The following is a 71,457-nucleotide window of genomic DNA, read 5'->3' as shown; positions in this document are numbered from 1 at the left end:
TCGTCTCCTTTGAAATAAACAAGCCTTTCCTTTCCAAAGCCATTTATACTCTCCCTCACAACTCCCCCCCACCCCTCCCGCCCCTCAATGAACAAAACAAGGACAAAGCACAAACCCCCACGCGTTTCTATCCCCTTCCTTTGCCCTCTGTCAGAGGCAACACTGGGGACCCAAGGGGTAGGAGTGGCTTCAACCAAACAGTGTCCTTGGGGAAGATGGGAAAGCCAAGTCCTGGCATAAAAGTAGGTTTGCTGGAACCTGTGGAGCCCCCAGGATATTAACCCGGGGAGAGAGATCCCATGACAGACCGGGCCCTTGGCCAGTTTTTGAAAAGGACCCTAATGTCATCCTCTTCCTCCCGATTTCAAAGGCTTAGGAGCTGTACTTACTGTACCCCTGATACCCCCCTCCACTCAAAGGAGCACCTGGCAGCCCAGGATTGTGGGGAACAGGGGGAGGGGGGGGAAGATGGAGCCGGACAGGTCAGGATCTGGGAGTTGGAACTCGAGGATCGTCTGCTCCATTCCAGGCACCTACCTCTCTCATGGGGTGAGAGTCAAGGAGCTGCTAGATGCAAATATATTGAAAGTTCTCTATAAATGAAAGGCTCCTTGCTTTTTATGGTAACAACCCCCCTAGGATCACCGCAAAACATTTAGGATGTATCAGTGCAACACAGAAATCAAACACTTGGGATTGCTTTGTTCATTGAGATTTTAAATTTTAGAATGTATGACATCAAGTTCTGTGAATCATAGAGGCTAATTTGCCACTTTTCAGATTTTCGAAACATTTTCCAGACACTATCCCAACAACTGAAGAAATAGTGAGATGGCTGTGACATTGTTTCTTATTCTCCTTTGAGAAGATATCAAGTGTCTCAACTGAAACCTCACGGCTGGCTAGGAAGGCACAGGCCTCGGGTTGGCATGGTTGCCGCCATGTTTTTCAGTGTTGATAGCAAAGCAGGTGGGCCTCCACCAGAGAGGATGTGAAGAGAATCTTGAAGGACACAGAAAATCCACTGCAGCTTCAAAATCTTGATTTTTTTTTTTTTTTTAATGCCAGCTTCCCAGCTCCAGAGAATACAAGAACACTAGAGGGAAGGACACTGTGGAACCTCCATGCTGGCTACTCTCCAACCAACTTTTCCTGGGCTCTGGACCTAGAAACAACCAAAACTAATTTGATGAGTATATGGAAATTATTCATCAACCATTTACCAAGCCCACGCTGTTGTAAAGGGCACAGGGCTTGATGCTGGATATAGATTAACGATACTGGAAGATTCTATTCCTGTATACCATCCCTAACATCTTTCCAGAATCATCTGTCCCAAAACATAAACTATCTCACTTCCTGGGTGCACTGTCAGGACAGAAAAAGGAAGAACTAAATTTTCCTCCAAAAACATATTGCAAAATCCACACAAAAGTATATTTTTTTAAGAACTGAAATAAAATGAGATAATAATAATAGCTAACATCTGAGTCCATAGTACATGCCATGACTGCTCTATATGTTTCACATCTACTAACTAATTCAATCTTCACATTAACCCTAGGAGTAAGATACTATTTTTAGGCCCATTTTACAGATGAGGAAAATGAGGGACAGAAAGATTAAGGAGCCTGCGCGAGGCCACGCTCAGAGGCCAAGTGGAGACCCACACCCAGGCAGCAGGCCTCAGAGTCTGTGTTCTTAACCACTACCCTCCACTGCCTTTCTGTGTGCTGCTCTTAATTGAAAAACACCAGATCCAACAGCTGTAACTTTACTTCCTAAATGAATCCGCAGGTTTCATGAGGTTATGGGTAACACTGATGGCTACATCATCGACCTTGACAAATCATATTGAAACTCATCTAGAACGGTAGCCAATTAGATACATCACAGAACTTTAAAATAATGATGATGGTTTCATCACACCAGATTTTCAAACATATTACCTGAAGGCCATCATCAAACTCCTGTGCTAATTGGTTTCAAAACAGAAATCTAACTGGTGGCTTCAGGATAGAAATTCTAGAAGAGGATTCAACTTCTCCTAAGTTCTTGGTTTCCAGTAAACCGGAGTAACTAGATGATGCCACATCGACTGCTGGGATTTCTCACCCAGGCCCATGCACATGGACTCCATCCACGTGGGCATCCCGGGTCGGGGGGCTCTCCTTGCTCCAGAACCTGCAGGACTTTCTCTGCTCAAGATCCAGTCCCCACCCTGAGCAATTGCACCATAGAGGCCGTCAGGGTCCTTCGGAGAAACACAAACTTGGCCGGATGCAGCCAAGCTCACCGATCCTGAAGGGGCTGCCCCTCGCCCAGAAGCCGTGAGCTCCCTCCGATGGGCTGCAGCTCTCACCACCAGGAATAGGGTCTTAGAGGCTGCCCGGTGGCCTTGTTTCCGGCCCACAGACCTTATCTCTTGTTCCCGCTCCATGTCTGCTAGGTTCTTTTATTCGGGGCTGTACATCTCACAAGCTGCCGGAGCCCCAGGAGAAAGAGAGAGAAAGGGTCATCGTGGGCTCCTAAAAGGAAACCTTAATTCTCAGGCTTCCCAAGCCAGGAACTCCCGGCAGGAGAATCCAGGGCCCATCTAGGCACCAGGTAGCTGCCCAGCCTCTGAGGCAGACATTCAGAGTGGCTGCGGGCGACATCGAGTCTGTTAGGATTCGCTTCCCGGGGGCTCACCTCTGGGAGCCTCGTGGCGCGGCCTTGGAGGCCTCGGCAGGAGGGAGCCTCCCCAGGGGCGGCGGCTGCTGGATTTCTGAACTGACACTTCCTTGGGAGAGGCTTTTAGCACCACTGCGGAGGCGGGGTGCCAGCCTCACTGCCCAGGGAGCATCCTTGGTCGTCGTTCCCCATCCAGGGCTCATGTCCCCAAAAGAAGTGTCCCTGAGGCTGACGAGCAGCGCCCCCCCTCCCTTCTTCCTTGACACTGGGTCTGCAGAGGACCGCACTCTGATCACCCTCCCTCCATCCTCCCCCATGGCCGCAACCAGCTGCCAGACTACCCAACCAGCCGCGCCCCGCCCCCACCCCCTGCCGTTTCAGCCTGTTCTTCCCAGTTTCGTCCACACACACTTTCCTGCAAACGCCCTTGCCAGATCTCAAGCTGCCTCTCGGGGGACACCGGGTGCGGGTCAGGAACGCCGCGCTAAAGGCTTTCTCTCAATAGCAAGAGAGCTCACTCGTGGTGACCCCAGCTCCCCCAGGCCCCCAGCCATGGGGCTTGGGCTCTCCCTAGGTGGGGGACACCCTGCTTTACTTTTCATCCTCCCACCGACCCCAGGGGCCACCCGCCAGTTACTGGGGACAGAGGGGAACTCTGCAGTGCTATACTGAGGCAATATCCCCAGGTGGGACCCAGGCCCGTGCTGCGGCCCCAGGTGCTCTGCAGTCACATCAGTTACCCTGGGGCTGGGGGCCGGGGCTGCCTTCCTCGGGCATCCCAGCCGTCTCCCCCAACTCCCACTCCGCAAGCTGCATCTTCCTCTGAAGACTGGCCTCCCTTCAGGGTTTGGAGGAATTCACTTTCCAAGCAAGGTCCTGGGCCAGAGGCCAGGCTCTCATTGGTTTCGGGCTGTGAGTACAGCAGTGAGGGTGAAGGGCCGGTATGTGGAATGGAAAGACATAGAAGGAGGTGCTCTTAGGAATGAGCCCTGGCCCCTCCCCTCTCCCCTCCCCCTGCCCACCCCCCCCCCCCCCCCGAGATCACGGTTTGCTCTTTCCAAGGAAAAGTCTCATGAAGTAAGTCCTCCTGTGTCTTCTCCTCTGGCCCTGACCTTGACGGGGAGACACGCTGTTGTGCCTATTGGACACCCTGCTGCCTTCAGCTTGGGCTCTGACACCAGAGTCACCAGCCTCTCCTCAGAGGACACCCGGTAGCAGAAAGCCTCTTCTGCCAGGAGCCAGCAGCCCCGCTACAACAGGGTTTCCAGACTGAGAAGCCCACACGCTGCCCACGCAGCAATGTCACTGTCGTTTGTGAACCAGCCAGCTGAGGCTCACCCTCTAACTCCCCTTTCTCGACCTTCTAGGGGAGAAATTCCAGGATTCTGACTCCAGGGGCCCCCAGTCAGCAAGCTCAGTGGCCTCAGCTGGGCTTCCTCACTTCTGAGAGCTCATGCTTCTTCCAAGACAACGAGGCTTTCACGGATCAGATCCATTCTCTGGCCCGACATGGTGGCCACTCTCCATTCAGTCTGGATGCAGCGGAAGTGTGCCTCCCACCCTGACACACCACTCCCCAGCCCCCCACACGAATGGGGAGGGAAAGCCGTGAGGCACAGGTGTAAAAGGAAGAACTAGAGAAAGTGGAAGCCAACAGCCTTCCACTGAGTCTTGCTTGGGGTTCTAGGTGCAGGTGGTCCAGTCACAAAGGGAATGTACCCTCTTGTGGAGAAAAGAGTTGAATTCACAGAAACTCTCTCAGCCCAAGTTTCCTCAAGTGTAGAATGAGGACACCAGACTCCACAATCCCCAGGCACCCTTCTGTGGTAGACACAGTATTGCTTCCCCCACAAAGACGTCCACGTCCTATTCCCCAGAACCTGTGATTACGTTACGTTATATGGCAAGTGGGGGAGATTAAAGCTGTGGATGGAATTTAGGCTGCTATTCAGGTAACCTAGAGGTGGGGGGGGGTGATACTGAACGAGCCGGGTGAACTCAATGTAATCTCAAGGACCCTTGTGAGGGAAAGAGGGAGACGGGAAGGTCAGAGTCAGAGAGAGATTTGAAGATGCTGGCTTTGAAAATGGAGGAAGGGGCTATGAGCCAAAGGACACAGGTGGTCTCTAGAAATGGGAAAAGGCAAGAAGACAATGCTCTTCTAGAACCTTCTGAAGGAACACAGCCTTACCAACACCTTGATTTTAGCCCAAGGGGACCCATTTTGAACATCGTGACTTCCAGAACAGTAAGATAATTTGTGTTGTTTTAACCCACTCCTCTTCTTGTAATTTGTTACAGTAGCAGTAGGAAACTAATTCACCCTCCATACCTAGCATCCACCCCGCAATTTCCCGTCTGCTCCACCTTCTCCCCAGGGCTCCGTCTCCTCTGTCTGCAAGTCACAGAGCCCCAGGTACCAGCACTGCTATGACTCAGAATCCCAATCCTGGTGCAACCTCATAGCTAATATTTATGTGTTCTGACGGAAAACAGGAATATAACGTCCTACACTTACAGAGGGTCTTGCTGTTTTTAAACCACTGTCATTCCAAAAAAAAAAGTAGCAGAGTGTTCTTATGTGCCAATTACTGAGCTGCTTCCTGCAGATGTAAAGTCAGATGGACATCATCCTTTCCCTCAAGTAATTCACTGTCTAGTTGGAGAAAGAAACAGAAGCAACTACCTCGAATCCTTGTTTCAGAAATTAAGAGTTGGACTCACCCAGTCTCCTTCAATGGAAACAGCAAATGGCAAGAAGAATGGTATGAATTGGCCACCTGTGCTCCAGACTCAGCCTGGGAGCCTAGCCAGGCATGTGTTTTTATGGGGGTTTTTTTAATCTAATGAATAATTCTGAGTCACAGCCAGGACACTGAACCATTGAAAGATCTTTTCATGTCTTACTTTGTGTCAAATGTTGTTTATACTTCTCTTTTGTCAGAGGTGGGTGGAACATTCTAGTAATAGGGAGCAGTAGAGAAAAATCACTGCTTAAGAGCAGAATTATGAACAATGCATCCTTCTCCTTCTGTCTCCTCTCCCCTTCCTGATTCTCAAAACACTTCAAACTCATGTATATTCTTTATGTAGATGGATAGGACCGTCTCTAACTTGAGTCATTCCTATTTGCGTGGTTGGTTTTCGGTTTGTTTGAACCTGAGCAAAATTGCTGTTAGGACCTGCAAACAAGTACATTGCACAGGAGACTTACTAACAAAGGAAACTTGACTAAATCCCTCCTCTTCTGTTGAATAGTGAGTGCTGAAATACCCAAACCGGCAATTTATCAGGAGGAAAACTGGCAAACCTTTGAAATGGAATGTCTAAGAAACTATAATTTCCTTAATGGAGTCAAGGGTTACCTGCTTTTACAATTAGACAGATATTTTCTGAACCCAGCCAGGTGAGATCATGCAAGTAGAGTTATGAGTCAACTCAGCAAGGATCAGAGCTAACATTACAATCTGTCCATCAACAGAAGAGGCAGGGATTCTTCCTTGGCTGTTTCTTTAGCTTGAGTTTCTAAACCTACCCCCATGAAGGAGCATTGCCAAACCTATCCCAGCAAGAAAGAGCCCTGGTGGCTTCAAAGATTTTGATGGTGGAAACTTGTCCTGGTCTATCTGCAATGCAGAATGCCACATTCAGTGAGCTCAGCCCAGAGCCCACACCTTGAGCACCCGCCCAGGATTCTCATCCCAGTTCTTTATACCTCTATTCTTCTCTCTTGGGTGGACTATATCTTGATCCCCAAGGGTGATGCCTTTGGGGCTTTGATGCAACTGAGGCATAATCAGACAGAAAGGACAGAGTGCAAGAGGCAAGGAGGCTTAGAGGAAACCTGCTTCCAGATGAACCAAGTCCCTCGTAGACGCAAAGATTTGGGAGAGAGTTTGAAAAGCCAGTTGCCAATCACTGCCACTTAGGAGGGGCTAGCAAAAAACACTCATAACAATCTTTGGAATTAAAATGTCCTTGTTACTTCCAACTTTTCAGAGCATCTATTTAAAGCTGAGAGTGAAAGGTGTTGGTGTCTATCCCGTTCATTGCACTATATGTCTCCACTTTTACCTCCCTCCCAGTCCCTGCCACCATCTCTGTCACCAATGGTCCATCAGGAAGAGTGGGGGCAGGGAATCCCCTCCCCAAGTGTCATTACAACTCTCCCCTGGAGGTCAGTGCCCCTTGTCATCCAGCCTTGCGGATTTGCTTCTCCTGCATCAGGTCTGTTTTTTCACTCTTCCTTTGACAGACTACTGCCCTTGACTCTCGAGGCAGCAATCATTCTCTCCTTCCCCTCATTTCATCTCAGCACAGGACTCTTCGTCTGCTCTAGACATAATGGGGCTGTAGGCATGGGGTGATTCAGTTACTGCATTGAAACATGACAGCTCAAATCACTTCAGGTCTAAACCAACCCCCATGTATGCTCACACCAATGGCAGGATCTGCCATCATTTACCATGATGCCACATGGTTCAATACACCATGTTCAAATCTAAGGACCCAAAGAAGTTCAAGACCCGGGCTCATCCCTGGGTAAGAAGTAGGTTCCAGCAGGGGACAGCACCACTACAGACTGAGAAGAGGTGAAGAGCAGAGTCGAGTCAGTCTGTGAGCAGAGGTGAGCCCTTTGACCCTGGCTGGCTGGAAATGTCCTCATGAGAGAGGAAAGGTGTGATGTGACAAGGGCGTTTGAGATGGAGAGCATCTAGGCAAGGGACAGAGGATCGGGCAGGAGACAAGAGCACTTACAGCATGTTCAGCAACGTGGAAGATGTTTCCACTGTGATTGGAGGGTGTGAGCAGGAGAAATGTAATCTGAAAAATATTGCTGGGACCTAACTGTGGTGAGTTTTCTAAAGCTGAGCTAAAGAGATAGGACTTTATTCTGTTGGCAGTGGGAAATCAACAAAGGGTTTTAGAGCGAGGGTGAGATGCTTCTGCTAAGCGTGGTTCGAGAAAAGTGGCTCTGACAAGAGATACAGGATGGATTGGTGGATGGAAGTGTCTGAAGGCAGACAGACTGCAGTGGGTTGAATGGTGTCCCCCCACAAAACTCACGTCCACCCAGAACCTCAAGATGTGACCTTATCTGGAAATAGGGTCTTTGTAAATGTAGTTAGCTAAGGTGAGGTCATAACCAGATTAGGGTGGGCCCTAAATCCAATGATTAGTGCCCTTATAAGAAGAGGACAGACAAAGACACATACAGAGAGGAGAATGTGAGGACAGAGATGGAGATTGGAGAGGTGCGTCTACAAACCAGGGAGCACCAAGGATTGTTGGCCATCAAAGGAAGCCAGAAGAGAGGCAAGGAACCCATTCTCCCTCAGAGCCTCTGCCAGGAGCCAACCCTGCTGACACTTTGATTTCTTACTTCTGACCCTCCAGAACTATGAGACAATACACTTGTTGTTTTAAGCCACTCAGTTTGTGGTAATTTGTTACAGCAGCCCTAGGAAACTAATGCAGACGCCAATAAAGAATCTACCTGGAGATCAGGCTCTGGAAATGATGGCTGAGACAAAAACAAGGCCTTGGGGGGAAACAAAACAACTTGCAAAGAATAATCAATGAGAATTAATAACCCGGGAACTAGCGAGCTATAGCAGCGAGATATGACTCCACATTCACGGGGGTGTGGGGGGGGGGACTCCCAGCGAGCTCTTGGGCCAGTGCTCTGGGATGTGAATTTCAGGGAAGTTTATAGTCCTTGAAGGTGCTCCTGGGGAACAGGGGTTATACTTGGCCTCCCAAACTTGGAGTCAGATTGAAAGAAAATGCAGGGCGACCGCTAGCAACCGTAACCCCAAGGCAAGTAACTACTACCTACTGTAAACCAAACTACCTTGTTTCCCTTTTTCTGTTTTTTTTGTTTGTTTGTTTTGGTTTTTTGTTTTTCAGGGGGAAAAAAAACTAATAAAGTCTACAAAATAGTCTAGTGTCTAGGGCGTTCAATAAAGGCCAAAGAGGAACAGCTCCCCTAGAAGGGCGGCGTACAGGAACTGTGGGTGGTGTCCCAAAGGGACGGTGGATGCCGAGGGAATCCTGCCTCTCCCCACATCCAAGTTTACCTCCGGTTCCAACCTTGCAAGACCTAGGATTCATGAGTGGGGAGCAGTTCCTTGGCTTTGCTCTGCCTCCCCTCTCAGCTGGGCTGGTGTAAGCGGTCTGGAGCCTCCCTTCCCCAGTAAAAGCACTGGCTGTGCGCCCGGAGCAAAGTCTAGGGAGAGGTGGGTTTCGCTCAGCTCACCTAAGGGTGTTCACCCCTGTCCACACGGCTCTGGGAACCCATCCCAGCACACCTGGAAGCTGTCACTGAAGAAGCCACAGCGTTGCCTCTTAACAGGGGCAAAGCAAGCCAAAATGCAGCGTGTGAACCAATTGCCCCTGGACCTCTCCTCGGTGTGCCCATGATTCTCACGGCCTGGGGCCCCCCCTTCTGCCTAGGGGTTTCTGAAAATGTGAAAGGGTCTGTCCCTGGGGGCGGCCTTCACCAACGATGCAGCCTCCGGGACCCACCATGGCTTGCTCTCCTCTGCTCCTCCGCCAGGTGGGCTGCCCTCTCAACACTTAGTCCCCCATTGTTCCCCAAAGTGTCATTTGTCTCTCCTACAATGCCACCTGCAGTTAGGGTTGGAGGCACCCACGAGCACCTTTCCCCCACTAAGTTGGTGCAGTTGGAGGACATGGGGCAGAGAGCCAGGCGGGATAGGAAGGCTGGCATGCTTCGTTGTGAGATTGTCAAGTAACATCAGTCTCCTTGGAGGTAAAATCTGGTTTTGAAAGGCTTTGTTTTGTTTCTTTAATTGGCTCTACCTTCTAACCCAGAAATTCCACTTCCAGAAACTCGTTCTAAGACAATTAAGTATGTGTTCAAAGATTTGTCTGGAAGGATTTCCATCAGAGCCTTATGTATAATGGCAAACTAAAATTAAATAGCACCTAACTCTCTAAGACAGGAAGCTATTTCAATAAATTTGGGAACATGCCCATATGGGAATATTATCTCACCACCAAACTGGATGCTGTAAGGTTACATGATTTGCCTCCAGAAAGGAGACCTGAGTGGCTGGGAAGCGGGCAATAAAAGGTAGCTTTCCACGGAATGCTCTTTTGTTCCCGTTGCACTTTGAACCATTCCAATCATAGATAATTAGATAGGTAGGTAACATTTTAAGGAATGTTTTGAATTATAGTAGCTCAGACAGAGACAGGTATTCAAGAAGTATTAAGTGAAAAAGATACGTTACAAAATACTAAGGTTCTGCGTGATACTATTTCTACAAAAAAACAAAAAGTCTGGAAGGAAAATGATTCCAAAGCAACAGTATATATTTCTAATGGATGGAATTACAGGTGATTTTTATTTTCTTCTTACTTATGTTTATTTCCCAGCTTTTCTACAAGGAACTTGCAATCGTATTTGGCATGGAAGGGGGCGGGTGCAGGGGCAAGGAAGCAGTAAAAAGATATTTTTAATTTTTAAAAAAAATGCTCCAGTGATGAGTCCTGCACTTCCTCTCCTTCCTGTCTTGGTCAAACTTCGAGAAAGAACACAGAGACACGCTGTCTCTACTTCCTCACCCCCCAAGCTACCCAACTCCACCCGAAATACAGCCTCCTCCATCCCTCCCTCCACACCTGCCTCTTCCTGGAAAGGGTCTGGCAAATGCCCCACACCCGCTGCCAAACCCACCGGATGCCCTCCGCACCGCCCCCCCTTATTGGCCTCTGTGCTGTATTTGTGTTCAGCGGATCTGACAAACATTCATTTAGTGCCCATTGTGTGTCAGGCACCGGTAAGGAGATAGCAACCCTAAAGCTCGTGCCTTCAGGGACTCCCTCCCCGGGCTGGTGAGAGACCACATGGCACCCTGCCCCGCCCCCCTCTGCCTGTCCCTTACACCTCTGTCCCCAGGAATCTCTGCTCGCGCACCACTCTGCCTCACCCTCCCTGGGCTGCATCTCTCATCGGCTCCTATTACAGAAGCTGGTGTCCAACAGCCCCACCTGGACAGAGGCGACAGGAAGACACCTCCCCTTCTGTTTCCCCCCCGAGGCCACAAGAGACCTCGTCATCCTCACCCCCACCTCTGCTCCTTTCTTTGTTGGTGACATCTACCCGGGACCACCCCTACACAAGCCATCACCCATCTCCTCCACTCAAGCCCTCGTCCCTGTTCCCCCACGCTGAGGGCTTCTTCTCCTACCGGGTCTGTTGCAGCGGCCTCTTGGCCTCACTTAGGTCTGTTCTTTGCAGACTGGAGGCCAAGTTCCATCCAGAAGGCCCCGTGGGACCCCTCGCAGCCCTGTTGCTCACCAGTTTCTGCAGGATAACAGCTCTCCCCGGTTCCCCCTGCTCTACACGCACCTCCCACTAGTTTCCTGGACACTAGCTCCCATCAAGTCCCCACCCTTGGTCTGTCACACCTCTGTGCTTTCGCCCAAGCCAGGGTGTCCGCACCGCCCGCTGGTCCCTTGGGCCGTGGGTTTCAGTCGCAAGTTCTAATGGCCTGGCTGAGTCCTGTCTTCATCAGGGTTCAGCTCGGGCTCCCTTCACTCTGGAAACTGCTCGGGAACTCGGGCCCTGGGTGGGTGCCCCTCCTCTGCGCCCCTGTCTATCACAACCAGAGCAGAGCGCTCACCCCGTTGTGTGGACGTGACTCACACACCGGTGCTTTCCTCCCAAGCCAGCGGCCAGCTCCCCTGGGACAGTCACTGTGAATAATCACTGTATCTTCAGCTCTTGGCACGATGCCTGGCCGACGCAGGCCTGTCCTGAAGTGAGCCATTGGCTGCTACCATCACAGAAAGAAACCAGCAGAAAGTTGGCCCTGGCCACAGAGCTTTCGCTTAAGTCCCAAAGCATTGCAGGCCCGAGTGGAAGCCATCTGTCAGAGATGCCTTTGTGCATGTTGTAACCGACAGCCCGGACACCCCAGTGATGGGTCCCCACCTTGAGAAGGGGCACCGTGGCCTGGGCACCACCCCAGGTGTGCCCCTTCGCTGTTCATCCCAACCCAGCAAGGGAGACCCTCCCCACCCAGGGGCACAGAGTTGGTCTGAAGGCCTTGGTCCACCAGGAGAATGGGGCCCTGATCCCTCTGGCAGGAGACACCCCCAAAGGTGCACAGACCTCCCACGAGGAATGAAGAGTGCCAGGAGGGCTCATTCACAAAGGGCCTCAAACCACAGGCAGTGAACCTTCTCTCCCAATGAAGGTCTACCCAGCCGCTGTATTTGTACAAGTGTTAAAAGGCATTTACTTACTAAGCATTTAAATAAAATATACCTTCTACAATTTTCTGTACCAGTTTTTGGCATTTTTCTTTTTTCTTTTCAAATATTCAAGGTACTCAAAAAAGGAAAAGACTGGGGCCTCTTTCCACCTCCAAAATGCCCTCTCAGGGCTCACGCAGTGGAGTCCAGGAGTGTCAAGGCAGGGGTGGCCTCTTCTCCAGCCCCCTCCCAGTCTTCTCCCCCAAGGCCCTGCACACACTTGGTGACAACAGAGCACAGCAGCCCAGGGAGGCAGGGCCCCCAGAAGGGGGGTGGCAAGGAGTGGACACCTCCACCTTGGGGACATCCAGTCTCCTCTCCTTGTAGCTGTGAGAAGGGGAAAGGATGACTAAATCCAGCATACACATCTTCACACCATCTCTGTGGGCTGCATGCACTCGTCACCCACCAAGAAAGACACAAGAACCGTGGCAAAGCACAGGCACAGCCTAGGGGACAGGAGTGGGGCCGTACGAGGGGGCCACAGCCCTCCGGCCACAAACCTCTGTTGGACCAAGGCTCCCACATCAAGTTTTTCTTCTGCTAAGGCAGGCAGAGCCCGTGGGAAATGATCAGGCAGTGACCAGAGGGGTCTCACGGGCAGCCGTGACCGGCCTAGAACCCATGCTGGGAATTAAGTTACTAGATGGATTCATCACACGTTCCCTGAGCATTTCCAGTGTGCTAGCTGCTGGGCTCCCGCACAAAGGTTTGGACCACGTCCCTGAGGCCTGATAATCTACCAGGCTGCAAAACCAGGCCACCAACCGCTGAGAATTTTAACGAGAGAAGATTCCAATGGCAGTTGACGGCAACAGTTGAGTGAAGCCAGGGGCCAGCAGGACTCACAGTCCGGGGAGGGGCACAGAGTTGGGCAGCACACTTCAGGGTCTGCAGGGAAAAGCTGATGGGAAGCGGCGGGGAGGGTGTGGTCAGTGGAGATCGTGCTGGCTACAGGGAAGGAAGCGACAGGGTCCGGAGGGCGGGGGCTCGGTCATTGCTATCAAGTGGCCCAAAGGCAGGCTCTGACAACTTCTGTGGCCCATGTGGGGACAAACTCAGGCCTTTGCCACAGTCATTGGGCTACCTGCCTCTCTCTTAGCTCCAAAGGCAGGCATCCTGGCTGCTTCTGGGGCTGAACCATAGGTGGGGATGGTGGATCAAGATCTCAGCCACGGCAAGTTCAAAGGAGCTGGCCGGTGCCAAGGCTGAGCAGGAGAAATGGAGCAGAGACGTCTGGGAGCGGGCACCTTGCCGAGTGTCTGTCAGATTGCGTACGTGCTGGAGCCGCACCAGACCCACGGTGTGCCGAATATTCCCGGTTCAAGGTGCCCTACTGCCTCAGTAATGTTTTGCCGTGCCCCTAGGCTAAAAGAAATACCTGATAGTTCCATTAATAAGCAGTTAGTTCCAAACAACTTAATCGCGCGGAGTCTGACAGATGTCGCTGTGTTCACTTTGAAAATGTTCAAATATTCAGTGGCACTCAGGAATTTGCTGCAGTGCCCTGGGGCACCTCGGTGCAGAATTGGGGAAACACAAAGACAAACCATTGATTAGGAGTCCTGGTTGAGTCCTTCAGTGCTTACTACCTATTATCAGAGTGAGAGATGGCAGGCATGCTGGTCTCAAATTTTTATAAGTTATGTTTATTGCCAAGGCAGTTTCGGAGTGAGTTGTTTCATTTCCCCAGCCATCTAATACCAGTCTTCTCGGGAACCTTTGCTCGTAAGGAATAGTTTCGTTCACTTGAGTCCACACTGTCAAAGTTGAAGCAACTGGAAGGATGCTCCCAAGGGTCTCAAAGTTTCCCCACTAACATGGAAAGATGTTTAACCTGCAAAACACACCCCATGTTAAAGCAACAATAGCAGTGAGATTCTGTTCTGGACAGTTGCACGCTTGTTCTCATCCTAGCTGTCATTGTCCTATATTCCATGTGTCTGTTTCCATGCTTTCCCTGATCATACGAGAGCCTTGTGGAGGTCAGAGGTTCTGGCCTCCATCCTCCTCTGATCTCTCCCCAGGGCACAGTGACAGCCAACTACGGAATAACGAAAATGACAATAATGCGGTACATACTTCGCAGGTAGCCTCTGCTCGGTAAGGAGCACCAATAGGATCCTTTCTGGTTATTCCCAAATGGGAGTAAACAGAAATTCCAATCGGTAGAGAAACAGGCCTGGGAAGTAGCTTAGACTAGACCCAACACCTGAATCCATCCCTTCTCTTTGTCAAGTTAATTTTTCTATCCTCTTCATGGTGTATTGAAAGCCAGGGAGATGGGGAGCCCTGGAAAGGGCGGGGGGGTGGCTACATGAGGGAACAAGGGATGGGGGAGGGAAGTGAGGGGGAGTAACGGGGTTTTGAAAGATGAAAAACAATGCACACGTTATCGAAGCTCTGAAAGTCGGAGTTTTCATTTAACTCTGGAATCTCAATTTCAGCTATTTCTTCATGCTGCCTGCACCCCGGGGCACCAACACCTCTCCTAGTTTCCACAGTGACTAACAAGCACAAATTTTGAAATCTTTGGTGAAACTGTTCTAACTAAATTAAGCATATAGTATATATTTAAAGCAGCGGGCTAGATACTGTATCTTTTATTTTTCCTTATGAAATGTGAAATGTGCCATCTCTCCGTGTAAAGGTCCCACCACCCTGATTCAGGGGTGCTTGACACAGTGCATCCTCCCAGCTGAATGCTGTCTCTACCAGAAACCAGGCAGGAGTATCGTGTGTGCGCGCACACGCACATTTACATTCTTTCTCCTCCCTCTCAGCATTCTGGACGCTATTCTCTAAACCTCTGTCATTTGTGAAGCATTCCCACCGTGAATGATCAAAGGCTTGCCCTCTTTTCTCTTTCTCTACTGCAGCTTGCAGCTAGCCGAAACGATGGCTTTGAGTGAGGAATCAGGCAGGGCCTGCCCCCTCCTCAGACCCCTGTGCTTTCTGTAATGGTCTCCCATGGGGCCCTTTGAAACTGATCTGCCAGGAAGAAGACCCCCATCCCTGGCACCTCCAACTCTTCCAGCGGTTCTTAGATTTCATTCTTTTAGCAAAGCGTGCTAAAAACTTGAGCGTGCATGCTCTCGCCCATCCCCTAAGCTCAAAGAGCGTGTCCCAAAAGGCCACTGACACTCCCTGACAAATTCCTTGTTTCCCATTCTGCCTTGCCATCCTCCAGGTCTTCCAAGTTCTGCTGGGCTCTCTTTCCAGTCTATATGTCTCAGAAGCGAACATGAGCCCCAAACCGATACAGAGCGGCGGCATTTAAACAGCTAGAGGCACCATCAGAGTCCTCCAGAGGAGGTTTCTCATCACAGCCCTTCCCATCTGGGGCCCCCAGCATGTCCTCTCGCCAAGGAGAGATGGGGCCCCACCGGTTGGTCACCTCAACCCAGGCCTCTGGGTCCATGAGGCCAAAAGAGGCCCCAAGCTTCAGGCTTGGTCTCTCTCTGTGCTACTCCAGGGCCAGCTGGTCCCAGCAGGGATGTTCTAGTCTAGACCAATGTTGTTCAACTTGCTTTGACCCCCAAAACCACACTAAGAAATATGATTTTTCATCACCACCCAGTACAGATATCTAGATATCATAGAGGTATAAGCATAGTTATAAGTATGGAGACATGTACATACGTTGGAAAAAAAAAAAATTGAAAAACAAACACCCTTTCTATATGCCATACACTGAGGCTTTTGTTTTTAACCTGTTGTTGTAAAGTGCTGGCTGTAAACCACTAAATTGATTTCACAACCCACTAATGGTTTGCAACCGGCAGTATGAGAAACGCTGTAGTGTGAAATAGAAGGTACGTCTAATTCAGCCTTGCACCCCAGCAAGCAGCCTTTTATTCTTGAGGGATACCGAGGAAATCTCCAAATTTGAACAGATCCCAGAACAACCCTCTGCACTGGACACGTCCCCCTGGGGAGGCTGCAGGAGGTCGGCTGCTGCACTGCCTTTTGGGGCGTCTCCACTCCCAGAAAAGTCTCCTGGAGGCCAGGCTGGGCGTGGGCAGGGCTCAGCCACATCCCTCCCCATGGCTGTCTTCCCTGAGCCTCCCTATTCTCCTTCCCTCTCTCCCCATCGTTTATAAGACTGTGGGGTGAACTGCGTCTGAGCCCAGGGTGCCCGCAGCTCTGGTGGGAGGGGAACGAGCAGGGAGAAGTGGGCGCGAGGGGAAGGAAGGGCAGGTCAGGTCCTGCTCCTGGAGGCGGCGGGGACGGGCGCTGTCCCCCTCCCCAGCATCCCCAGGACAACAGTCAGTTGGCACCACAGCCCAGGCACGCCTGGGCACCAGCCTCTGCCCACCTTCCCCCCGCCAGGTGGAGGACCAGATCTTTCAGATCTCAACCCCGTTTCTCCACCCAGAAAATCCTTTCCGTAACAGAGACCATCCCTGACCTCAGAATCCAGTGGAGGGCGGGTTGTCACCCATGCCCCGAACGGCCAGGCTTTAGGGAAACCTGAGATGATGTTCTGCTCCAGCTTAAAGAGGGTGAGACCCTGGGAATCACTTGACAGAGGATTTTAGTTCCGACAGAAGAAATCTGCAGTCTTCTGGCCCCTCCCCCATGGCCACCACCCGCCATCCCCCGTCTCCGTGGGCGGAGTGGGGGCAGGCAAGGGGCCTTTGCCACCCCAGCCGGAAGCTCCTCTGCCGCCAGCCCACATCCGCACTCACGTTCTTTTCTCCATCCCTCACCGGGAGGTGAAGGTCGCTGTGTGCCTGAGACACTCACTTCCCTGAAACGGGGGGTCCTTGTGTCCATGACGTGACTTCCAGCCCCAGCAGCCTCTCTGCTGACCCACAGCCAGGTTGTCTGTCGCACCCCCTGGCATGTCTGGGCAGCCAGGGTGGGTGCAGCAAACACTGGGCACAGGGATGGCAATTTCCACTCAGACCGCTCTGGGGCTGGGGCAGTGCTGGTATTCCCTGTCGATGGGTACAGAGAGTTTCCACTTCTCCCTCGAGAGCAAAAGGAGCCACGTCTAGACTCTTCTTTCCTCTCTCCCTTTGTGTCTGCTCACTTCATCTCAGCCCAACCTTGACATTAGTATTGAGTTGATGGCTGCCTCTCTCTACCACTGAAGACTGCAATGCCCCTAGACCTGGCCCTAGGGGGTCCTGGGAGCAACCAGCCTGCAGGGCGAGCGAGCAAGGTCTTCTGGCCTTTTGTTCAAGGCTGAGGCTTCAGAGAGCCACAGAACACAATCTGCGCCCTCGAGGAATTTACAGTGTCTTTGGAGAGATGGGCAACCAGGCAATACAGGCAGCCATATGAGGCAGCAGACGGAAACTAATCAGTTTGTAAGATTCCTAAAGAGGGCTGGGCAACCGCGGAGTGGGGATGCAAGCTGGAATCTGAGCAAAAATCAAGGCCCTTAATGGGGAGAGGAGTCGGGGGTGTGAGCCAAGTGCTCAGCAACAACTGGGGAAACGTCTGGGCAGGGATGGAAGGTGTCTGCAGGAGAAGAGTGAGGGCCACGGAGGGTCCAGACGCTCACCCCAAGTGAGAGTCTGGACGTTCATCTCTGGGTGATGGGAAGATGTTGGAGGTTTTGTGAGCCAGGAAGAAATGGCTGGTTAGCGGTGTCGGGGGAGGATCACTTGTTAGCGGTGGCTGGAAAGGACTGGAAGAGTTGAGCCTGGAGACTGGGAGACCAGTAGGGAACCAGTGTAGAATTTCCATGACTGACAGCCAAGCCCTGGAGTCATCTGCAGACGGGGTGTGCCTGAGCGGGCGGGCGTCGCAGTGAAAGGGCTGGGGCGTGGGAATCGACGCCATCTGTTAACTGGTTGAGTTGGGGTCAAAGGTGATGTCCGGTTTGGGAGAACTGGATGCCATTACCCAAGGGGGGATCAGCTGTCATTGGAGAGCATAGTCCAAAGAGTTTCTTTGCAGGAGTGCTGGGCAGTGGGGTTATTTGGAATTGCTACATCCTTGATGTGGTATTACAGAAATCCATCCCACCAGGTGGACGAGGCAGACTAATGTACTCATTTTCTCCCTCTGGGCTCTCTCCCACCACCCCATCCCTTCAGGCATTAGAGTACGTTGCCCGTGGACCTGGGTGTAATTCTGCCTTGAGCAAGACTGGCCTTTCTTAGCTGATAGATTTGCAACCAACTGCCCTACCTACCAGGCGATCCAAGCAGAGGTCGAGCCACACCCCTGGCATAGCAGGTCCTGGCAGTTCATAGAGGACAGCCAGTGTGCTGCCTGGAGCACCCCTGAGCCCCTCAACTGACTTGTCACTGGGGAACTGTAGTGCCACTTGTGTTTCTATTGGCCCAGTGGAGTGGGCAGAAGCCCCACCTACATCTTGTGATTCGGGCCTCCCTTCTTGCCCAGTAGGTTGCTGGGAGTGATGGGGATTCCTCCAGAAAAGTGTTAATGCCCAGGAATAAGGTCAATCCTGTTTCCCCAAGGTCTGATCATGTATCTACTCTTGTTCCTTACGATGCACAAAGTCAAGTCTACCTTAGACCAGACATCAAGGCCGGTGCTTTGGGCGCCTGTATCTGGCTACTTGCCCTGAGGTACCATTTCTATTCATACCCAGGATATACGGGAGGTCCTACCCTCCTCTCCTTTTTGGTATTGCCCAAGCATCGCAGGGCCCTTGGCCTCTGCCTCTGGAATAGCATCTGTGGTCAGCAGTTAGGATACCTCTCCCAGCACTCTGGTCCCTGGCCCCACCTAGATGGGGGGATAGCTTGTGTGGCAGGCAGCAGGGGTAGGAGGGGGGAGCGGCTGCCGCAAACAATGATCAGAGGGGAGAAGTCCAGCCCGACCTCTGGGGGCTCTTCCCCAATCCAGGGCTGGTTCTTTGGAGGGTCCAGTATTGTGGAGCGAGCCCTCCTGTGTTTTTCCCTCTGTTCTTTGGTCTTGATGGCAGCCCTCATGCCACCAAAGACAGCTGTCCCTGCCGGTGCTGGATCTCAAGTCCCTTATGCTTGGGGCCCCGCAGCTCAAACCCTCTTTGGCCTCAATGCACACAAGGCAGCGGCCTGAGCCATCGTAGGCTGTGACCAACCAGACACCGGGACTGCTGCTCCAGGTGGCGGTGTGGAGGCATGCTGGTCCCAGTCTCAGAAAGGCTGGTGCCAAGCAGAGGACATGCACAGGGCCCTCCAGGCCACAGTGGCCTCAGCTCTAAAATGAGGTCTTTGGACCTGGGGAACTGGAAGTGTCCCTCCAGCACTGGCAACCCATCATTTTCTGAAACCTCATCGCTCTTTCATCTCCAACCCAACTCAATTTTTCCTGCCTCTTACCTGTCAAAGACACAAGTAGGAGTCAACACAGCGGCCTGGTGACTATATCATGATCATTTGTCCCACATTTGCCTGAATAGAAACCAGGCGACAGCATCTGGTTTCAACGGGAGAAGGACTCCCGTTTTGAAAGCACTTTCATTCCCTAAGCGTTGACTCAGTGTTTCCCGTGGGTACAGGGAACCTGCCCAGCAGACGAAAAACGAACAAATGACAGACGCTGCCTCCACACGCTCAAGGTTCGGTAGGAGAAACAGACAAACAAGCAACAATCTAAATTCCGTGATCTTTACTGGTGGACAGAGCCCTGCCTCCTCCCAAATTAGCATAGGATTCTGGACTCGTGGATCCAGCAGTGGGGAGAAAGCAGTGATGTCCCTCCCAATTCAACTCAATAGCACCGAGACCCATTTTGCTTTTCCTTTATGCTTTGGGACCTTCTTTGGTTTTCGCTTTACAGGTGTTTGGGATCTTTACATCTTAAGACACTTTTATAAATTTGGCTGATGTAACACTGCTTCTTCCTTCCCAGAACTGACTTCAGGCGATTAGTACCCCAGGCTCATTTCCTGATGGGCCAGGGGCACCAGAAGAGGGGGCAATCTTGTCTGAACGGCTCTTCCCTGGGTGTATTAATGGTGGGGCTGTTGGCTCTGGGAAAGCTGGGGGTATTACTGAGAATTGGTGGCAGGAACTGTCCACCTGTTTGTACCAACCGTCACCCCAGGACCTCCCAAGGGAGTGCCAGTTTGTCCTTTTTTCTTCACCCTTCCCCTCCTCAGCCCACTTTCCTCCCAACCAGAGGCCAAACCCACCTGTTTGGGTGACATTTGTAAGCCACGGCCACTGTTCCCCCCACCTGCCCTAACTCTCCTGGGGCTGGGAGGCCCCACCTTCCTTCCCTACCATTCACCTGCCCCATCAATCTTGACAGGAAAAGCCTAGAAGTACTACAGTCTCAAAGTAGCATAGGAGTGTGTTGGCTGCAGGGTTGGTGGATGGGGTCCTTTCCACAAATAGCTTTGAAGCTGCCATTCAGCACATTCCTCCCCCCGACTGAGCAGCACCCCGACCTGAAATAAAGTGGCTTCCAACAGCACCCAGACACCACCTTCTCTCCCTGCACCTGGAGACTGACCTCCTCCAAATCTTCTGTGGACATTTCAACCTTCCGGAGGATAAAGTGAAGAGTAGATTGACAGGATCTCTGCCCTCAGGAAACCAGTCGTCTAGAGGGATAAGACAGACATTAATCAAATAATCACTCAAGTTCTTACTGGCTGCTCTCACTGCTGGGAGGGAAATGCCCAGGGTGACCTGAGAAGAGTGCAGATTAAAGTGGAGAAAGGGACTTTGGGAAACTCAAGTTCCCTCTTCTCCCGGATGAATTCAACGACTCAACAGCTTTACTAGTGGTCTGATGATGGTTTCTTCCTAACTTCCCTTCCAAAACGTGAGATAAAAGTGCTCCCCTGCAGGTAACTCTAATGTCGACTCCAATAAGAAGTGGCCTGTAGGGTTTGAATGGTTCCTGGGGCTCCCGGGGGCCCGAACAAGACTTCCTCACCCACCTACTTCCACTGGCTCCAGCCTAAACACACAGAAACACTGCAGCCGCGCGACAAAAATAACCAACAACCTTGCGCACTCAGGAAGGTTCGGTCCCTAGACTGCTATTTTTATTTTTTAACTCTTCTCTGTTCCACATTACTATCACTCGTTTTCAAAAAGGCCCAAATGATTTTGAGCCTGGTTCTAGAAATAGAAACTTAAAGCACTTTGTAGCTGCCCCTGGTGCCTGCCCCCCTGGAGAGGCCCTGTTGGCTTGGGTCTCCTTCCAGTCCCTTCTTGCCGTGGACGGGGTGCTCAGAAATCCCTCCGGAGAGTTTACCTGCGGCTGCATGGTCGAAAGAAGACCCACCTCTTTGTTTCTCATCATAGGTTAATTTCCAGCAGGAAGGCGACACTCCCTGGGGCAGGTCTAAATGTGCATTTGCCCCCAGATAACCCTTAGCTGAATCTGTTGTGCAGCCCATCTGGACCCCAGTTGGCTCACCTCTCAGGATGCAGCTAATATTCGTCTGAAAGCTGTCTTCATTTCTTGCTCAACTCCCTTTCTCTAGGAAGAGTCCTTGAGAAGCACCTAGCTTGACCAGAAAGGAGAAGGTCAGAAAGCTTGGCTTCCAGGAATGGATTCAACAAGTGTCACTTTGGTCTGCCTTTCTCTGGCTGATTGGAATCCCACTAAAGGACAGTGTCGGCTCTTGCAAAAGTCACCAGGAAAGAGAAGCGGAACCTGACTAGCTCTCTCGTGCTGTTGAGCCTTACTACCACATGGTGTCGCTGTTCAACACTTGATTCTGCACAGCTCCCTGGACTTGGGCTAAGCCTGCCGTGCGGACGCCCTGCCTGGCTGGTTGGTCCCAGAGCAGGCTGCAGGCGTCTTAAAAGGAAGATGGTCCCACTTCGTAGATGTTAAGTTCACTCTAGTTTGCTCCACCTTTGAGCACGCATGCACACACACACACAAACACACACATGCGCACACACACAGCGCTCACAGTCACTATTTTCCAAAGCACATCCAGTGTGCCTGAGTGTCTGGGTCAAGGGTCGCTTCCACCCTACCACACTCTGTGCTAGAATCCCACCCTTTCCCCAACTTATGCTCTCTTTGCACCTTGCTTATGTTGAGCCTGAGTCAGCAGTCTTTTCTCAAGGTAATATTTTATGCCTGAGTTTGGCCCACCCTCATCTACCCCCAGAAGAGTGCAAGATTTTGACACTATCAGGAATTAGGGGTTGGAGTCTTCGCCAGAAGACCTTAGGTCCTATGCAAATATCCACCTCCTCACCTAACTAGCTTTGCATTCAGGGCAAGTCACAGAAGGTTCTATAACAACGAAAATCCATAAAAAATGACTGCTTGCTCTCACTGTTTCTGCATAACTAAGAGGGAGGCTCAAGTGGATATTTTTGGGTTTTTTGGTTTTTTTTTTTACGTTACGCGGGCCTCTCACTGCTGTGGCCTCTCCCGTTGCGGAGCACAGGCTCCAGACGCGCAGGCTCAGCGGCCATGGCTCACCGGCCCAGCCGCTCCGCTCCGCGGCATGTGGGATCTTCCCAGACCGGGGCATGAATCTGTGTCCCCTGCATCGGCAGGTGGACTCTCAACCACTGCGCCGCCGGGGAAGCCCCATGCTTTACTTTTATAATTCTTAATTTTTGAAGTTTTAGTAAATGTCATTTCATTCTTAATTAAATCAAGTTTTTGCTGTCTTCAGCTAATGTTGTAACAAAAGAAAAAGGGATTTAAGCAAAATGGTCTAGAGCCAAATTGGCTTACTTGTTTATCATCTCAAGGAAAAAAGCTTTTAGGAATAACATAGGCTATAGTTTGTGTTGAGTTTTGACTCCATTGACAAGAAACACTTTGAAATGTGCTAAATGAGACCAATTCAGATCCCTGCACTGATGCCTGTAGGAATTCTGTACTTTAGTATCAAAACAAGGCATTTGGAAACTGTCATCTATCAGGTAAGAATTTCTAGTATAGGTTCATAAGAATATAGTCTTATAGCCATTCGCATTTGTTAGTGACTTGAAACCACTTTTAGATGAACCAGATACAAGTCCTCCACTGTATAGGGGTAGGAATAGTTGAATTCTCCTCCATGCACATAACATGATTTCATTGCCATTAATAGACAACTGGCCCTATACCCCAATCAGCTATTGCAAATTCTGCCCCCATAACTTGGCTATATCCCCATACTTTTATTAACTGGGGTGACATTTTGAAGACATGTCTTTCTTGAAGGATGCAGGAAACTACTTTGCTCAAAGTTAATTGAGCATCTTATAGTGATTTCAGAAATGTGTCTCTAGGCTAAGGGGGCAACAGGTTACAACTGTTCAGAATGATTCAAGCCAGACGAAAAAGCACAGTCAACAAATGTGAATAAACACGTATTGTGTTTGGTTTGGTGGAATCAAAAATTAAAACCTGAGATTGAAATTTAACTACATGTCACAGCTTCAAAACTAGATCAAAGCTTTAGAAATATATGACTTTTAATTGCACGAATTTCCACACTAAAAATACTGGCATGGGTTCATAATTGTTATGTTTTGCTCCTAAGTGGTAAGAGAGAATGGTCATGCACATTCCACATTTCCACGTATGACACGTTACGGCAAAAGAAGGCTTTTCTTCCCACCTCCCTGAAGTGCATGTTCATTTTCCTCTTGAACACCGGTTTTTGAGGTACCTCTTGATGTAAGCGTACTTCAGAATGTTCTTCAAACTAAGGATTTTGATGAGATGAAGGCAACCTATACATCTGACAAGGGTTATCCTGCAGCACATCTGTAGAACTATTTTCATGCTTACGCTCTGCATTGATTTGTAATTCAACATCAGGTTTCCCTTTTCTTCCCAATTTAAACTAACAAGTCCATTCTGGGTCTAAAACAAATACCAGAGGACTAAGGTAAATGAGTTAAAACTCTTCGTTGGTCAGAAAGCAACTTGGCAGCTGGCAGTGATCAAGTGAGAGCTCAGCCCCTCAACCACTAGAGTCCTGAAGATGCTCAGAGTCTCCCTGAACCTCCTCTATATGCAGCCAACACATGCACAGAGCGTCCACACTTTGCCTTAAAGGGGAATTGTTTAAAAATACATATAGATTTTTTTTTTTAATTAGACACTTACCTCCTTTAATTCCTCCACATGCCTCTCAGAGTTCATGAACAAACATTTGGGAAACGTCTTCTAGGACACCTGATGGAAAGACACAATGACTAGGACTCTGAAAAGTTTCAAGTGTTTGTTTAGGGGTGCTTTTGTCACTTGGCTCGTTTGGAGGGTGACATTGTTCCTACAGGCCTGTGTGTGCTTTCTCAACCCCATGCTCTTCCAACCCATGGACTTGTTAGGATTCTCAGCTTTCCCAGAAGATCTCAAACCCACTCCGATTGTACTGCATGTTAACCAGCATTGTGAAGTACTCGCACATGTGGGATTCATCAGGGATGATATACCATCCAGTTGAGAAAAGGAGGGAGACTATCCTGAAATATAGGCCAGTATATTTGGCACTCCAGAACTGCCTTGTTCAAACCCGGTCCTCATTTTAATAAACCCCCAAACCGCATGCTGTCCTTTTAAGTTATCTGAAGTTTCAAAATAAATTCAACCCTATAACTTGAAAAGTCAACCCTCAAGACAACAAGAGAGCATGCCAACTTGTTTTCAAACTCTATAATAGAAAGGAAGATCCAAAATGTTTGATATATCTGTAGACTACAGTATGATATGCACCAAGATAATAGAAGAGCATCAACTGGAAAATTCTTAGTATTAATAAGATATTAAGGAAGTGGTAAGATACAAGATAAATATACAAAAATCTCCCAAATTGATACCTTTCCTATATTCCAACAACTGGCAGAATATATAGGGGGGAAATTGCACTCATAAGAATATTGAAAAAATGTATAAACAACACTAATGAGAAATGTCTAAGACATATTAAAAACAAACTTTTGACAGAGATTAATAAAAGAGAAAAGTTCATTGAGAGACATGAACTGGGATTCAAACACTGCTATATTGATGCCGTTAATCCTTGCCAAAGTAATTTTTAGGTGAAATACAATCCTAATTAAATTCCAGTGGGATTTTTTTTTAACTTGATGAAAGATTATAAGCTCATCTGGAAGAAAAAACAAGAAAAGATGAGAATAGCTAAGAATTGTTTAAAGAGTATCAAGAGATCAGGGAAGTATTTTCCCTAAGAGATAGATTTAACTATATTATTATTAAAGTAATTAAAATAGTGTGGTGCTGGTGTAAGACTATGCAAACCAATCAATGAATTAGAACCAGACAATCCTGAAATCTATTATATATTTTTTAAAAACTTAAATCTGAGAAAGGGATCACCAAAAAGCAATAGTTGGGGGGAGGGGGACAAATTAGGAGTTTGGAATTAACAGATACTACTGTATATAAAATAAACAACAAGGACCTACTGAATAGCGCAAGGAACTAGAGTCAATATCTTGTAATAACCTATTATCGAAAAGAATCTGAAAAGGAATTGATATCTATGTAAGTGAACTAACTTGCTGTACACCAGGAACTGACACAACGCTGTAAATTAACTATACTTCAACTTTTTAAAAAAGCAATAGTTAATGGTTGAATTATCTAACAGCGAAATTAGAAAATGCGGCTTTTGGGGGGGGAAATCAAATTTTATCCCTCATACCACACTCCAAAATAAAATCCCTGTGTGTTAGTATAAAAAAAATAAAGAATCCAAAAAATCTAGAAGAAAATAGTGGAGTATATTTAACTAAAGCCAGGATGAGCGAAAGCTTTCTGAGCACGAAACAAACGAAAGTGGTGATCGTAACTGAAGAATCAGTTATTTAAAAACAGTATCAACAGCCCGGTGCTTTGTGACCACCTAGAGGGGTGAGATAGGGAGGGTGGGAGGGAGACACAAGAGGGAAGAGATACGGGGTTATATGTGTACGTATAGCTGATTCACTTTGTTGTACAGCAGAAACTAACACACCATTGTAAAGCAATTATACTCCAATAAAGATGTTAAAATAAATAAATAAATAAAATAAAGTTTAAAAAAAACAGTATCAAAAACATCTTACATAAAACAGAAAGAGAAAAGATTAAGTGGTTAAACATTTTTGAGGGAAATGAACAATAGGCTTAATCCAGCAAATACTTGTATACATTAATAAGGAAAACAACCATGGGCAAACTGAGAAGCCAGGCATATGATTGTTAGAAGAAACACGTGTATAGCTAAATTCATGATAAATGTTTGATCTCAAGGTTAATCAGAAAAAAGGCATACCAGCAAAATGAGACCATGTTTGCAGTTAATCATTACGTATTTTGACTATATTCACAGTTGATCCGGTGAAATGGGGCAGTCTTGGGTGGGGGAGAGGTGCTGCTCAGTCACCTCCAAGAGAACCTGCCCCAGGGAATCAGAGCTGACTGACAGCTCCAGCTGCCCGCCCCCTCCTCACGATGGAGGCCCCTAACCAAAGCTGGAGAGTGAGGAATGTCTTTGTACCAGCCCATTCCTGCTGGACTCTCGGAAATCCACCTGCTAGAAACTTGGGTGGGGATTTTCCGTCCCTGTCCAAAACTTTCTTAAAATCGTGCAGCGATCCAAGAGTCTCCTACCCAATCCTGTCCTCTATCGCCTCCACAGACATCAGACCTGAAGGCTGTCCTGCCTGTCCTGTTCCCTCCACCCTTTCCCCTCACCTGGCATCCTCCTCCCCAGATCCATCTGGGTGTGTGTCTCTCAGACACCAAACTGGCAAATGAAGTGACACAAGCACTTTCATACTGATGGGAGTGTAAATGAGCACTTTTTGGAAACTTCTGCATAGTGGAATTATGATACTCCCTCATTCAGTAGACTCTTGTGTGGTCAGTAAATGTCACGTTTGGGAAGAGCCTTGACTGGGAAAATACTCGTGTTATAATCTTAGCCAGGTAGAGTGAGAAACTACTTTGACGGCATGGTATCAATTTTACAAACCATAACGTATAATGGATACATACAGGGAAAAAAGGAAGCAAATCCACCCAGATGTACAGGGTGACTATCTCCAAGGATGCAATGATGAATTATTTTTCCCTTTATACTTTTCTGCCTTTTTCATATCTTCTGCCAAAAGTATAAATTCTTTCGTAACCAGAAGATGTTGCTTTAAAAAAAATCATATTCAAACGTTAAGCCCAAACAAGAGGGTTCAGTAGATCCAGAGCCTGGTGTAATGTCCAGAAACTGCTTTGAAAGGCAAGAGGCCCTCTGCCTGGGCTGGATGGAAAGGGTGACATTGAGACAAGTGGAGTGGCCATGGCCAAAGGGAAGAAATGATATGCACAGAGCATGATCTGAACCACCAGTGGGAATGAGGGCTTCAGAAAAAAGGAACAGGAAATAGTAAGAGAGAGGTCCAAGTCAGACCAGCAAAGAGTCTTCAAGTGTTACACTAACTAGCAGTGGACACACCTGAATGTTGTTGGCATGGCCACTTGACTAACACCGCTTTCTCTTCAACCTTCCTCGAAATCCCCCAACTAAACTGTTCACCCAGAGAAAGCACTGACACCCCTCAGTAGCCAGAAGGAGTTCAAGTCTTAATGGTCATGTGTGCTCCTACCTGACTTGACAGAACCCATCTGGAAGAGAGCCTGGGCAGCCGCAGCCCCTGGGGCAAACAGAAACGGTGGTGGTACCATCCCCACCTTCCGATCCAGGGTCTCGGGGCTTCCTTTGAAGAAGCTTTTTCTTGGAACTTGTTTTTCTTCTCTTGTACTTAGTCTGTGTTTCAGATTTGAAAGCGGACATTTGGGAAGGAGTTTGTGAGTGTAGTGGTGGTCACACACTCCAAGAATGTGACTCAGAACATCCTCATGTTCTAGGATGCGGGCACGTTGTTGTACTCTGGGATGTGTAGAAACCTCAAGAAACACTGTGAAGGTGGGAGGTCATGATAAACAGAGCCAGTACAGATGCTAATCTCTGGGAGAGCTCTTCCCGGTAGAAGCACGCATCACTGTCCCTCACATGGACAGTCTCTCTACTCCCACCCAAATTCAGTCCCTGTTTCCAAGGTTACTACATATACGACTGCCCATCTATTACCCTGTTTCCCAGTCACACTGTTAGGTGTGGCCAGGTGGCAACGTTCTCTCCAAAGTGAGCGGAAGGGTGTGTGCCACTTCCAGGCAGCCCATGACACCTCCCAGGCGTTCTCCTCTACATTTTCCCATGTCACATGCCTGGAATGATGCTGACGATGATAGCAACCTTGGAAGCCACTTGTCATCAGCCTGGGCGACTCAGGGAATCTTACAGCAGAACTTCCTCCTCCAGTCCCAAGAATGTGGAACTATTGCCCTGGACTATTATGTGAGAAAGAAAGAAACATCTATTGCGTTCGAGCCATTGTATTTTGGGTCTATTTGTTTTAGCAGTTTGGCCTACCCTAACGTAATCTCAAAGACCTGAGTTTTCCTTTATCAGTCCACTAAGTGACTAGATACACAATTACTTACAAATAAATATGGGTGTTGACAACCTAGGGAAAGAGGCAACTAGGTGGTGATTTCAATGAAGGGTTACACATTCATAAACTTTCTCTAACATCTTTCAGAGGTGTCAGCCTTTGTTTGGTGTATCTGCATCTGAATTTGAAGGCAGACTTGGAAAACCGTTCTGAGGAGGCATCTAATTGGGGATTGTTTTCCAATTCCACAAACATCTCCTGAGAGCCTCCCGGGTAGACCAACTCCTGCAAAGGGAACTGTATACAGAACAGAGGAAACAGCCAGCCCTTGCCCCAGCTAGTATAAGCAGCTGCCGTATAATAGATAAGTATCAACAGTTTATTTTTGGACTCTGCCCTTTCTTCCTGCTTGACCCAGCTGCTTCCCGGCTCGGGGCACACCTTGTCTGATTCTGCCTGAAGCAGTTGACAGGAGTTTGCTGAGCTTGGGGGTGTAGGGGCCAGAGCAGGGGTTCGGGATGCCCTTCCTCACGCCAGTCCTGACATTGTGAGCTGTATGTATGTTTCAAGTGACCTCCTAGAAACAATGGTGTCCTTTATTGGGCTTCAAGAAAGCAATCAGATACAGAGACCCAACGGATTCCTGCCTGCCAAGCTCCTTCTGTAAGCCCTGGAGATACTGACACGGTGCTAATGTGGCACATATAAAAGAGAGACACTAAGAAGTTCTGGAAGGATGGGCTGGTGCTTTCTCTCCACCCTTAGAATGCTCCTTTGGAGGAGAATTGTGTCTTAGGAAGAAAACTACAGTTGTCAGCACAGTATCATCCATGACCAGGAGGAAAGCAAGGGGGTACCTGGACTGGGGAGAGACACTCGCCCTTGGACAGCTGCTAAAACGCCCTCATGAGACCTCTGTGATGCTCCCAGAGCTTACATTTTTAAAACACATGTAAAGTATGTGCTTGCATGGTGCACACCATAGAAACTGATGGATAGCCTCTCCCCAGGCCCCATTAAAATATCCCAAAATATGTCCATACCTGCGGTAGGGGACGGACCCTCCCTAAGTGCTTTATTTATTCATGGTGGCAGATGGAGAAGACACACCAACTGCCCTCTTATCTAGAAGAGGACATCTTGCCTCCAGGGAGGCACGAAACCACGCTGGCCTCACCTGTCTGCCCCTAACTCTGGGACTCAAGAGCTTCACCAGACCTGAGGCAGCTCCTCTGTACTCCCAGGAAGCTAGCTTCTGAGGGGGAAAGGATGGAGCACCAGCCCTGCCCTCATCAGAGCCGTGTCTCCATGTCAATTCAGACAGAACTGACACTCTGTCTGAGCCCCAGTGCCGGTGGGGCTCACAGCCAGATTTAGCAGGTGACTAGGCACAGGTGTATTGCATCCCGGAAAAGATACTGTGCTGTGAACACACCAGCTGTCGTCTCCCTTCCCACCTCCAAAAGTTCTGTCATCACCTCCATTACCTCCTGCGGGCTTGGGCAGCTCAGTGAATGGACAGCCCTTTACCTGGCTGAGTGCGATTAAGGGGTTGGCACATGCAAGCTTAGCCCTACAGGGGAGGACTTCCCCTCCTCACAGGACAGGACTGGAGGAGGAGAAGTAGCTATTGGTGGGAGGGGCCCTGCTGGTGGCATCTCTGAGGACTGGATGTGGCTCAGCATGCCACTCCCGCCTCCCTGCCTCGTTGAAGCAGCCAAGTCTGCAGAAAGGACCAAGAAATGTCTGGTTGCCCTTCCTCACGCCAGTCTTGACGTTGTGAGCTGTATGTATGTTTCAAGTGACCTCCTAGAATTGGTCTGTCTGCGGAGAATGGTGCAGGAGCTGTATTTCACATTTGCTAATTCAAGCAGAAGTCTGAGGCCAGGGGACAGTGAGAAGCCCCCTTCCAGAAGGGGGCAGGAAAAACGCAGGCGTGCTTTGGCTTTCTGTTGACCTGTCGCCTGGAGCACTGGTGATCCCACAGGTCGCAGATGATGCGGTGGCGCCCCCGCCCAAGACAGCCAGGAGGGGCCCATCCAGCAGACCACCCTCCAATCTTGCACAGCAGCCCTGCTGGTCTTAAGGGAGCTCAGTCATTGACACATTTTGAGAAGTGCTAAATTGCAATCATGCAAATATGTGATCCATCCCATTTCTTAATCCATGTAATGGAAAGAAAATGCAAATGAATGCATCCAGAAGACATTTAGGACTGGATCAAGTCTTTTTTTTCAACCGCTGCAGCCTTCTGAAGATAGACGTTTAAACCCCAGCCATGTCACGATCTCAGGTCCTAACATTGGGCTGAATGAACTTCTCCTGTAGCTCTCTTAGCTGACATCTGGGCCACCCAGGGAGTATGCCACATGCTGCATCTGACTGGACCCCAGCCCACCCCCTAGGCTCCCGAGCCCCGCATTCCTCCCTGCGATGAAAGCCTGCTGGTGCCAACACTGAGCTCTGGTTTCCCTGCAACTTGCCCCACCCCACGGGTCTTACACTTAATAAAGGGATCTGCTCAGCCCACAGAGGCTAGTGATAGAAACTAAAGAAATTCCATGCACCCTAAGCTGCTGGCAAATACAAGCTCTGGAGGGAGCCATCCTTGTTCAGGAACAGGTCAACCTGGGGGCGGAGGGGGGAATTGTGTAGCACAGGGAGAGGGAAGTCCTACTCCGAGGGCTTAAAAGAGTGAAAGATTCCTAACGTTATCCTCATGCAGGAAAACGTTCCTAAGAATATGAAATCTAGACGGGCAGGACTTTTTTGACCTGCTTTGTAGGCTGGAGTGTCCCCCGAGCTCAAAATAGGGCATGACGCACAGTAGGTTCTCAGTAAATATTTGTGAAATGAATGAATGAATGAATCAAGTCCTGTGCAGTTACGAAGTTGAGGAGGGTCCCTGCCAGCCGAGCTGCCGAAGGCGCGGTTACCAGAAATGCCGGTTACTGATAGCTGGCTCGCTACCAAAGGGCATCCTTCTCCCTAGAGGCTATGGGAGAACCAGGGGAGGCAGGAGGACCTCCACCCTGGCTTTGCAAGCTCAGAAGCCTGGTTTTCCTTGGTATCCAAAACTGATCACCTCCAAGGCCAAGGTAATCATTAAGAAGAAGAGAAAGACTCCATCCCAGGGACCCTCCTCTCTGATCTTCTGAGGTCTGCAAACCCCTCCAACAATCCCAACTCCTCTCTCCTCCTGGGGTGTCTCCAGGACACACATGGAGTTGACAATGTAGGAAGTATGGAATCAGGACAAGGCACATTAACAGGGGAGCCTGGGTGAGACTCGTTATCTGAGGCTTCTTGGCTCGCAAGCTGGTACAAACTCTGTAGAAAAAATAAAAGCAATAGTATATAATATACCAAAAACTTTTGCCCTGAGATCCCATTTTCAGGAATCTATCCTGAGAAAGGATAAGAGAAGGCAATCATAAGATGCTCATAAAAGGTTTTTCAAAGCATTAATTATAACAACGAAAACTTGGAAGCCACATAGGGCTCCCAGGATAGGAGAAGGTTCAGATAAATGACAGCACGTTCCTCAGGAAACCCATCCGTTCCCTCAGCTACGCTGTAGGACTAAGAGATGGCAGGAACCTCAAATTCAACCAAACCAACCCTGCAAAGGACTCTGTAAATTTGCAGGAAATGTGGGGTTTTGGGAGAAGACTTACATTGCAGAGTGTGCAGCATTTGACTCAAAAGAGAAAAAATTCCTGTCTTCGGCTTTTGTCCCAGAGTCTCCTGGGCTCACCTCCAGCCTCCCGAGCGCCCGGCCACATCTAGACCCTCTGGACTCAGCATCCTCATTGCTTCTCTCTTCCTCCTTATTTGATATTATAACAAGAAAGACCTAAATACAATGTATCCTCTGCCGAAGAAGGGTCATTGGCACAGTTGTCCTTGAGACGTGGCAGAAGAAGGCCATAGGTCAGAAGGCACAAGCTGACCACAATAACATAGATGATAGATAGATAGATAGATAGGTAGATAAAATACATATATAAGTATACGGGAAAATAATTGGAGTGAATTTGAAGAAATGTAAATGTAATTTGATTTCCACTTGGGCCTCTCTTTTTATAACACTGCCTAAGTTCAGGGAAAAAAAAAAAAACAGAATACCCTACGTAAATGCTTAGGTGGGAGTCCCCTAAAAATATGTGAGCTCTTTATCTCTGCAGGCAATGTGATCCCTCCTCTCTGACCCTTTGAGGTCTGCAGGTGCCTCCAGCACTCCTGACTCCTTTCCTTCCAGGCTGTTCCTATCCCCAAAGTTCCTGAGGGAAACATGGACTCAACAGCTGGTGAATGAAGACGCCAGTTCTAGAGGCTTCCTTGGGTGGCCCAGAGGCCCAGATGAGCCAGCTTCCACCCCTGCCCCAGGGCCCAGCTTGCCTCCCTCTGCCCTTCCCCTACACCAGCTCTGCTGGATGTTGTTTTCCCACAGTGGGCATCTCTGAAGCTGGTAAGAAGTCCCATGTCAAGGAGGTACCAAGAGAAGTAACTAAGACTTCCCTTGGTGGAAATGGCCCACTAGGCCATTGAAACCGTCCCCTGAAGACAGTTTTTTTTTTTTTAAAAGGTAGAATATTATAAAATGAACAATCTTCTTAAAGGCATCAAAGAGATAACAAGATAGTGGGGAATTACTGGGCAGAGTTATAGAGAAGAGGACCCAGAAGAGTAAACCCAGCTCTCGAAGCTTCTTTTGCCTTGAGAATTCAGCTAAATCTGCTTAGAAACCGATCTGTGCTTCCAATGGGTTTGTACACAAAAGCCACGGCACAGTACCCACCAAAGTTGGGGACCCTACCGAGCCCTCCCCTACCTCCCTTACCCTAACCCAGAAGGGCTATGCTCTCAGAGTAAAGGTGAATGAGCCAGTCCTCCATGGACTTGCAGCTCAGCTTCCTGTCATCGAGTTGATTCAGGGGACCTCAAGCTGTGAACTTGGATTATGGTAGTGCCGTCTGGTACTGCCAGCAGTCATGCGTCAGAAGCAGAGAAAAGTCTTGTCCGGAAAACGATAACATCATCCTAGGCTTCTAACTTTTCCTACAAAGAAAGAGCCATCCTGTAACTCCTTTCTCACCAGGAACTCCTGGCGGGTCCCCATCCCTAAAAAGACTCATGGGAGTCACCTCGCAGGGATGCTGAAATGTCTGAGCCAGGGGGCAGTCCCAAACCTCACCCCTCCCCACGCTGCAAGGAGCCTTCACTGCTCCCTTTTCTGAGGTGAAACTAGATCCAGATGCAGGTTCTCTATGAAATCAACCGTCTTGTTGCTAGAGGCCTCTTCTTGCCAAGTGAAATTTAAGAATCCAAACTGGAACAATTAAAACCCATCACCCTCTTCTTCCACATTTTTCTTTGCAAGGAGTCACGAGGCTCTCTTAGGAATCAGGTAGCCCTGCCCTGGAGAGGGCGTCTGACTCTGGGAAACCAGCTCCAGTCTCTTCAATAGGAAAGTAGGTGGGGGTCTCAGGACACAGCCCACCTGGTAGCCATTTCTCCTGAGCCTCACTCCGGGTCCTCCCTCATCCAGCCCTGTCCCTTCAAATTCAATTCAGGGCTGACCACCGCCTGTGCTCCATCATCCCTTAGAGCTCTCAGCAGGATGGCAGGATTTTTATTTGCTCCATGTCTGTCTTTTGCTTAGTATAAATTCCACGGAAACCGAAGCTAAGTCTGTTTTGTCCACTAGGGTGTTCCCAGTTCCTAGAACAGTACCTGGCACAGAGTAGGGTGAATGAATGAAATCACAGCGTTTCCTATGAAGCCCAGAGACTCAGGACAGTCAGCTTCGGGGATTCACCCCTGCTTTTGCTGCAGTGATGGACTCCCCCTTCCTCTACAAATACTGGGAGTCCCTCCCCTTACCTCACTTCATTCTCTTCTTTTGTCTCCTCCTTTTGTACGAGACTTTTCAGGATCAACGAGGGCTTTCAGAGTACTCTTATAGTAAAGTGCTGGTTGACTCGATTTGTCACTCTAAAAACACTTCCAAAGTCGCTCACTGCCGGGTCTTCCTACTACTGTTATTGTCACTGTCAAAAGGGATTACTGTCCCTCCACCCAAGTGCCCAGACTTGGCACAAAAAAAAAAAAAAGAATTAACAGTCCATGGCCTCCTGGAAGCTGGAGCATCATGGGGAAGGCTGGACCAGTGAGTGCTCTGATGACCTTGCAGTCATGTCAACAAGTACCTGGGGTACGTCTGAATAATGGCACCTTCTGAGAGAAAGAGTGTTGTTGGCTTCGGACAGGGCAGTGGGGGAGAGTGTGATCGGGGCTTAGGGCAGGAGGGGAGGTCCCGAAAGCCTGAAATGGACCATCCCAAGGCTCAGAGAAGAGGGTGAACTAACTGCAAGCAACAAGCAGGGGGATTTGGAATTTTTTTTGGTTATGGGGGAAGGGATGGGAAGAGTACGCAGAGGCAAGAGAGGATGGGCGAAAAGAGCAGTGTTGGCAAGAGTATGAGGCTGGACGTTGGGAACAAGGGGACATTCCAGCGGCAAGAGGATGGAAAGCACGTTTACAAGCAGGAACATGCAAAGCCCCTTTCTAAAAGTGTGTGCACTTGTGCCTGCGGTTCACACGGTTAGCCCTCCCCCGGAACACCCCCTGTTCCTCCAGAAAGTCAAAACACCGCCCCCAGACATTTTATGTGATTGAGTTTTGATTTGAGTTTTTCACCTGTAGGTTGCTGAGAAGGAAAGGAAACTCTGTAGTACTTTTTTAAGTTTTTTTCCCGCTCACCAGGAAGAGTCAAATATCCATGTGGGTTGATAACCAACCCTCCTCTCGGACTAGCTGACCCTTCCTCAGACATGAGGGCCATCTTCCCAGGTTCCCAAGATCTCGGAAACCCTGATCCTCCAAGCAGGGTGGTTCTCTTGGGCATGGGAAGGAAACTGTCACCCCACCACGTCCCTGCTCTCTTCTAGGACATAAGTGACATCCTCAGCCTTGCTTTCTGGCCTCCAGTATCTGGGACGAGTTGGCACAGGTGACCCTTCAACTAGGACTTCCAGGAGCCATAACAGTAACTAGGGCTCTTGCAGGAGAGGGGGCAGGTCCGGGACGATGCTGGGCCTGTGGCCTAAACCTCCAGGGTCAGAACTCAGAAAGCCATGAGCGGTGGCGAAGCAGGGTGCAGGAAAAAGGCAATCTACCTTCTTGCTCTTCAAGTTGCGGCCTCTCCTGGGAGCTTGTTGGAAATGCAGAGTCTCAGGCCTGCTGACTCTGGGCTCCCGTGGTGAGCTCGTGTGCATCTTCACGTTGCCTTGGCCTCCGTGGACCTCACACTGGGCCCCACTGGGACCCGTGCCCCTCCTCCTGCCCCCAGTTGGGCGTGCCCTGGCGGGGCCTCCAGACCAGGAAACATGCAGCTGAAGCCCCAGCAGGAGCAGCCCCAGTTGGTTATGGCCAACATTCTGGGGTTGCCACTCTCGTCCCCCTTGGTGAAGTTCAAGGCTTTCAGACTCCATAGTCACTGAGCTCACTGCTTTTGGGAAACACCTGACGGTGGTCTCCCCCGGCGGCACAGCACTGTGGATCTGAGGTTTTTTTATAGGTGGGTCCAAATCCACTCTCTGCCCCGCGGACAGTCACCACACCCTCTCCAGTCTGGACGTGGGGGAGGGGTGCCCCCGACACACCCCTCAGCAACCCACCATCCCCCCGCCAGGTGGGGCAGGAAAGCCATGAGGCACAGGTGTAGAAGGGAGAACCGGAGGAAGAGGAGGACAGCGGCCTCCGCCTGAGTACTGCTTAGGGTTCTAGCTACAGACGCTCCAGGCTCAGAGGGAATTTACCCTCCTGTGGAGGAAACAGTTGGAGTTCCCATACACTCTGGGAGCCCGAGTTTCCTCAAGCATAGAATGACGATGCTGGACTCCATGACCCCCCAGTGCCCTTCCAGCCGGCACACCCACCCTACACATCCCGGCGTCCTCCTGCTTGGCAGTGCTCCGTGCTGGGGTACAGGCTCTGGGTTGGCTCTTTCCAGGCCCTAGGACCTCAACCCAAGGATGATCATTAATACCGTAGGGCTAAGATGCAAAAGCTTTGAACATGAAAGTCTGATATAGAACTTAGTGCCTGACCAAGGCAGCAGCCCAAGTCAGTGGTGTGGGGACAATCAGATAGACACCTGAGAACAACCAAAATTGAATCCAAACCTCACACGATGGCCACTTCAAGGACAGGACTCGGGGAGACCAGTGCTTCTGAACCATCTCTGCACATCAGGACCACTGGGGGCTCGTGCTGAGGCGACACCCACAGCGGTTCTGGGAAGGCTTGGTGGGGCTCTGATGGGTCTGCCGCGGGGTCAGGAGCCCCAGCGTACTCTGCCCGCCCTGGACAGGCTCCACACGGGCAGCAGCTGCCCTTTGTGGTCTCCACTCAGTGACACAAGGACAGTCACTGAGCTGCTCAGCCAGGGTGGGGACAGCCGAGGGTCAGAATTGCACACAGCTGGGTGGTGATGGCCAGGCCTGGCCGCGAGCAGAGCTGATGCTGGACCGTGGTGAGCCGAGCTCTGCGCTCAGGCAGACATCATCCTTCCCCAGGCTTCAGGCTGAAATATCGAAAGAGGAGGAAAGGGAAGGAGGAAAGGAAACCAACCGTCGTCTGAGTTCTCCTTGGGGTCCAGTTCAGACCCCAGGGACCTCACTCCTTGTCCTCGGCATGGGGCCCCTCTTGTTCTTTGCTTTTGCCAGTAGAGATCAGAGGTGGGGTCCCTCGTCGTGCAATTCTACAAAACACAATGCTAAGGCTCTTTTTAAAACCGTTTTAAATATTTGTGGACACCAGGAAATACTCATAATGGTAAGTGAAAAAATCAGGTTGCAGGACCCAAATGTGTAGAGAAAAACACGAAAAGGTGCCCACACAGAAGCCCAGAGGCCACTCGTAGCGCTAAGCAGAGCTGGCCCCTCCCTCGTCAAGTCTTCTGAGGCCCTCGCATCCCTGTCACAGCCCTTTATGATCCGTCATCCCTCTAGGTCACGTGTCTGGTCTTCTCCCGAGACTCAACTTCTCGAGCCTTCCAATTAACACAGAGCCCAGAGTAAGTGGGCATTCAATAAAGGTTTGCAAATGATAAATACAGATAAATGACGGAAGGAAGGAAGGAAGGAAGGAAGGGGAGGGGGACGTCAAAATGCTGTTAAGGGTATTGTTATCCGGATAACTTGTTTTATCTTCTTTATAATTAACTATCTGTCTTCCAAAATGTCACCCATGAAAACATCGCTTTTATAATAAATCCATTTTTAATCAAAATTCTGCTCCTTAAATCAGTCTGAAATGTTTTCTTATAACTTCCAGTCCTATTTTTAAGTGAATCCAGAAGACACCGACTAGATCATGTCTCTATAATGGTCACACCTTCCTGAGCCGATACTGGACACGTGATCTGAAAAGTCCCCAAATGCTCGCAAAAGAACGGGAACCGGGTCTTTGGAATCGGGGTGCCCCCAGCTAAGGAACATCTAATCTTTCACCGAGGGAGGACGGCAGGAACACTGGGGGGTGTGGGATCCATTTGGACAGTGTTGTCCCTTTGGACCCCAAAGTTGGCCCCTCTGAAGCGCCCATGAAAAGAACAAAAAGAAGGCGGCATTAGAGAAAGGAAGTCATCCCACCCAGGTCCGATATTCCTTCCAGCTCAACTTTGCTTCCCCGAGACCCAACTCACTCTGCTTTTAAGAAACGGAACTTATCTTCGCAGAGGAAGAGCTGGTTACGCAGGTAAAGGAAGGCCCCCTGCAGCCTCCTGTCCCCATCCCACCCTCCTTTCTCCCCTCTGCCTGGGACCCCACTCTCCCCAGCACTGGTCACCACAAATGCCTTGCCCACAACAGGGGACCTCTAGCCTCCCTACCACCACCAGCTGTCTCTGCACCTCTGGAATCCCACAGAACTTTGTCACTCTGGCAGGACTTAGAGGCAGAGGGGCCTGGGTGGGACCTGACCCCTGAGCTCGATCCAAGCCCCAGCACTGAGGCACCCAGGGCTTCAAACCCAGGCCCAGTACCTCCTCCTGGGCACCCCTTCTGCCCTCCTCTGAGCCTCAGGCCCACATCCCTCATCAAAAGAAGGCACCTTGCTGGCCTCCATCTCAGAAAACCTCCAAACTGATGCATACACGGTTCACGCCAGAAGCGTTTTTTATTTAAGAGCCTCTAGTGCCAAAGCTGTGGCGTCTGGAAGGTCATTCTCGGTGGCCGCCTCTGCCAGGCCTGCGACGAGCACCTGGCATACAGAGGCCGGCGTTCGTGCGTCAGGCAGAAGAATCCAGCTTCTCCGCAGATGGCTCAGACGCGGTTGTCGGAAAGGCAAGTGTGAGCCACGGTTCCAGTTCAAAGGTCCGGACAGCGCACAGCTGCTAGGCGGCCCATCCCGTTCAGTCACCACCCTGGCCCATGAGGACACGGCGGAGAGTAGAGATAAAGCAGCCCCCTGCCCCCCTCTGGCAAACAGGGCGGAGAAAGGGAGAAGGAAAGTCAACAAAAGAACCCAAATCACAGGAGGGAGCCGAGGACCAGCAGGCCACTGTCCTCAGAGTGGCCGCCCCTCTCTTCTGCAGAGGCTAAAGTGCCACCCTGATGGGCCAGGGCTGCAGAGCACCCATGCCCAGAGGGCCTTGGGGACCAGGGGACCCCAAAGCAGGGCAGCCCCTTCCCAGGAAACTGAAAAATCTGAAAATAGGGGCGAGTAGGGAAAGGCCAGAGTTTTCATCCCAAGCAGCGGAGCAGACAATAAACAGGCAAATTTGCAAACCCTGCAGAATGCCAGAAAACAGGAGATAAAAAAAATTACAAAACACCTTTCCAGAGAGAACAGAGTAGCCCACCCCCAAAGGCACTGCTAGGAGACTTTTGCAGAAGGATATCCGTTGCAGCAAATAACCCTGGGGAAATAGTGAAATGGGAGGCCTCTCTCATCCTGAGGAGTCAGCCCGAGGCCCTGCTTCCAGCAAGGGGCGGGCACTCGAGCTGCAAGACAAGCTACCACCCAAACCCGCCTGTGCAAGGGGCCTTCCTGCAGTAACCTCCTGGGTCCAGGTGGGTTCCTAGGCCAGTCTGGCCTGGACCAACTGCAAACGTAGTCCCTGGCAGTGGGCTTTTTTCAGCCAACCAAACCACCATTCATTTAAATTATCACAGTGATTTTTTTAAAATTCCATGCCTAATTCTGCTGAACCCTTTCGGAAACGGAAAAGAAAAGGAGCCACAGGACGTGTTTACATCTGCTACAAGCTGAGCAGCTCCGAGCCCTTGCACTCTGAACTTTCACGCGGCCACCACCAATGAAAGGCCAGAACTCGACCGAGCCCAGAAAGGCCACAAAGCGTCAGACATATAAAAGTGCGTGGATCCAGGAGAGCAGACTGTCAGAAACCCTAAACATGCCACTGAATATCCTTTAGGCTTTTCTTAGGTTCCTGATAACTTCTGATCTCTTTTACTTTTGTCGGCAGTTGCTTTAAAATTATTTTTTAAATCAGCATGCTTCCCCTTGCCCCTTAGCAAGGCAAAAGCCCTCTTGAGGGAATAAAGGGTGACATTTTAAAGGAGCGTCCAGAGGGTGGTGTCTCCTGCAGTGACATTCGGAGCCGACGTTCTACACACAACTGTGCCAGAGTTTCATAAATAATGTTTGTTATGGTTTCAACACCTCGGACGGGACAGCTTCCAGATCCTTCACACCCCCCAGCTTCAGCCGACCAGCCACAGGATGCCAACACGCTGGAGAACAGGTTTTACCTAAAAGAAGAAGAAGAAGTCAGTGGCCTCTGGCAGAGCCGCACACCCATTGTGACCCCCTCCGTAACCACGACCATCCTCCAGGCCACGCCGCCGTCCTAGCAGGGCAGTTGACACCCCTCCCCATGCCCCTCCAGCAGTGCCTCCATCTCTCTCACCCCCCATCTCTATTCCTGCCACACAAGCTGCCTTTTCAGCCCTTGAAAACGCCACCCTCCTCAACCCCAGGACCTTTGAAAGTGCTGCCTGGAACGCACACCCACTCCTCCAGGTAACGCCTTCCCTTCCCTCAGCTCCCACCTCAGGATGCTTTCCTAGGTCCCCACACAGACCCCTAGAACACCACCTCTCTTATCCTTGTAATCCTCCTTCCTAGCACTTCTGTGGGAGTATACACCGGGGCTCGGCAAACCTCCCCTGTAAAAGTCCAGAGGGTACTAAATATTTTGACTTTGCAGGTCCTCTAGTTTTCATGGCAACTGCTCAACCCTGCTGCTGGAAATGCTTGGCATGGCTGTGTTCCAATAAAACTTTATTTGTGGACACTGAGGTTTGAATTGCATTTAATTTTTACATGTTATTCTTCTTTTGCTTCTTTTTCAACCATCAAAAATGTAAAAATCATTCTTGGCTCAGGAGCCATACAAAAATAGGCAGTGGGCTGATCTGGCCCAGGGCCCTTAGCCTGCTGGCCCCTGGTTTATGGTTTATGTAATTATCTGATTCGTGTCTGTCTCTTGCCTAGACTGGGAGCTCCCTGAGGGTGAGACCCTTGTCGGAGCTTGTTCACGTTTAAACCCCAGCACCAAGCACAGTGTCAGACAATTGAAGGGGGTGCAAGAAATATTTGTACAATGGGTGAAAGTTGAAAAACTGAATCTATTCAAGACATCATCCAAAGGGATTTAGAAAAGGAGGGAAAATTTGAGAGGTCCCCAGCATCTATTAATGTTTGAACGTGGGCATTACATAATCACATGGAAAAACAGTGGAGACTTAATAGAACTTATCAAATAATAAACTGCTTTTCATAACGTTACATGATCCCAAATATAAATATCAGGTAACTAATTACTGAAAGATATGGACATCATATTTTTAGGAAATACACACTTAAGTACTGGGGGGAAAGGGACATGAGAGACGTAACGCGTTCAGAAAATGGTTCAGAAAAAAAAAATCTGAACACACACACAGAGCCATCATAAGACAAGTGAGGCAAAATTTTAAAATAGGAAAATCTAGGTAAAGGGTATCTGGGTGTTCTCTCTACTGTTTTTGTCTTGCAACTTTTAAGTTTGAAATTATTTCCAAATTTAAAAAAAATAGACATGGGTATCCTCGTATTGACCACTAGGGTCCCCTGTTCAACAGATTAGAGGAAGAAAAAGATAAATCCCCACGGCCATGTCCACGCTGTGAAGGCTGGTTTTCTTGCGTCACCCACATGCCCCCTCCTCTGGGCTAGGAAGAGGCGGGCTCACCCCCGCTTACTGACATCCACGGAGCCCAGACACCCCCACTCTACAGATGCAGCCTGAGGACCTCAAATGTTAAGACTCCCAGCGGCCTTGACCCCACAGTCAGGTCTTCCCCTGCATCCTGCTGCAAGTTCAATGTTGAGCGTGACGGGTCGGGGCCAGGGGACTGGAGACGGAGCAGCAAAGCTTTCAAAAACCAAGAATCGGACCAGAGTAAAGGGACCCGATTCCCAAGAGCTACCCAGAGCAGGTGTGCATATGAACAAAAGCAGACTACGGAGTCAGGTAGATTCAGCCTGCTGAATCTGGAAACAGCAGACCGTCAGAATTCGCAGAGATGTGAACTTTATATACCGCCAACGCATTGAAAATTCACCTTCGCAGGTGTCCCAAGATTGCTATTTCGTTGAACTGCATCTTCCGGATGCCCCAAGGGCACACCCCGGGATGTTCTGCCAGCTTCCCTGCCTGCACCCCAACCCCCTGTGGGCAGCTGTTGACTCCTTGTGCTTATAGGAAGAAACGCGCGCGCGCGCGCGCACACACACACACACACACACACACACACACACACACACAGCGGGTAGAGACGGAGCAGTAGGGGAGCCACCACGAACCATCAAGCACATCTGATTCCGCAGGCTCCCTCCTCAGCAGAACTAAATCTCCAGGGCTGCTCCTGGAAAAAGAAAACAGATGTGCTCGCCTGCCCCACGGGGAGCAGCTTCCCTGGGCGCGTGCCAACACCTCAGAGGTCACCAGCTCTGGACCTCAAGTCCGAGCAGTGTGCTTCGCTGCCCTTCAGACTCTCTGGTGTGACTGTGACTCGGGCAGCTCTGGGGAAAACCGACAGAGGGACTGGGGTGAGGAGGAAGGTTGTAAAGTCCCGGCCCTCTTCTTTTCATCCCGCTGTTCCCCTGAGGCCATGAAGCTTTGGGGCTCTCCCCAGGGGAGGGTCCTGGGGGGACAGGCTCACAGATGCAGCTCACCCGGCTGGCCCTACACCCGCTCAAACTCGCACCTGTCGACATGGTATTACTTCTTCCTCGGATGCCCTCACTCCTCCCTGCCCGTCAATGTGCTCCAGGCTCACTCCCTTGTCCTTCCAAACCCCCTCTAAGCTTCATCTCCTCTGGGAAGAGGTGCCAGGGAGATGTGCCCCTGGTGGCTGCCCACAGCACCCTGTTCTTTCCTCCCTGTGGCGTTTACCAGGTCCTCTTATAAGAGTCCATGTTCCTGGACACCCCACCTCAGCACAAGCTCCCAGAGGGCAGGGCCAGGCTTACCCATCCTGCATTTGCAGTGAGCTGGGTGCACGTAGAAGATGACAAGCAGAGATTTCTAAGAGGGATCTCTGGGCCCTTTCCGTCCTCCAGAAAAGCCAAACTGCTATTGACATCCCTGCTTTGTCACTAAGATTAACCAGAAAGGTGGTCCATGCAGACCCCGCTCCCACACTCCCTGGAAACTCCAGGTGAAGTAAAGGCACGTTTAGGTGCCATGACCCATGCTTATTCTCTTCCGACTTGCAACCGTCCTGTACAGCGACATTGGGTTACAGCCATCCCAGAGAAGGAGAGGGACATGCCCCAACCTGTCCCTGTCCCATGTTTTACAAGAAGTTTGTCTGTTGGCAGAAAGAGCCCTCCACACAGGAGCACCTGTCTCAGCACCTGTCTTGCACGCTGGCAGCTGACCCCTCGGTGCAGCAGACGAGGACACCTCAGGAAGACGGCACAGCAGCCACGGAATGGAGAAGCCGAGGGAGGAAACCAGGCCACGTGTGTGAGTTCTCCTGAGACAGACAGACATGAGGACCACACCACCAGGTGCCGGGGGGCCCTCGGCAGACTTCCCACTTTCATCCCAGGACGTCGAACACAAAAAAGAACAACTGAATAACGTGGCTAGCTTTTACAAAAGCACTGCTAGTTAGGATTATTTGTGTGTTTTCCTTTTTTTCCCCCTTTTCTTTGCCTGATCCTTACACAGCTCTATAAACTGTGTGTCCATGTAGGCGGGAAACTAAGTCAGATTCACTTAAACATGGATGGACCTAGAGCTTATCATACTAAGTGAAGTAAGTCAGAAAGAGAAAGACAAATACCATGTGATATCACTTATATGTGGAATCTAAAAAATGATACAAATGAATTTATTTACAAAGCAGAAATAGACCCACAGACATAGAAAACAAACTTATGGTTACCAAAGGGGAAAGGGGGGAGGGGGAGGGATAAATTAGGAGTTTGGGATTAACAATATACACACTTCTATATATCAATATAAAATAGTTAGCCAACAAGGACCTACTGTATAGCACAGGGAACTATACTCAATATTTTGTAATAACCTATAAGGGAAAAGAATCTTTAAAAGAACAGATATATATATATCTGTGTAACTGAATCACTTTGCTGTACACCTGAAACTAACATTGTAAATCAACTATACTTCAATGAAAAACAGAATCACCTAGCAGTAAATTTTCATCGCCACACAAATTCCCGTTTGCATAGTCTGCCTCCTCATACATATAAAACTCAAATAGTTTTAAGGTGCACGATACCTCAGCTGAGAACTGCCCCCAGAATGCCAATATTGCTTTTCAGAGAAAACAAAAATGCCTCAGGAGATGCCCATTTATATATAACACATAAGCTCGGAATTCTACAAGCAAGAGGGCTGGCAGAGAGTTATTCAACCTGCTTTGGGGATGGCCTCTGATGCCGTTTCAGGTCCAGGGAGGATGCTCCAGCCACCCTGGGGAGCCCACAGGTCACCAGGTCCCGTCTGATTCCTTCCAGGCCCCGGAAGCTCAGGGTACCGGTTGCCTCTGCAGCGGTCCCCACGCTGACGCTTCTAGCAGCCTCACTCCGCATCCTCAGGTGATGAGGGAGCGTGGGGCGGGCCGAAGGGCCCTCCGAGCTCAAGGATTCTAGAAGTCACTGCCCTGAGTGTGCCTAGCAGGGCCTTAGCTTTGTCTCTGCCATAGGGTGGCCATGCGGACCCTGACCCCTGACCCCTCAGTCTAGGATAAGCAAATCAAGTCCATTTTCTCCCTCTCCCACCACAGCCTCCAGGGGCATCTGGCTGCAAACAGCCACCAAACGCCTTTTGTTCCAAAGCCAAGATGCCAGGCACAGCCCCCAGAGGTGCAGGGGACATCTCATCCGTTTCTAATTATATTCCCTCCGGAAGCCCTGTCCACAAGAGGGTGGGAGTCAGGCATTTCTGGGGCGCACATCTGCACCCCACGGGCCACATCTTTTCCACACCTAAGAAGCAGAGGCACCAAGCCCGCCCTCCCTCCCGGCCCCTGGAGACCAGGACTGGCCAGAGCTGCGTGTCCTCCCAGCAGCACACCTTCGGGCTGCACTTGTCATGGCTCCTGGTGCCACCTACCAGACAAACGGCAGGAAGAGCGGCATCTGCCTCGCCTCAGGGGACACCTGGAGGGTGTCACAGAAGGCTCCGGTGATAAACCACGGAGTCCCAGAGGTCCACGACATCAGCCACACCTGCACGCTAGGCCAACCAAGCTCAAAACACACGCAGCCAGGATGCAAATGCCTTTTGAAATACGGAACCATTTCAAAACCCCAGGGGTCTCTGTACTCCATTGAGCCATCCTTTCTCTCTTCCAATTAGCCTTTTTAAATACAGAGTTGGAAACTCACTTCCACAGACTCTTTTCCCTCCCCACATCTGGCCCTAAACATCGGAGGCCTTACCTCACGCGCTGTGACATCCCAGTGGCGTGGGAGCCTGGGAGGAGGGCTGCCCACGGAAGCCTTGCCCTGCCTGCCTTCTCTCCACCCCACTTCCTGCCTGGCGGATGCCCACGGGCTCTAAGTCAGGAGATGTTATCAGCGAGCTGCAGGTGTAATACAAGGCAGGTTACGGCCTTACTGCCCAGGTGCCAAAAACGTGATTTTCCTCTTTGCACTCACTCATAAAACCACCCAAGGCCATGATTCAGCCACATCCGATTTAAATGTCATCTGTCTCCCAGGGGGAACCAAAAAATTTACTTGAGCCATCTCTAAACAGGAAAGATGAGGACCTGTGAACAGATCGTCACGTGCAGACAGAGCAGTTCTCAAAAACGCTAAAGCCAACATAAAATTGGCCTTAAAATTCTTGTTCTGTCAAACGTATTGACCTGAAAAGTCATTTGTGATACACCGTTCGGGTGGAAAAATGTTCCAAAGCAGCACGTGTAACATGGTCCTATTTCTGTAAAAAAGAAAATTCCACGGGTACGTACTCACACACACTCCAGTGGTTATCGTTAAGTAGTGAGATTAAAGGTGATTTTATTTTCCCTTTTTCTTCTCCGTAATTTCTATACCACACATTACATCTGTAATAAAAGCTATGACCTGGTCTTTTTAAATGGTCAATCATCTTTGGGCCTGAGGACTAGAGTGGTTTTGTGTCCAGTGACTCACCCCCAAGTTCACTCACATCCTCACAAACAGCACCAACTTCTCACATGAACCACTTGAAGTCCGTCCTTCACAACAAATAGGGAAGCAGGATGGCGCCTGGACATCAATAGTTTTCTCCAATCTTCAAACAAAGAAAGCATCAAGGTCCAGCCAGTTTTAGCATATTCTACTAAACATTTAGGAAACAAATAATTCTAATCTGATACTAACTATTCCAGAGAAAAGGAAAATAAGGAACCGACCTAACTTGTTTTATGAAGCTAGTAAAACTTCTACCAAAGCCTGACAAGGATATTACAAAATAGGAAAATGACAAACCAATCTCAGTCACTAAGAGAAACAAGAAAGTCCTGAGCAAAATATCATCAAACTGAATGTAGCAATGTGAATAAAAAGATAACATGACCATGACCAAGCTCCTTTATCTCAGGAATGCAAAGTTGGTTTAATATTAGAAAAAAAATCAATGAATATGAGTTCACCACCTTAACAGATTAAGGGAGAAAGTATAATATTCTCAACAGAGCTAGAAAAAGAATTTAATAAAATCTGACATTAGCAAACTAGGACTAGAGGGAAGCTTGCTGGGGAAAAAAATCTACAAAACCCTACAGCAAACACTGCTCTTAGTGTCAATATTGAAAGCACACCCTTTAAGATCAAAAACAAGACAGGATGCCTATTATCATCACTTCTATTTAACAATGACTTAGAGGCCAAGAGTGAGTATAAAAAGGCTTAAAAAAAGAGAGAGATAAAATGTTGAAGGACCTGGGGGGAAGGGAGGCAGTCTTATTAGTCTCAAGTGATATATCTACATAGAAAACTCAAAAGATCTGCATTTAAACTACTAGAATTCATAAGAGTTTAATGAGGTTGCTGGATTTTTTTTAATCAATAGTTTTTAAAAATCAACTGCATTTCTAGACATCATGAACAGAAAGTAAGAAAGTGATATTTTTTAAAAAAGAGATCAGACTGAGGTCATGAATCGTGTGGCAGCGGCTTGCAGAGGAGCCTGTCTTTGAAGCTGTCCCCAAAGTGACAGCAGAGAGAAGCCAGCAGCCCCAGAATCAGAAACCCGGGCGTGGAGACTGATCCTGTGGGATACAGGGGTCATTACCGTGGATGATCTGGGATGAAAGACTAGTATGAATGGACTTGCTGAGTCCTGAGTTTCTGCCCAGAATCGGGGTGGAGGAGAGGCATGGAGGTGCCTGGGGGACCTTAAGTGATTCCTGTAATTAAAAATTACCATGTGTGAAAGGGCCCCATGCTATCGCTGTGTCTCATAGAGATAGAGGGCCCATTATTTTTTTTTTTTGCGGTACGCGGGCCTCTCACTGTTGTGGCCTCTCCCGTTGCGGAGCACAGGCTCCGGATGCGCAGGCCCCGCGGCCATGGCTCACGGGAAGAGGGCCCATTATTACAGTGGCCAACAAAAATCCTCCAGAGCATTGCAACAGACCAGGGAGCAAGCTCGGACTCCCAAACAGCAAAAGTATTACCTGCTACCTTAACACCTACCAGGTAGATCCATGTAATCATTTGCCTTTGGAGACAAAATCACTATGTTGAAGAGATATCTGCACCACAACGTTCACAGCAGCATGAGTTACAATAGCGAAGACATGGAAACAGCCTACGTGTGCAACAACAGATGAATAAAGAAAATGTGATATACACACACACACGTACACACACAGACACACACACGATGGAATACTAGTCAGCATAAAACAGAAGGGAATCCTGCCATTTACAAATACCATGGATGGACCATGAGGGCATCACGTTAAATGAAATAAGTCAGGCTGAGAAACACAAATACTGTACGATCTCACTTACACGTGGAATCTAGAAAAACCAAACTCATAGAAAAAGAGATCAGATTTGCAGTTATCAGAGGCAGGGGGTTGCGGAGGGGGAAATTGGGTGAAGGCGGTCAAAAGGTACAAACTTCCAGTTACGAGATGAATACCTCCCGCGGACGTAATGTACAACATGATGACTACAGGTTAACACTGCTGTATGATAGACCTGAAAGCTGCTAAGAGGGTAGATCCTATAAGTTCTCATCACAAGGTAAAAAAAAAATGTTTTTGTAACTATGTGAGGTGCTAGATGCCAACTAAACTTATTGTGGTGATCATTTCATAATATATGTATGTCATTATGCTGTATACCTTCAACGTATACAGTGCTGTATGTCAATTATACCTCAATAAAACTGAAAAAAAAGTTTTAATTTTGAAATCATTTGCCTTTGATGGTGAGTTTCACAGCCAGGAGCAATGCCAATGTAGCGCTAACTGTTCCTAGGAAAGGAACTTGCTCCATTATTTGAAGAACTGAGACTCGTTGTGGAAGGCTCTTAATCTGACAATACTTTCCTCCTCTTTGTGACACCAGACACGACCTCCACCCAGCAGTCTTTATACGACAATAATATTTGTATCCAGATTCTCTAGAGGGGCCCCTTTTCCAGCTTATACTCAAGAAAGAGTCAACAGTTAGACTTTCTGGACAGACAGTGATATTTCTTTGCTTAGGGTCTTTTCTTATGTAGTTGGGTCTGAGGCTACCACAAAAATGGCTCCATCTATCCTAGCCCCCGTGGAGTCGGCTCACACACCAAATGTGGATGAGATCTCATCCCATGGCTCAAAATCAAAACAGTCTGTTGATCCACTTAAGCCATCAAGGGCCCCCTATCGTACAATAACCCCCGGCCTGCAGGATGCAGCTGAGCCTTTCCATTGTGACTCATAATGAGGACATCGTGGTCTTCCCATTTTGTTTCATTTCTGTGCCTTGAATGTGAGACCGATAAAACGGCTTAGCAATAAAATCAGTATAATCACTTTCTTAAGTACTTAGTATTTTGCAGTATGGGTGCAGGTTAGTAATTGTTTTGATTCTTCTCAAAGGGGGTTGCTCTATACCTAAACTGCAAATTATAGCTATGGTTTGTTCCTCCACTCTATCAATAACCAATCCATGTCAATGTTGTGCATTCTTCATAAAATTTAGGTGTGATTTGTTAACAAACTCTCTTTCCAGTATTGGTATGTACGTGAACATGATAATACAGACTTTTTTTTTCAGACATGAGTATAAATAAAATAGTATTTTAAAGTAAACAGTATTTTAAAGTAAAAAAAATTGGGAGATTGGGATTGACATATATATGTATAAAATAGATAACTAATAAGAACCTGCTGTATAAAAAATTTTTTAAAAAATTTTAAAGATACATCCTACCCACAAAAAAATTTTTTTTAAATAAAGAAAAAAAATTTTATATATATATATATATCTCAAAAGGTAAAACACCTGGGAATATATCTAGAAAAAATTTATAATACATTTATGGAGAAGTTTTTGAAAGACATCTTTTCCAATACCTAAATCAATGGAAAGTTATTCCATGTTCATGAATGGGAAGAGTCAACATAAAGGGCCTGATTCTCTTTTTTTTCTTTATTGAAGTACAGTTGATGTACAATGTTATGTAAGTTACAGGTGTACAATATAGTGACTCAAAATTTTTAAAGATTATAGTCCATTTATAGTTATTATAAAATACTGGCTATATTCCCCATGTTGTACACTATATCTCTGTAGCTTATTTTTTTTATTTTATTTTATTGTTTTTGCGGTACGCGGGCCTCTCACTGCCGTGGCCTCTCCCATTGCGGAGCACAGGCTCCGGACACGCAGGCTCAGCGGCCATGGCTCACGGGCCCAGCCGCTCCGCGGCATGTGGGATCTTCCCGGACTGGGGCACGAACCCCTGTCCCCTGCATCGGCAGGTGGACTTTCAACCACTGTGCCACCAGGGAAGCCCCTGTAGCTTACTTTATACCTAATAGTTTGTAGTTCTTAATCCCCTCCCCCTATCTTGCCCCTTCCCCGCTTCCCTCTCCTCACTGGTAACCACTAGTTTGTTCTATCTGTGAGTCTGCTTCTTTTTATTCTGTTATATTCACTAGTTTGCTGTATGTTTTTAATTCCACACATAAGTGATATCATACAGTATTTGTCTTTCTCTGTCTGACTTATTTCACTTAGCATAAAGGGCTGATTCTCTTTAAATCAATCTACAGAGTCAATGCTGTTCTAATCGAAATCCCAAACACTGTTTTCTTGAATCTAACTCCTTTATAGCCAAGAATACCCAAGGCTGTCCTGGAAAAGGACAAGTCAGGAGGTACAGAAAAGCTGTGTGTGATGCGACTCTTACGGGTCAACCTGACTGGGTGACACGGTGCCCAGATGTTTGGTAAAACGTTAGTCTGGGTGTGTCTGGGAGGGTGTTCTGGCTGAGATTAACAACTGTCTGGGTAAACTGAGTAAAGCAGATCGCCCTCCCCGGCATGGGTGGGCCTCATCCAACCCACTGGAGGCCTGAATAGCACAAAAGGCAGAATAAGGGGGGATTCACTCTCTCTGCCTGACCGTGTTGGAACTGAGACATTGGTCTTCTCCTGCACTCTCACTGGAACTTACACCATCGGCTCTCCTGGTTCTCAGGCTTTCAGACTTGGAGCTTTATAATAAATCTCTTTCTGTGTGTGTATATCCTATTGATTCTGTTTCTCTGGAGGACCCTGGTGGGGAGGGAGGAATCTCCAGATAGGGTCCAGCCTGGATTTGTGTCTCAACTTTGCCACTAATAACTGCGACCTTGGGCAACCCATGGCCCCTCTCTGGGCCTCCAAGCCCTCATCCCTAAACTACACTTGCCCCCAGCTCTAACACTGAGAATCTCACATACCCAGAGTAGTACTTCCCAAAAGAAGCCAAAGCCCAAACTACAATCCTGAAGTTAAAAAGTCATTCTGACTTTCCTACGGGCCACGTTAAAGAAACACACCTGCCTTTGGAATTCAGCGGTAAATTCCATCCAAGGAGTAACCCCCACCCCACGCTCTCCATTACCAACTAAGCAAGGCTGAAAAACAAGTTTCCATTTGTGTGCATGGCGCATGGTACATGGCGGTTGCTTGGACCAGATTCCCCACAGTCTGTACATGACAAGCTCGTTGTCCGAAATTCAGCTCTCCTTTCGCGCCCACAAAGCTGACTTCTCAAGGGTTCTCGTCAGGAAAGAGTTGAGAATAAGCATTTCCCTGCAAGCACTTCCCTGCTGGCTTTCTGGGTGCTGCGCGTTCCTGGGAGAGATCAAAGCAGTTCCCCCCTAGAAGCAGAATACCCCAAGGTCAAAGACTTAGCCAAAGAACAAGAATACACGCCTGGCCACTCACTGTCTTCACAGGTGAACCGCCCCACCTCCCCAAGCCAGCGAGTCCAGGAGAAAGCCACTGTTCCCACCCGGTACCTGTATTTGATGTCAAATACTGTGGAGTCCTCGTCTTCGTCATCCTCTTCGTTCAACGGGGCCATTTCCACTCGCTCGGCTGGAGTGGTGATGATGTCATACTTGCGGGTCTTCTTCAACCTCTTCCCCGACCTGGAAGAGGGGAAGCACATTCCTGAGAACTCAGCGATGCCCACTGGGGTAAGCCACGCTGCTGCCCCTAGCCTGGCTCCCAGGAGATCTGGCAAATACCCCAGCTCCTCCACTTCCGGCCATGGGACCTTGGGCGGGTTCCTGACCTCAGCAACCCTCGTGGTCCTCACGCACACCTGCCCAAAGCACCGTAAAACCCAGCGATCAAGATCTATAATGCCCAAATGCAAGATTTTAAAAGGCAAAATTAATGCAAAGAAAATACACGATGAGCAAAAGACCAAAATGTTCAACACGGACGGAACTCAGCCCTGCCCCTGGGCTGGCATGATGCCCCTCATCCCTTCATCCCCCGGCCCCTCACCCTCATCCCAGCCCTGCCGTGTTGGCAGGTCACTGCTCCAAGCACAGGCGTCACAGCCTGGCACTGTGTGCCCTGCCCCATGGGCCAGCCAGGTGGATTAGAACGCAGGCTTGCCCACTTTCCACCTGTGTGATCATGGGCAAGTCAGTCCATCTCTCTAGGCCTCAGTTTCCTCATAAATAAAATGGGATGAGAATAGTATCTGTCCCTCGGAGGCGAGGAAGGATTAAGTGAGATGAGGCATTTAACGAGCCTACACACAGCAAGCTCTCGGCAAAAATGACTGTCTGTGAAAATAATCAACAAATGGGAGTTAAACGTGCTACAGCCTCTCTCACATGACAAGGACTTGTACAAATGAGTATTGTTTCCATCACAAGGATTTGTGAGCATTGGGAGTTATAACCCTATGCTTTTACCTCTGGGACGGTCGACGGTCACTGGGAACCACGGGGAAAGTGCCGAGCAAGCCTTTCCATCGCCAGTGTCAGACCCTCTGCACAAAGCACGAGACGTTGATCAGGACACAGCTGACAGTTTATGACGCCACAGGGAACGATATTGTTATTATGACTACTGATGCTCTAAGCATTTCTTTCTGCACTGTTTTGAACTTTTTCCCAAATGCCTTGTATTCTCTGCTGTCCCTCCTTTTTAAAAAATATTTGAAACTGTCTATGAGAAACCAGCCAAACCCCCCAGAATCATAAATGGAGCATTGAAGAATCATATTCTCTAAACATGCTTCCTGCAGACTGTAAGCCGTACCCAGCTGGAGACCACATCAAAGACACATGCCCCGTCTCTCTGACCCCAGCACACAGAAACTCCTCAAGAAGTTTGCAAAACAATGAAAACAGAAGTTCACCGTCAAGTAAGAGTTTCTTAGCAACGGCAACTTGCTCTTTTCTTACCTAGTGTTATTTATCAAAGACATGATTTGTGAAAGGATTGTTTGCATAGAAAATATAAATATTTATCTATACCTTTGGCTTAAAGCAACCTGTACAACCTATAGCACTGCTCCTTGTGGTTCTTTGTGTAGAGACTTTGGGAAATCAGCTATAAAGCCTGACAATCCCCTAGCCTCATTACAAAGCAATTTGTCCTTCCTGCTTTCATCACAGGCACGCACGCAGAGGTGTGGGTGTGAACCTGCGTGGATTTCAAACACGTTGCAGCACGGTGCAAACACCAAGCCAGGTGGTTAAGAGGTAAGAGGGGCACAGCCGGTCACCTCCCCAGTGGCCACGGGACAACAGTATTTTGGAAGCAGGCTTTGCAAAAGGGAGCGTAAATGCTTACGTTATAAATACCGCTGGTCCAGATTCTCACAATCAACAGATTCTTGTTTTCTCTCCACCTCCCCACAAAGGAGTAAAATGGATCTTAGTGTTCTGCCCCAGATGACATAATCCCTGACCAATTCAATCTCCAGTACTGGATGGGGAAATTTAAGCCCAGAAACGGCTGCATATGCCACAAGCAACCCAAGACAAAGCCACAAGGAGAACCACCCACCCCCCAAGCCCTCTAGACGAGGCTCAAGGTCCAGATCTACACGGACGCACACATCACACTTTTCTCAGAAGTCTCCTATCTCTGCCCTGACGGGTCACAGCTGTTCAGAGGAAGCACCTGGCTTTGCAAAGGATCTGGACTTGCCCTTCTGTTAACTGTGCCCAGTGCCAGGGCTGCCCATTCCCAACACACATCTGGACAAGCATCTGGAACGCTGGAACAGGATTCGTCCTGTGGACCCGAGGGTTTGAGAAAGCTCCTGTAGATGCCCGAAGAGACTGGCGCCAGATGGTTTCTGGATGAAGAGTCGCCATTGTTTGTAACTGTTTTTCAAATACCATGAGGCTTATTAGAAAAATGCAAAATCTGATTCCTAAACCTCGTCCTGCACTTGGAACTTGAAACCTCACTTAGTCTTTGGCTCTGGAGCAGGACTGACGGCTGCCCCTGGGAGAAGGTTCTGGAGGCTCTGACTTCAGCCCTGCTTCATGGAAATGGATCCCCATCGACCATAAAATCACCTTCCTTCTTCCTGATTGTTCACAGAGTCTCGTGATGAGAAAATTTACCTGCCGAGCTTAAAATAAGACCCTTGAACACTTACCACGGGAGAAGCTGGAACACAGCCCAACCTCTAGAACACCATGGCCTACTTGCTCTAATGACAGCCATTCCAAGCAGGTCACCTGAGAAGGTAATTTTAAACCTGAAGATCACACCAAAGGTTCAGTGATGGTTAATTTTATGTGTAGACTTGACTGAGCCACAGGCTACCCAGACATTGGCTCAAGCATTATTTCTGGATGTGTCTGTGAGAGTGTTTCTGGTTGAGATTAACACTGGAATGGGTAGACTGAGTAAAGCAGATTGCCCTCCCCAACTCAGGTGGGTCTCACCCGATCACTTGAAGGCCTGAATAGACAAGAAAGGCTGACATCCCACAAGTGAGAGAATTTCTCCTGCCGGACTGCCTTTGAGCTGGGACCGCATTCTTTTTTTTTTTTTTTTTTCCTGCATTCAGACTAAAATGGAAATCTTAGCTCTTCTTGGATTTCAAGTCTGTATGTGTGCATACACACACACACACACACACTCTTAGTTCCATTTCTCTACAGAAAGAGCCCTGCCTAAACCAAAAGGCCATTAGCAAGAGCCCTCATACATGCATCAAACACCAGTTTTGACACAATGAGCTGAAGACATTACATTTCAAATAGTCAACTCTCTGAGCCACAATACCTTTCACAAAAAAGTACCTTCTGCTGTTTCACTACTGGACATGTTAAGAAGGGAAAACCAGGACTTGTGAGAAGTTGAAAGAGACGCAGCCTCACCCATGGCAGAAGGTGACTGGCTGCGCCAGAGAGAAACCACATGTATGACTGGAGTCGCGTGGGGAGGGCTGGGTGGAGGGGGCCTCACCTCATGTATTTTTCAAATTAAAAGGTGAGCCCTTCCTTTACTAGCTGTGTGTGAGTCAGAAGCTGGGAAATGCATGAATAGTCGACCAGCATTTCCCGCAGACCCTTGGATCCCCAAGCCTCACTGTCCCGGGTCAGAGAACGGAGACACCCTGCCTCGGAGAGGAAGACGTGAGATAAGGGGAAAACAGATTCGTTCAAAGCCTACGTGACCTCACCGAGTCCTGCTGTCTCTTCTGAGCGTGGATGCTCTAACGCATCTTTTCTGATCAATAGCGGTCCCTAAGAGCTGAGCTCCTCCCGGGTGCCAGCTAAGCAATTTACGTGTAACATCACGTGCAAAACATATAAATCACCCTATGAGGCAGCGCTGTTATCTCTGTGTTCCAGACGAGGAAACTGAGGCTCAGAGAGGTCGATCTCCCCAGGACCAAGGACCAAGTGCTGCTCCAGCACGAACCTCCCTGGAGGCTCACCTTGAACCACCTCGTGCCGGGCAAGAGGCAAGGTGCCAGGTCCCCCACTCACTCCCTCTGCAAGCCCACTCCACACCGCCACTAGACTCCGCCTCCACTTACCTTTAACACCAAGAAACTCTTTGCCCTTGGTACACACTTTCTGGAACTTGTCGCTTACCACAGCTCACGCATTCCTATTTCAAATTGATCTGGGCAGACTTCTCGTCAACTCTTTCTAACGGTGACTCCCTCAGGACACGCGTTGGTTTGGGGCAGCCCAGCCTCCGTCTCCTCCCTCCTTTGGGCATCTGTATCCTTGGTGAATGCCCCTCTCCATGGTCCCCGTGGGTGAGGAGGCCTGACCACTGGCCACACCCCCAGCTCCAGGAGTGGACCATGGGACTTAAACCTGAGTCAGAATCAGTGTATTGCACCCCCCGGGGCCATGGCTGGGAGGTTGGGGGGAGTATGGGATTAATCAGAGCCAGTGACCTTTGCTAGGCAGGCAGGAAAGGGGTCAGTAACTCACCCAGGAGAGAGCTGCATCGCCGTCTTCTAGAAATGGAACATAAAGCCAACATGGTAGAGGACAGATTGGAGGGAGAGACCAGCTCCAAGTCTACTATGATGCCAGCCCTCCTTGACACCAACAATGCTACTCTGTTTGTCACCGAAGCCGGTCTGGTCAGGGCTTTCTGTCACCCACAAACAAAGGAACCCTAAACGTTGTCACAGGGTCTCGAAGGAAAAAAGGCATGGCTGTAATGATAAACACCATCTCGGGATTGTCCAACATTTTAACAGCAAACCTTCCACATGTAAGTATAATTTTCCCATTTTGTCGGATCCTTTAAAACCCTGGGACTCTTCCCTGTTTCTGGTTCTAGAAACAAGGAACCATACATATAATGCACCTCAGTGACAACATCGTGAAGGCTTTCATGCAGGGAGACCTGTGAACAGGTTCTCCGAGACGACAAGCATCCTTGGTGATCTTCCCACAGGGCTGTTCACCAGCATCCCGGTCTGAGGAAAAGGCTAAGGCTACACAGCTTCAGAGAATCTGCAGTCACCCATGTGTCCCCGGGGGGGAGGGCAGTGGGTCAGCCTCGAGGACACAGCTTGAGAAAGAAGCAACGGGTTCCAGACAGAGTCCCAGGTTAGAGTCAGACTTGGGTTCCTATCCCGGTGTTTCTGCTTACAGCCCTGCTTCCTCACCTACCCAGGGGTGGGTGGGAGGCACAAGCAGGAAGGAGCTTTGCCACAACTGTCACAGCGCTCCCCGCCCAAGAAGGGGGAGATTCAGGGAAGAAGGAAGGGAAGAGATATTGCTGGCCCACCTGCAACAGCATGGCCCCTTCGCCGTAATTTTTCTTTTCTGGTACAAGGTCCCGTTACACCCAGTGGCCTCCACGGAGAGACGGTGGCATTTACTTAAAGGGTGGTTTTAAGTAAATGTCCACGTTGTGCTTCACAGGACCCAGCAAGACCAGAGAAGCTCGAGAAGAGACAAAGGATCGTTCCACTGGGGCCAAAACAAACATTTCTAACTAGACAGAAGAGAAGTTCAAATTCTCTTACTCTGAAATGTAATCCTAAAGCCAGAGGGTTGGTTTACTCAAAGGCCCGCTCAACAGCTGGTCGGAAACTGGTTTCCCAATGCTCCCCAGCGCACGGCTCAGGCAGACACGGAGGCTGGGGAGCAGAGTGGGAGCCCAGAGGACCCACGTGGAGAGGGGCCTGCCCTCCCCACCCTCCCCTGCAAAGAGACACAAAACAACGCAAAGTCGGACGGGTTAGTTTGCCGTCAGAAGTTCAGTCTGGGGGTGCGGCGGTCAGATCCACAGGCTGCACGTCCAGGGGTGCGATTCTGTCTCAGCCCAGCAACTCCTTTGTCTGTGAGCCTCCTGGAAAGTCCCTCACCCTGAACCCGAATTTCGTATCCACGTCACGCACTTCCCCGGTGCAGCTAGGGTGCTGGTGGCAGAGCTCACCGCGGTGGGGCTTGGGAGAGAGATGAGGAGTGACCGATAACGAGCTCACGTTTCTTTCTGGAATGACAACAGTCTTCTATCATTGACTGGGGTGATGGTGCGCAACTCTGTGAATGTACTAAAAACCATGATTTGGACACTTTAAATGGGACACCTGTATGGCATGTGAATTACATCTTATAAAGCTGTCATTAAAAGCAGGAAAGATAGATATGTACGTATGTGTATCTATCACATTCATTCATTTCTATACTTATAAAATCTCTCTGGAAAGAGTCACAAGAAATTGACAGCCCCCAGAGAAGGAAGCTGGGGGGCCGAAGGGCAGGCGGGGCTAAGAAGGAGATTGTTCACTATACCCTCTGGCTCCTCGTGAATTTCAAACCATGTGAATATATGAGCTATTTTTAAAACAAACAAGTAAATAAATAAATAAAATTCAAAGAAGGTAGTTAAGATAAAAATTTAAACAGACCACGTGTGTGTCAGGCCTGCCTCTTGGACAGGAGACCCTTCTCCTGGAGAGGCCCGGGGGCCCCCCTGTCCCACCCAGAGGCTGCCTGCCGTCTCCTGCTCACCTGGTGACTTTAGGAGCCAAACCCAGCATCTCTGGCCTTTCCTCCCCCTGAGCTGTTTTCAGTGTGAAGCCCACTGAAGTAGCTCTGTGGCTCGAGGGCCAGCCTTCTGCTGAAACCACACTACTCGTTCCAAAGAGCACGTTACCTTTGACATTTGGAAAATTAATACAGAAGATGAAAACGGCATGTGCAGGGGAGAGATCGGATCAAGCGGCTGCCGTGAGTCAGCTGCCCGCCTTCGCACCCGGCCGAAGCTTCCAGTGCTCTGAGGACAGAGGCCTTTCCTGTTTTGAACCTCCGACCTCTACCCTGCATCTTCCCCCCTCAGAACATGACAACACTGAGCCTTCCCTGGAAAACCGAGCAAACTTGGAGAAAGGACACGACCCCAAAACCCACTGTGCAGCCCCACCATGTAGGGAAGCAGGTGCCGGAGAACCAGTGACAACAGCGCCATGCCTCCCAAGAAGGGGCGATGACCTGGGATGGGCCCCAGGCTCGGGGGCAAACCCAAGGCTGGCGACCAGGGTACAATTCCCAAGCCCCAGCCTCCTCCCTTTCCAGCCTTGGGCACAGCCCCTGCGCTCTACCCATCACCATCCTTTTAAAGCAGTTTAAACGAGCCCAGCACCAGCGTGATCTGAATCTCATCTGGCTCCGCTCCAGAAGGGCCACTTGAGACTCTCGGTTACATGAGACAAAAGCATTTTCCTCTAGTGCAGTGAGAGCTGCAGGATCTCAGGCAGCCCAGCTCTAACAGGGCTCCAGCCAAGCCCTCTCAGACACAGGTGTTCCAGAGACTTCCAGGTACACGAGCAGCGCTGCCACACCTGACGCCTGTCCTCCCCACCACACCAGACACTCTGCTCCAGTACCAGCACCCAGTCAAGCGGGATGACTCAAACGCCCCAGAGCCCACAGGCGCAGGAAAGCAGTGAAGCGAGCCTGGTGTGATGTAAACATTAGAACAAACGCGGTGACAAATGACAGCCAACGCTCGGTCTTGGAGTCAAGGAGACACGAGGATTGGCACTCACAAACACAGACGAGATGGGATGGTGGCTACCCAGCTCTCCGCCCCCCCTACCCGCCCCTCGTTACAGAGGCACTGCGTTTCCAGTATTCCCATCTGTTGAGAAAAGCAGATCTGGATTTTGATGTGAAGACTCCCAATTTTAAGTGTTCTCAGTTATCTCAGTTGTTAGAAACACTGCGTATATGTGAAATCTAAAAAAATGATACAAATGAACTTATTTACAAAACAGAAATAGACTCACAGACATAGAAAACAAACTTATGCTTGCCAAAGGGGAAAAGGGGGGGAGGGATAAATTGGGAATTGGGGATTAACAGATACACACTACTGTATATAAAAATAGATAAACAACAAGGACCTACTGTATAGCACAGGGAACTATATTCAATACCTTGTAATAACCTACAATGGAAAAGAATCTGAAAAAGAATATATATATATATATGTATGTACGTATGCATAACTGAATCACTTTGCTATACACGTGAAACACTGTAAATCAACTGCACTTTAATAAAAAATGAAAACAGAACCACTGTGCAGATCAAAACAAAACAAAAAGACGTATCTGTGGGCCGTCAGTCTGCAACCTCTGACTTAGCTTCCTGGCCATGGTTTATTTGGTCCTGGGTGCCACGCATGAGTGACACTGAATAATTGAGCTAAAATCATGGGCCCAGAGAGATGGCCTGATTCTCACTGTCAACTGAGGTCCTAGATCTGTTCACCAGCAGTTCAGTCACGATGAAGAGGTACTAGTCATTACCTATACAGCCTAGCTGTTCCCCTCCTCTCCTGGGCACTGTCCCCTCAGGATTAACAAAGTGACACCACTGTTGACTGATCACAACGCCGGCCTCCAGCACCCAATGCACAGTGTGTCCCGGGCTTCCATTTCACACAGGACCACATACCGTTGACAAGTCTTAGGGTTCCTCTTCATAACTCCTCAGGGTTACGCCTCTACCTGCCCCCCACCCTTGTTTCCCTTTCCTTCCCTCAATCCCTGAGGGACAGATCCAACTCTCATTCTTCCAAGAAAAAATAAGTACGCTCCGGCTTTGACCTGTTTAAGGAGCCACGTGAAATGTGGCCACAGCAAATGCCCCAAGACCTGTTCCTCCAGCTCCCAAGTGTGTTTGCAAAGGGTTGGGTCCACTTCACCCGTCTGTGAGGTGCCAGGAGAGGCAAGCGAGGCCAAAAGTGAGGAAGGAAGCCTCTAGGGGTGGCTCTGTTGGTTCAAGGGCAGTGGCAAGATGACCGAGAGGGACTCTTTGGTGGACCCAGGGACACAGCCACAGCCTTGAAATTCTGGGGTCACTGTGCTTCGGGACACATGTCATAAATGACCCTTTCAGCATCCACTTGTCCCTGCCACATGGTAGGGGAGGCGCAGGGGTGTCAGTCCTTGCCGCCACTGCCCCCCACTTCAGGGACAGTCCACACTTCAGGGACAGTCACTTCTTGACAGAACTCCCAACCCCGCCACTACAAGCCGAGATGTCCAGCTGCGTGGCTGGCGTTTCCATGGTGTTTCTGTCACCCTCTTTCTCACCAAGGCTTCTCCCCTGCCTGACCATCCCCTTCACCACGCCCACCTCTCCAGGCCCTTCCGGTCCTCCTGACACTTTCCTCTTCATCCTCCTCTTCACCCACTCGAATCTCCAGCCCTCCCTCCTGGTCCTTCCAGCACCTTCCACTGGTCTCCCCCGCCATCCTGCATCCCCGAGGCAGCCACATCACTATTCATCCATTCGCTCAGCAAATACATGTTAAGCACCTAAAAGGGGTCAGCATTGCTAAAGCAGCCCTTTCATCATTACACTCCTCCATTTGCTCCTCTGACCCACGACTAATCCCCAAATCCTCTGGCTGGGATTCCTGTCTTCCAAAATCCGGCTGCAACAGGAAAAGGAGTGGGGGAGGAATGCTGGATTGGAAATCAGACTCCTGCCCTTCCCCAGCCATATGGCCTTAAGCAAGACACTTCATCACTCTGCAACTTGATTTACTCATCTGTAAAATGGGATTTCGACAGGACACTCCTCACAGGGATGAGGAAACATATAAAATGTTTAGCACAGAGGCTGGTATACAGTAAGGGCTTAATAAATATTAGTTGCTATTATTATTATTGTCACCATAATTTCCAGATGATCATTTTCACAAACCCTGCCCACCACAAAACCTGCTCAGCCAGCCGGTCCTGGAAGAACCTCTTCTCCCACCCCATCAGGTCCTAATCCTTCTACTCATCCCATATGCCCTCCCTGACCACCATGTCCCCCGCCAAAGTCCCTGGGGCTTTGATAAGTCCTCTGGCAACTTATCAAGTGTTGCTTTTGACACATGACTCCCCTACAGAATTAGATTGCCTTTCACCTGCCAAGCAGAATCATACAAAGGCATTATCCTATCTTCCAGATTGAATTGGAAACTCCTTCACCTCAGCTGTATTCTCTCAGCACCTTCTAGGCTTCCAATGGGTCATTAAATACACTGGTAAGATTGCTCCATCCAGCCATGCTCTCTCCTGGGTCCCTGGCTGAGCATTGGGGAGACTCAACTGACCAGGCTAAAACCCAGCCCGCCACATCTTGGAGGCCCAGAAGAGGCCAGGCTGAGCATCAGAACACCTGGCCTTGAGTCCTACTTTTCCTACAAACTCACTGGGTGACCTTAACAAACCCTTCCCATTTCCTGGCCTCAGTTTCCTCATCTGTACAATGGGTAGAAGGAGGGAGCTCAGTGGCACTCAGTGCAAAGAAAGCCCACACCCAAGAGGTTACAAGGGCCTGAAGCCCTCCCAGGCCTGAAGAGCCCTGCCCAGGCTCTTTGCCATGGCCCCTCTTCTGCTCCACACCTGCCAATGAGAGGGGGTTGCCTCCTCCCTGCACCCTCAGGAAAATAAATAGCAAGTCTGGATTCCTGGCAGATTGCCAGGAAGATTAAATACAGATTTTTAAAGTGAAACCATGACAACATGATTCTAAATTCGTGGTCCCAGAATTTCCCTTTGTAAATAGTTAGAACCAAAACATCAGCCATAAAACTAAAATCCCAGGCACAACCTATGAAGCCTTCTCTGCTTAAATCTGGGAGGGTTTCCCTTCTGTGACACTCTCCGTACAGGATGCATGCAGACACTGACACTGGAGACCCCCACCCCACCCCTAGACGTGCCCCGTGTCTCCAGAAGGGCCTGTGTTGGCAAAGCCCCCACACTCGATGAGTACATGGGCATAAGAGTTTACAGGCAAAGCCAAATAAGCCGGAGGGCTCAGGGTTAAATTAAAGAGAGATTTTCCTCCCTTTCCAACTGGATAGAAGGGATCAGTGGCAGGTCCTGAGTCCTCACAGGCCTGTCAGTAAGGGCAGTCATGAGGCACCTCCTTCCCCAGGGGAATTCAGCTGTGTGCGGGACCCTACATGGGGTCCTAGGTGTCCGGGGAGGCTCACGCAGGCTAAAGAGTCACCAGTTTCATATCTGCAAGGCTCAGAAACAGATGCACTTGCCTGATGATCTTGGCCATATGGCTGAATCCTCATTTACAGGCAAAAGCAAGACCAAAAGGTTGGGTATAAATTACATCTGTTTTCAGAATCGTTTTTTTAAGTACAATAGGACACTTGGCTGCTTAAAGGGGAGCCAGGGGTTTGATTGACCCAATCTCATTCCAAACATCCCAATAGCCCTGGGAAGCAGGTACTTTAATTAGTGCTGGGAAGCAGATGCCCAGAAAGGTTCAGTAAACTGCTCACATAGACAACCAGGAGGCCCGCACCTGTGCTACCGCCATCTTGGGCTGGATCATTCTTTGTTAAGGGGGTCTGTCCTGGGTACTGTAGGATGTCCAGCAGCATCTCTGGCCTTTACCCACAAGATGCCAGTAGCATCCCCCTCCCCAAGTCATGACAATCAAAAACGTCCCCAGAAATTGCTAAATGACCCCAAAGCAGGCAGAATCCGCCCAGGAAAGAACCACTTGAGGGACCCTATTCCTCCCACACGCTATGACTTCTTTTTCATCTTGGTGGAAAACTGAATCAAGGGCATACTCTCTACCCTGTTGTTTTTTTTTTAATCTGGATTTTTGCTGGGTTAGATTTATTTAACACTTTCTTTACTGTGGTGTGTAAGATTAAACATCCATGGGAATTGGATGAAAGTACAACCTTCCAATAAGACCAATAAGTCCTGGGGATGGAGTGGGCATTATGACTATAGCTAACACTGCTGTGTGATAGATGGGAAAGTTGCTAAGAGAGTAGACCCCAAAAGTTCTCATTACCAGGAAAAAAATGATTTTTTCCTTTTTTTGGCATCTATGAGATGATGGATGTTCACTATACTTATCGTGGTCATCATTTCACAATATATGTAAGTCAAGTCGTTATGTTGTCCACGTTAAACTTATACAGTTCTGTGTATCAATTTTATCCCAATAAAACTGGAAAACAAAGAAAAAAGAAAACCCACTTGAAAAGTAAAAATTAAATTAAGATAAATATGTTTCACAACTATAGCTTCTCCCCCAATTCAAAACCTTGGTCAAGCAATCAAAAATGACCTCCTGATAAACAACAAGGTCCTGTATTCAGGGAATATACACAGGGAACTATATTCAATATCCTATGTACAGCACAGGGAACTATATTCAATATCCTATGATAAGCCATAATGGAAAAGAATATGATAAAATATATATATATATGTATAACTGAGTCACTTTGCTGTACAGTAGAAATTAAACACAACATTGTAAATCAACCCTACTTCAATAAAATTTTTTAAAAATGACCTCCTGGTGCTACACAAGCGCCACAATCTCAAAGTCATAAAAAGGGGCTTAACTTTCTAACCAGGGCTCTGCCCCAAGCTCCAATTTATTAAAATAATATTGATATACTAATGAGCAATAACTAAAAACTTTTCAGAACACTTTCCCCAAATCCTGAAAGCATTAAACTTCTAGATGTTCTCTTAAATAACTTTTATTCTTAGGACAAATATAAATACACAGACAATGGGAGATCCGGGGAATCCAGGAGAAGCAGGAACGTTTTTATTCCTTTTCAAAGACCTGGCTTAGTAATTCACTAAGCTCCCGTGGTTCCGGCGTCTTCAGGACACGACAGCGTGCAACTCTGCCACTGATCCAAGTGCAACAGCTGGGCAATGTCAGATCACTTAGAATTTGTCTTCCTCTTCGTCCCCCAGGAAGCACCAAAACAACCCTCCTTTCAGATAAGACGATTTTACACAGCTTTTGAAATAAGTGGCTGGGCATGCAGCCAACAGAGATCTGGGAGAAGTGTGGCCTGGGCAGGAGAGCTGGGAGACTCGACAGGACGGGGAAAGGATCCCCAGGAGGAAATGAAAGTCGTGGTTTCAGGTGGCAGTTTCTAACTTGTCTCCACCTCGTTCATAAGACACCACAGAGTAAAGTCAGATTCCCCCTCAGATCTCAAAGGGTAAAGTCAGACCTCAGAGAGCATGGGGGGCAAAAGGTACTGAACAGCGGCCACTGGCTTACGCTTGTTAACCCTGAATCCATGAGACCCCATGAGACGCTTTCCAACATCCAAAAATTGGAGGAGTTTTCTACTTCCTAAACACAGCTTCTTTATTGATTTCCTTCCAGCTCTCATAAACATGTCAAGCAACAGACCTAGGGAGGCTGGCCCTACTGCAAGCCAGGCAGAACTGCACACACACACACATGCACACGTGCACGCACACACACACATATACCTGAAGGTACTCTGGCTCGAGGGCGCTCTGCCTCCAAACTGCCTTTCCCTCCCTCCAAGTTTGTCTCCAGTCTTTAAACAGTTTTCCTTAATGATTCCAATACATGAAAAAACTGTAAATGATTCTGCAGATGGGACATCAGATTGATTAATAAGTATGGGAAGAGACAGCTACTCAACCTCAATAAGAACTGGAGATCTGCAAAAGCAAGCAATGAGATACCCAATCATACCCATCTGATTGAAAAACATTAGAAAGTCAGATAATACTAAGTGTCAGATATGATGGGAGGATCTGAGAACCCCCAGATACTGCAGGTGGGAGGGTAAACTGGTACATACTCAAGGAAACCGTGTAAGAGTACCCCTGGGACCCAGGAATCCCACTCCTAGGGGTCCACCCCAGACTCTCTCATACAGGTCCTCAGGAAGACACACCTAAGGATGTAGCAAGGAGCTGAGTGCACAGACAGGGAGAAAGAAAATGAATAAATGTCCACTGAGAGGAAATTCAGACAATGTAGAAATATATCATAAACAATAAATAAATACATAATGAAGAATCTCCCACAGTCACACATGTACACACGCATACAAAAAATTCTTTGCACATCCATATATATATATATATTATTTATTTATTTAATGAGCTCATACTACACATGCTGTTTTGTAACCTGTTTCACTCAACCAGCATATAGTGAGTATTATATTAGCATCATCATTTTTCACAGCTGCACAGTATTTCACTGTAAGCACTACCATAATTTAGTTAACCAATGCTCAATTGTTAGATATCTAGGTTACTTAAATCTCTTCACTGTTAAACAGAACTGCTCTGGACTTCATTGGCCATGCATCTTTGCTTCCTCTCCTAAGTAATAAAATTAGAAGCAAAGAATAGGTATTGCAGTAAAAACTGTGCGTACCTTAGAAATGGGACTGCTTGGTTAAAGGTATATATCTTTCTTACCACGATACACATTCTTTGCTTCTAATTGTAACAGTTTCCTTGGATCCACATTCTTTCTGTTGTCTGGCAAAGCGACTCCTTCAGGGAAAACAGACACACGGGTTATGTATAAGCAATAATACTTACTACACTCTTCCTCCTTTACCTCCCTCCCTTCTCTGTATCCATCGTTAAGGAAATGGCGGCCACTGTCCAAATAAGTCCCGATCTCACAGGTTCCCAGCATCAGCCATGCAGCTCATCACAGAGGACATTTTGAGACGCATCAGCAAAGCATCAGCAAAGCAAAATACTTAGGGGTTCATTCATTTGCTAAAAATACCTTTATCAGATGCCAGCTTGTGCTTGTAGCCACAGCAGGCATTAGAGAGGCACAAACGATTAAGGGCCAGTCCTGCTCTTAGGAGCCCTCCGCCCAGTAAGTTCAGCGACACTCTTGACTCCAAGTAGAAAATCCCAAACTCACATGTGCTCTGGAAGGGGGCCTTGCTGGGAGGCTTCTCAGAGGAGGTGATACACAGGCAGGCAAACAGCAATGAGCTGGCCACGTAGTCTTGGTGGTGGAGGGGACCCCAAGCAGAGGGTCAGAGGCACATGCCGGGCTAAGGCCACCAGATGCCGCTGGAGAACACCTGAAGGTCCAGCAGGGTGGGAGCAGTGGGCACAGCTGAGATGGGGGCTTGAGAGGGAGGCGGGGCCCTGGTTAGACACAGCCAGCTTGCCAGCACACTGAGAAGCCTGCGCACGGGGGGATGAGTGGGCAGAAGAAGGGTGAAACCAGACGAGGGAGGATGGATGGGAGTGGGGACAAGGCTGGCTGCAGGAACGCCAGCCTGAAGGGCACTGCTGTGACTCCGGACACGAGGGAGGGAGGTGAGTCAGGCAGAAGGGCTGGCAGGTGGGGAAGCTCCCGTGGAGGAAGGGGTATGGCCCAGATGAGACAGTCTCAGGGAGATTTGAGAGGCAGAATAGCCAGGATGTGGTGACTGCATGCTAAGGGGCTAGGAGGGGAAGCAGGTAAGGAAGACGCCCAGTCAGGGCAGCAGGCCTTCAGGAAGCCCGATGAAGTGAGCGTGCAGCGGCCTGTGGAAAGGTCACAGTACAGACCACAGACTTGTAGTGTTCTAGAGTCTACCAGATGACTTACTCCCCGCCCTGGGATGCAACTTTCTCCTCTGCAAAGGAGCACATGGGACCTGTGTACCATCAAGGCCCTTCCCAGCTGTAAAATGCTGTAAGTTCCTATCCACATCAGAACTGGGGTGTCAGCTGAACCCCTGGAAACTCTCCCCAACAAGAAGGCCTTCCTGGAAAGAGAAGGCACATCCATAAGGAGCCTCTCCTGTGAAGTCGGAACCTTCCTCCAACGCCCAGCTCACAGGCCAGCAAGGACCCATCCCTTCCAGCCCTGAGTACCGGCTCTCCTGCTCAAACACGTGCCCTCACATCTGGCCACATGCTGCTTGCTTTTCGGCCCCACTCCTGGGTAATACGGAGCAGACTGGCAAAATACTTCAAATACCGTCTTAAGAAGTGCACCGCCTTGTGGGCTGAGCGGCCTATTTTGAGCAAAATGTTTCAAACCTCCAGGCTCAGAGCTGCTCTAGGCACCAACGTTCAACGCAACTGAACAATCAGGAAGGCAGTAAAGGACTACGGCGCATCTGCTGAAGGCCAGGCCGTCCCTGGGCACGGGGACTGGACATGCCCACCGTCCAGGACTGTCTGCTGTGTGGGGGAGCCACCAGCCTGGCGTGAGAAGGGCCGTACGGAGGATGCACAAGGCTAGGGCTGGGGGAGGCCAGAAAAGGAAGCAACAGCCTGGCTCGGATGTCCAGGAACACTACCCAGAGGACGGAGCGTGGGAGCTGGGCCCCGGTGGCTGCGTGCAGTCATGGCAAGTGTGCAGTGGGAACTGGCCCAGGAGTGGACGAGCACAAGCCAGCCGCAGGGAGTGTCAGGAGAGAAGCGACAGGAGGTTCAGAAGGGCTGGCTGATGGCCACAAGGTGCACTGGAGCTAGTCTGTAAGGGTCTGAATGCCACATCCAGGTAGTGGCTACAGGGAGCCACTGAAGTTTGCAAGCAGACGATAAAGGGCAGCAGGAAGGATGGGGTACAGAGAGGGGCAATTCAACGTCTGCTGCACATCAGGGGATCAGCACAGTGGAAAACAATGTAGCCGGAGCCAGGGCAGGGGATGGGGCGAGGGGATGTGGGCCCACAGTTCCCCCTTCTCCATTTTCTCAGGACCACTACCATTTAATCCTATGGCCCCACAAAGAAACACCTTGACTCAAAGTCACACAGCAACCAATAGCAAACCTCAAGGGAGAGCTCCCAACCCGGCCTTTCCAGATCTGGTTTCTGCTCCTGCTCTGAAAAAGCTCACAAGCCCCTGGCCCCAAACCTCCAACAGCTGATCAAACACCCAAGCACACTGTATACACTTGGAAGGGGAAGGCACAGGCTGTGAATAACTGACACACTCATGCCCAGATTTCCCAGAGGCCCGCCTGAGTAACAGGACACATTTGGTTCATTTCCCGCAAAACCAGAATTTCCCAGGCATTAGGGGGAAATGCAACCCTCCCTGCATCCCCTGTAGCCCTCTCCATCCCCCTGCTCCAGAGACCCCGGCCATCCTTTCTAATTTCCCACTTTCTCCCTGAACTTGAGCAACCTACAAAAAGCCTCTCCAAGATCCCTCATGCCCCTGCACATCTTCATTGCGGCAGTTCATTCAGGCAGGGTGGTAGGCAGAAAGTCACTGAGGCCACCAAGGATGGCCAAACACCCTAAAGCCCAGCTCCAATCCCTGGCGCAATGCGCGCCTCCCACAGGTATCCCCACAGGCTAGACACTGCTTCTTTTGGTAGCAGAACGGATGAAAAGAAAAAACAGCAGGTGGTGCCTGAGAAGCCCTCAGAGGGAACAGAGGGAGGCTCAGCAAGGTGGGTAAGGTTCAAATCCTACTTCCACCACTGAGCCTACTTGAATAAGCCACCTTGCCTCTCCGGAAAATTTTTCCTCATCTATGAAATAGGTATAAAAATAAATTCCGTGTAAGGGTGTCATAATTCGGAGCGCGATGGAGAGTGTTAAGCATTAGTGGAGAGTGAAAAGGAATTCAATATTTTTTATATATTTATTGATACATATAGATACATATCATAGCTATAGCTACAGCTATAGCTATAGATAGAGATATCGTTCGAAGGGGAGAAAATTCCTAAAGTGTGTAGCAGGGAAAACCAGCCGAGTGCAACCCTGTGGAGCAGGGCCGGGAGTCCCGGGCTAGCGGGAGCGCACCCAGGCGCAGGGGCCGGAGCATCGGTGCGCGCAGCTGCGGCGGGCGCGCAGTGACAGCAGGTTGGCGGTGCAAGTTGGCCCGCGGGGGCTGCAAAGGGGCGGCGGACCCACCTGAAGACGCGCAGCAGCAGGCAGGCTATGAGAAAGGCGGAGAAGGCGCACGCCACGATCACGGCCGCCTTCAGGGTGGGCAGGTCGCGGAGCAGGCTGGAGATGCGGGTCACCAGGGCGTCACCGCTGCTGTTGGAGCTGCCGCCGCCGCCGCCCGCCGCCTCCCCGGAGCCCATCTCGGTGGCGTTCCCGGGCCCAGGGCCGGGCGGTGGCCGCGGCTGGCGCTCGGATCCGGACTGCGGCGGGGCGGCGGACTCGGCTCTGCTGGCGCGGGCGGCGGGCGCGGCCAGGAGCGCGAGCAGCACCAGCAGCGGCAGAAGCCGCGCGGCCGGCGGCGCGGCGCGCATGGTGCGGTCCGGCGGCCCGGGGTCGGGCTGGGCGAGCGCGACGGAGCCCTGGGTCCCGCACCGGCGACGAGGCCTTCACCGGCTACTCCCGCGGCGGAGCCAGGCGACTGCGCGGTGCTTGGCAGGAAGCTGCGGCGCCCGGAAGAGTCCGAGCCGCCCGCCGCCGCCGCGGCAGCCGCCACCAACACGTTGCACGGAGTCATTCGACGGGCCGCAGCCCCACGTGGGCGGGGCAGGCCACCAGGCCCGGTGCGGGCTGCGCTGCTCTCCGGGCGGCCCCAGTTCCCTCGGGACCTGGCACCCCCTTGGAGAAGTAACAATAGCCAGGCGCTGTGCTGCACATTTCACATTTTCTCTATTTCATTTAATCCTGCAACCCCCTTAGGAGACAGGTATTTCTGTTACCCTCCTTTAATAGTTGATTCAAGACCCAGAGAGCCTGCTCATAGTAACCCAGGTTGTGTCAGACTGAGAATCGAAAGACCATGGCACCCGGGGCAAGCCTCCATTCTACAGATGCGGAAACTGAAGCCTCCAGAGTGAAATGGGCTGTCCGATGCCCTATGCAGTGCATATAGTTCAACATCTCCCCAGTTAACTTCTTTTTCTCTGAAAGAGTTTCTTATCTCATGGCTTCGATCTTTCAGACATTGTGCACCTCTGCTTACGAACTGGATTAGGATGTGCATTTCTGCATTCATACCTTTGCTGTGGAATAGTCTTCCTCCCAGGTTGAAGTTTCAGACCCCAGGGAGTAATTGGCTTGCTGCCTCTGGTTTGTAAGCTAAATGATACTTAAGTGGAGAAAGACAGTTATGGATGTTCTAGTGTGAGACCCAAAGTCGGGAACTGATGCAGGGCACAGAGGGCTTTCCTGGATCACTAGGAACTATACTGCAGGCCTCAGGTTCCACCTTTCAGCATGAGGATGGATCCTGGCAGGAAGCTCTCCAGTAACAGGTAAACACACATGACAAGTACTCAGTGACCTTAAACAGCTCACTCCTGGTCCTACTAAAAAGAGCAACAGATAAATAAAATATAGTACAGTGTAGTAGTTAGCTATTGCTTCCTAACAAATTATCCCCAAACTTCACAGCTTAAAACACACACATATATTATAGCAGAGTTTCTGTGTTTAGGAATCTGAGCATAGCTTAGCAGGGTCCTCTGCTTCAGGGTCTCTCACAAAGGTGTCAGCTGGGGCTGGGGTCTCATCTGATGGCTCAACTGGGGAAGGATCTGCTTCCAACTTCAATCACTGGTTGTTGGCCAGATTCAGCTGTTCATGGGCTATAGAACTGAAAGCCTCAGTTCCCCACTGGCTGTTGGCCAGAGGCTGCCCACCGTTCCTTACCATGTGGGCCTTTCCAACATGGCAGCTTGCCTCACCGAAATGTGCAAGTCTAGAAGACAATAGAAAGACCCTGTTAGCAAGACAGAAGTCACTGTCTTAGGAAACCTGACCACAGAAGTGACATCCCAACACCTTTGCTATATTCTGTTGGTTAGAAGCAAGTTACAGATCTTATCACAAGGGAAGGGAAGTGTACAAGGGTGTGAATATCAGGGAGCAGGGATTATTGGGGCATCTAAAGAGCTGCCTGCCACTTATAATGTGACACATTTTGATTTAGTGGGATGAACAATAATCAGGTTATCAGCAGTCATCGCCCAGGAGGTACTATTTGAAATGCACGTTGAATCGTCCAGCATGCCCCAGTGGTGAGAAATTTGGACAGATCACATGCTTTAGGTCTCTTCCAACTCTAAAATACCACTTTATGGTATGTCAAAAATGTGTTGGTAGAGAGCCAGCATTTTATCATATCATCATGATAGAATTTAGAAAAGAAATTTCTTAAAGAACCACTGGCAACGTCCATGATTTTGCAGCACTGCGCTCTAAGGCATAAACCTCAGACATCACAGGCTTATATTTTTGTCCTTATCAAAAATTCCTGCGTGGTAGAGTAAAGAAGGCCTGGGCCTTGGAGCCTCTAGCCAGGATGAGAGGTCTGACCGCTGAGTGGCCTTGGCCAAAGACTTAACCACAGAATTCAAGTCTTTAATGTCTAAA

At 49.4% G+C, this 71,457-nt stretch overlaps 1 protein-coding gene across 3 annotated transcripts; it reads right to left on the bottom strand.

Annotated features, from left to right (window-relative positions):
- Positions 1-38,468: 38,468 nt before the first annotated feature.
- On the bottom strand, positions 38,469-69,577 carry FAM174B (family with sequence similarity 174 member B). Of its 3 annotated transcripts, none has more exons than XM_067695829.1 (4): positions 69,031-69,577; positions 65,610-65,687; positions 51,379-51,510; positions 38,469-40,099 (listed from the first exon to the last, which is right to left on the bottom strand). In XM_067695829.1, the coding sequence occupies exons 1-4, from the start codon at positions 69,375-69,377 to the stop codon at positions 40,096-40,098; spliced, it is 561 nt and encodes a 186-aa protein (XP_067551930.1). In that variant the 5' UTR covers positions 69,378-69,577; the 3' UTR covers positions 38,469-40,095. The 3 variants fall into 3 exon arrangements, with proteins under 3 accessions (XP_067551930.1, XP_067551919.1, XP_067551939.1); XM_067695818.1 differs by lacking the exon at positions 38,469-40,099 and adding an exon at positions 49,380-51,237; XM_067695838.1 differs by lacking the exons at positions 38,469-40,099; positions 65,610-65,687 and adding an exon at positions 49,380-51,237.
- Between the last annotated feature and the right edge of the window lie 1,880 nt (positions 69,578-71,457).

Source organism: Pseudorca crassidens, chromosome 1 (genome assembly GCF_039906515.1).
Source record: "Pseudorca crassidens isolate mPseCra1 chromosome 1, mPseCra1.hap1, whole genome shotgun sequence".
In the NCBI taxonomy this organism is placed as follows: Eukaryota; Metazoa; Chordata; class Mammalia; order Artiodactyla; family Delphinidae; genus Pseudorca; species Pseudorca crassidens.
This window is presented reverse-complemented; position numbering and strand designations above follow the sequence as displayed.

What these genes read in the sequence shown, in the direction of transcription:
- FAM174B (XM_067695818.1), bottom strand. Translation starts at nt 69,377, where the DNA reads ATGCGCGCCGCGCCGCCGGCCGCGCGGCTTCTGCCGCTGCTGGTGCTG. An exon ending in CTGCTGCTGCGCGTCTTCAG is followed by an intron (nt 65,688 to 69,030) that starts GTGGGTCCGCCG and finishes TTTTCCCTGAAG; the next exon opens with GAGTCGCTTTGCCAGACAAC. An exon ending in AGCAAAGAATGTGTATCGTG is followed by an intron (nt 51,511 to 65,609) that starts GTAAGAAAGATA and finishes CCCCTCTTCCAG; the next exon opens with GTCGGGGAAGAGGTTGAAGA.